This window comes from Miscanthus floridulus, chromosome 8, assembly GCF_019320115.1.
Source record: "Miscanthus floridulus cultivar M001 chromosome 8, ASM1932011v1, whole genome shotgun sequence".
Classification (NCBI taxonomy): Eukaryota; Viridiplantae; Streptophyta; class Magnoliopsida; order Poales; family Poaceae; genus Miscanthus; species Miscanthus floridulus.
In genome coordinates this window covers 197,435,839-197,506,864 of record NC_089587.1, presented here as the reverse complement: position 1 = coordinate 197,506,864, position 71,026 = coordinate 197,435,839, and the positions used below count along the sequence as shown (strand labels likewise).

The 71,026-nt window shown below is 46.2% G+C and overlaps 6 protein-coding genes across 6 annotated transcripts; 4 read left to right on the top strand and 2 right to left on the bottom strand.

Annotated features, from left to right (window-relative positions):
- The first annotated feature begins 4,141 nt into the window (after positions 1-4,141).
- On the top strand, positions 4,142-5,013 carry LOC136470466 (uncharacterized). Its single transcript, XM_066468303.1, has 3 exons — positions 4,142-4,224; positions 4,299-4,597; positions 4,673-5,013. The coding sequence occupies exons 1-3, from the start codon at positions 4,142-4,144 to the stop codon at positions 5,011-5,013; spliced, it is 723 nt and encodes a 240-aa protein (XP_066324400.1).
- Positions 5,014-21,839: 16,826 nt separating this feature from the next.
- LOC136474496 (auxin-responsive protein SAUR36-like) lies at positions 21,840-23,977 on the bottom strand. The gene has a single exon (XM_066472064.1). The coding sequence runs from the start codon at positions 23,542-23,544 to the stop codon at positions 22,954-22,956; it is 591 nt and encodes a 196-aa protein (XP_066328161.1). The 5' UTR covers positions 23,545-23,977; the 3' UTR covers positions 21,840-22,953.
- A 3,558-nt stretch (positions 23,978-27,535) lies between these two features.
- On the top strand, positions 27,536-29,469 carry LOC136474495 (uncharacterized). The gene is made up of 3 exons (XM_066472063.1): positions 27,536-27,702; positions 27,735-28,005; positions 29,319-29,469. The coding sequence occupies exons 1-3, from the start codon at positions 27,536-27,538 to the stop codon at positions 29,463-29,465; spliced, it is 585 nt and encodes a 194-aa protein (XP_066328160.1). The 3' UTR covers positions 29,466-29,469.
- A 1,590-nt stretch (positions 29,470-31,059) lies between these two features.
- LOC136474494 (uncharacterized) lies at positions 31,060-36,792 on the bottom strand. Its single transcript, XM_066472062.1, has 2 exons — positions 36,783-36,792; positions 31,060-31,553 (listed from the first exon to the last, which is right to left on the bottom strand). Exons 1-2 carry the CDS (start codon positions 36,790-36,792, stop codon positions 31,060-31,062), a joined length of 504 nt encoding a protein of 167 aa, XP_066328159.1.
- A 2,954-nt stretch (positions 36,793-39,746) lies between these two features.
- Positions 39,747-43,865, top strand: LOC136474493 (plasmodesmata-located protein 8-like). The gene is made up of 3 exons (XM_066472061.1): positions 39,747-40,915; positions 43,353-43,454; positions 43,579-43,865. Exons 1-3 carry the CDS (start codon positions 40,117-40,119, stop codon positions 43,587-43,589), a joined length of 912 nt encoding a protein of 303 aa, XP_066328158.1. The 5' UTR covers positions 39,747-40,116; the 3' UTR covers positions 43,590-43,865.
- Positions 43,866-45,656: 1,791 nt separating this feature from the next.
- LOC136470465 (zinc finger BED domain-containing protein DAYSLEEPER-like) lies at positions 45,657-47,884 on the top strand. The gene is made up of 2 exons (XM_066468302.1): positions 45,657-46,683; positions 46,992-47,884. The coding sequence occupies exons 1-2, from the start codon at positions 45,657-45,659 to the stop codon at positions 47,882-47,884; spliced, it is 1,920 nt and encodes a 639-aa protein (XP_066324399.1).
- The last annotated feature ends 23,142 nt before the right edge of the window (positions 47,885-71,026 follow it).

The window sequence follows — 71,026 nt, the reverse complement described above, 5'->3', positions numbered from 1 at the left end:
ATGACTCCTCTCGAAGAACTCGATGACATGACAAAAGGACTCGAAAGTTGGCATGGGGGCCGGTTGTATTGATTTGGTTGTGAACGCCTATTACAATGGTCGAGGGTCAATATTTATACCCTAGACAAAACACGAGTCCTAAAAGACTACGATTTACAAAGGAACTCTTAAACAAACTTGGAAACTACGATTCCTTGCCCTAAACTCTTAGAGTCCTTTATTATTACAACTTTCATCTTTTCGATCGGCTTTGCCTGCCATCTTCTGCTTTCCCGAATGGAGTCACCACCTTCTGAGGTAACCAACCGCACAAGCATTTAGCCGACCGCTCATTTTGTTTGCCGAATGTCCTTCCTGTATGCGGGTCCACCTGTCATCTTCCGAAGTCGACCAAAATCCAGTGTTAACACATGCCCCCTCAATTTTGGGATAAAACTTGTTTTATTCTGAAATTGACCACAAGCTCCTTCTCCCTCCTAGGTCAGCACCGTTCAACACCGCAGCCGCTGTCCAAAAATTCAAGCTTTCAGCGCAACCTCGGACCCACTTCGAATCTTCAATGGCGACCCAGGATGAAATTCCAGAGGTAAACTTCACTTATATTCGGCAATTTCCACTTGATCTTCCCGTTCTTCTTTTGGCTTATTCCTCTTTGATTTCAATCACCCTTTAAAGGAATACAAGAATCAGATTTTGATCCCTTATGCTGCTAACCCTGATTCCTATTTCCTCAGCCTAATGGGAAATCCTGACCCTTTTGAAATTATCGAGAAGGAAACCCAAAGAATCCCTTTCAAATCTGGGATCACCTTGCCAAACCGATGGCCAAACACGTTCAAGAATTGGCCATTTCCTCAATCGCTGGATGGCAGAATTGGTACAGGAGAATGCTAGAGAAAAGTAGTAGCCATTGGGAAAGTCAAGACATCAGTCATTTTCTGGAATTATCCTTAGCAGAAACACCCAGAAACGATTCCCTTTTGATAGCAGCTTCCCATTTTTGGTCTGACACCATTAATGCCTTCATCTTCGGCCATGGTATGATGACCATCACTCTAGCCAACGTGTTCATGATGACTGGCTTGAACGTGTCACTACCAGTATACCCTCATAAGTACAAGAGCAAAAGTAATCAAAGAGCCATCAGCTCTGGATGTGGATGGGTCAAATACATCCAGAACTACATGAATGCATCTGGCATCATTTCTGACAAAGAGTTGAAAGCCTTCATGAACATGTGGCTATGCAGATTCATCTTCTATGGAAAATCCAACGACCAACTCTGAATCATATGGTGCTGCCTGAAGATTTAGCTACAGGCACTCAGATCCCACTAGACAAATATCTTTTGGGGTCTGTTTATCATATGATGCATCAGATTACTCTTCAGATGCGCCAAGGTGGAGAAATCTCTTGTGTGAATGGTCCCTGGTGGCTAATTCAGATGTGGCTCCAGCTATACATGCATCAGATAACCTCTATGAGCCTCTTCAATCTAAGTTTTCCTTCAGTTAACTATGCTGAAGGCAGTACAGCAAAGGTTAAGGCTTGTCAGACTTATGGGGAAGCAGCATCATCTATCAGCATTGACATAGACATTGGTCATTTCTTCAAGCTGTTTTTCAAAGGATTCGGCAATGTGCTCTGGTTCCCTTACAGAGAAAATGAAAATTGACTTTGCCCTGCAAGTTTAGCTATGAAATTGGTTGTTCAGGTCAAGAATCCACGGAGATCTTCAACTCCTTTATCAAACCTTGCACTCTGCCAGCCGAATTTCATCATGGGATGTTAGTGCAGTCCACCTATGAATTCTACTATCCAAATATGGTGGCCAGACAATTAGGATGTGGCCAGCTTCCCCTAAGATTCCTCTTCTCAACAATCATAAAGCCAAGGGAAGTAATAACAGAAAGAATGGAAGCCAAGAAAATCTTTGAATTAGGATGGGAATTGCCAACATACGAACCATCTCCATTTGGGCTAATAGATGTTGCTCATCCCTTCTTTGTCTCTTGGTGGCAAGAATGGCATGCTCATATCTTCAATATATCAGTTCATCCTTTATGCAAAAACTTGCAGCCCGATTTTGCTTCTGATAGTGAGGTAATTTCATTAGGCTCATCATTTCCTGCTCTTGAATTCACTTCTTATTTTAACATCTGGTTATACACAGGATCTTGAGTCTACTCCCCCTGCCAAAGCAATCCAGTACTATTCGGCTGGTCCCAAGCCTGCTCTGGGGTTTGATGCTCCAAAATTAAAGGAATTCATGAAAATTCCTGCAACTTCGGATTCAGTACCTCTAAAGGTACTCATGAGAACTCCCGCTACTTCAGCTGCTGCATCTTCAAGAGGAAAAAGCAAAAGGAAAACACCTAAAAGTTTTCTCTTACCCAAGAAACCAAGGACCAAGAAAGCCAAATCATCTCTTAAGGTATGAACCTTTTATCCTCTATCAGTTTAACAACCCCACTTAGCAGTAAACCTGACCACCTCTATATTCATTACTTCCATTGCAGCCACAAGTCGAAATTCCCAGACTAGGCAGCACCTCAGCAGCTGTAAAACCAACTCCTGAAGTTTCAACCGAAAATGAAGAATCCATGATAGTGAAGCTTCAGAGACTCATGAAGCTGAAGGTTCAAAGGCTCATAAATCTGACGAGACTATAGGTAACATCGTTCAACCAATTCTCTTTTTTCTTCTTTTTTTTTAAATAACATCTATCCCTTATGCTCATTATCATTTACTTTATTGAGAATAGATGAAATCTTAGACGAACTGGCAAGGGAAACTTCTCCTGATCAAGCTCCAAACCCGTCCCTTCTGAACATTCAGCCAAGTCCTCCAGCAAGCCAGGGTATAACCCATCCTGATGATCAATCAGTTCAGCAGGTAATGCCTTGTCTTACACTATATTTTAGCAAATTCACCCAATCGGCTAACACCTCCTTTCTTCTCTTTTCTTTTAGAAGAACATTACTAAACCGACCACCAGCTACTCCTTCTCTATTGAGGACTAAATCATTGAGAAAGGTGAAGAGATTACTTCTCAACAAACCTTATCGCTGGAAAATCAGGCTCGGCTAAAAGAGGTGATCATTCTGCTGAACAAGGATACCATTAGTCTGGTTCAGGATGCAGATCAGATAAGAGACCTCCTTGAACTCATTGATGAAGATATCCCTTCTGCTCTCAAGGCCCCCCTAGAATCTGTAGCCCATCTTGATGACCACTTTGCCATGGTGAGAAGGGCAACCAAGAACATATCTTCGAGGGCTGTTTTGCAGAAAGATAGATCTTTGAAGAAGCTGGAGATTAAAGATCTTCACTCTCATATCCAGACTACAAGAAATTCCTTGACAACCTTGGAGCCTGAACTGAAAGCCATGGAGGATGAAAAAAGCAGACTAGAAGCTCAACTAGCCGAACTGAATGCCAAAATTCAGTCTCACAGGGCCCATATAGCTAATTTGCCGAAGAACATAGAAGCAGCTTCACTAAAGATAACTTCGGCCATCAAAGAAGATCAGCAAATCAAAACTAAGTTATCCAGCATCCAGAGTTCTGAAGATGAGGATCAGAAAGTGCTAGATAATGTTAGCCGAATCAGGACTGAAGCCATAGAGGCAATCAATCAGCTTCTGAACAAGTAGACATTGAGCTTGTAATAAACTTAAGTGTGATATCCTCTGTCCCTTGATCAATCAACTTTATGTTTACATATTTTTTATTCGTTTGAAAAAGCAATCGGCCATTTTCCTTTAAATTTCTCGATTAGAATGTAGCCGATTGTTTCCATTCTTCCGATAGCCGAATGAATCCTAATTTAAATGTTGTGAGGGTATAGCCGAACAATACTGGCTCCAACAAATCAGGGAGATAGTCGAACGACGCCCGACTTAATCCATGCCTGGCCCAGCCCAGTAGCGGCCCAACTGAAAGGAAAAACCCTACTCCATCGTTCATCATTCCCGCCCCACGACTCCGTGGAATTCGCCATGATTCTTCGCTTCGGCTTATAAATAGACCCTTCCGTTAGCCTTCATCGTTATCTCCATTTTAGCGTTCTCATATCTGTCTCCTCCACTTCCTTTGTTCGATTCATTCCAGAAGAAAACCCTAACCTCCACCAAAGCAAATGGTGAACAGTGGCGACCGTGGCAAGCGACCTGCCGACGGAGAGGCGGAAGGAAGCAGAGCATCGCGCTGCCGGCACCGTGGGTACGAATCGGCTTTTTGCCCCCTTGCGATTTGTTCATCTCTTAGTTTTGATTTTTTTCTTCCTCATTCATTAGGATAAGGGTCATCAGCTTTAGTCAATATCATCTCCTCCCTTCGGCGACAGCGGCTCAACCGGGAACTCCATCATCCGGCTCCTCTGGATCCTCCAGCTCTTCAAGCTCCTATCATCCCAATCCTTGGGGCCTGGCGGAACCAGCAGATGCACACCATCCATATTCTCACGAGGAAGCGCTCAAGTTTCGCCAGGAGAGGGACGAGGCCCGGGAGGAGCTAGGCGACGTCTCCAAGAAATTCGGCGCCGAGCAAGCCGAATGGGAGGACCAGCGGAAGCAACTCTGCGACGCCATCACCGGTTTGATATCTTCATTTGGTTTTATCATTCTGGCTTCCCCTGCTTGCTGACCCATTTTTTTTCTTTTCTGCCCAGCTCTTTCTGCGGAGAACGATCGCCTGAAGGCGGCGGCGAACAAGGTTGCCGACAAGGTGAATGCCCAGGGGGAGACATCCGAGGCACGCCTTGATGCTGTGGATGGCCGTGTTGATCAGGCCGTCATCCAAGGTGTGCACCTTGGTGTTTCTCTCGGGCTGGCGGCAATGACCTCCCAAACCAACGAAGACTACTCGTTCCAGCCAGTCGGCTTCGCTGGAGGACGCCCGGACGAGATCGACGACATCGATGAGCGTCTGGAGGTCTACGATGATCATGCCGTCGCCCTTGCCGAGTCCACAAATCCCCAGTCCGTCCTCAACAGGTTATTTGAGGAGTAGTTTGTATTAGGATGGACTTCTGTAAATAAACTTGTCTTTTGGAAGAATGCTTATTTCTTTGATTCTTTTCGGTAAAATTATGCCTGCGACTGTCAGAAAAATGCTGAAAACACCCCGGTCTTGCATAAACATTCTTGTGCTAGAGGCGATGCAAACTGCATCGGCTATTTTGTGCTAAAGGCGATATGAACAATATCGGCTATTCTCAGTTTTATTTTTTAGGCTAAAGGCGATTTTCCTTTTATCAACTTTTCTGATTTACGTTCATGAACCAACCTCAACACTGGGGTAATATTTCTTAAGAAATCTTCCATTGATAGCTCTGGTAAACTCCTCCCCAAATAAAGTCTTCAATATGTATGCATTGCCAGGTACACATTCTACTATTCGGAAAGGACCTTCCCAATTTGGAGACCATTTGCCGAATGCTCTATCCTTTGTTCCAACTGGCAATATAGTTTTCCAAACCAAGTCTCCTTCTGTGAATTGTCTCAACCTAACCCTTTTGTTATAATACTTGGCAACGCGTATTTTATTTTTCTCAATATTTTCCAATGCCTTGAGATGAATCAAATGTAAATCTTCCAATTCATCCATCATCAGATTCTTATAATCTTCTTCTACCAATTCTTTCTGTAACACAACTCGCCTTGAACCTGACCGCAATTCCCATGGTAATACAGCATGATGCCCATAAACCAGTTCATAGGGAGACGTTTGAGTGGACCCATGACAAGCCATTCGGTAAGCCCACAATGCTTCATTAAGAACCAAGTGCCATCTCCTTGGTTTTTCATCAATCTTCTTCTGGATGATTTTAATCATAATCTTATTTGATGCTTCTGCCTGACCATTAGCTTGTGCATAATAAGGAGAAGAATTATACAACTTAATTCCCATATCTTTGGCAAATCACAGAATTTTGAAGAAGTAAACTGAGTTCCTTGATCAGTTGTTATAGTTTGAGGAATCCCGAATCTGTGAATTATATGTTCCTTAACAAACTGATCATATTCTCTGACGTTACCTTCTTCAAAGGGATAGCTTCAACCCACTTGGTGAAATAATCCATGGCCAAGAGTACAAATTTGTGTCCCTTACTAGAAGGAGGATTGATCTGACCAATTAAATCTATACCCCATCCTCTGAACGGCCAAGGCTTGATTATGGGATTCATAGCAGATGCTGGAACTTTTTGAATATTGCCGAATTTTTGACAATTGTGACACCCTTTGTAATATTCAAAACAATCCTCCAACATAGTCGGCCAAAAATAACCAGTTCTCCTAATTATCCACTTCATCCGATAAGCTGACTGGTGTGCACCACACAATCCTTCGTGAACCTCATACATCACTTTCTTGGCCTCTTCTTGACTTAAACATTTGAGCAATACTCCATCGATGGACTTGTAATATAACTGATCATCAAGGAACACAAATTTGAGAGCTTTGTATCTGAGTTTTCAGGAAACTTTTTGAGATGGACCTTTCAGATAATTGGTAATTTCGTATCTCCAATCACCATCTACTTGATCAGTATTTAAAACACCTTCTTCTATAGCAAAAACTTCCCGACTCTCTCGATATCCAGAAGCAGCTTGAGCTAACTTATTTGCTTCTTCATTATACTCTCTAGGGATATGATGCAAGGTTACTACCAGAAAATTCTTCAAAAGTTCTCTACACTCCTCATAATATTCTCTTAACACATTGTTCTTGCATTCATACTGACCACTCAGTTGATTAATCACCAACTCAGAATCCCCAAAGATTTCAACAGCAACGGCCTTTACTTCTATAAGAAGCTGAAGCCCTCTAAGCAACGCTTCATACTCTGCCTGATTATTAGTAACATGAAATTCAATAGGAACCGCATACTCAAAAGTTTTTCCTTGTGGGGAAATCAAGAGAATACCAGCACCACCACCTTTGTTACAAGATGATCCATCGAAGAACAAGGCCCAAGGCACAATGCTTATCGCCTCAACAGAAAGATCCCGATGTTGGGTAATAAAATCGGCAATAATTTGACCCTTTACCGCCTTTGCCGATTCGTACCTTAAATTAAATTCTGACAATGCTAAAATCCATTTGCCAATTCTTCCATTCAAAATTGGCATTGATAGCATATGTTTGATTACATCAAAACTAGAAACTACCACGCATTCAGCATTCAACAAATAGTGTCGAAATTTGGTACATGAGTAATACACACACAAGCAAAGTTTTTCTGTAGCCAAATACCCTGTTTCCGGGTCTAGCAGCTTTCGGCTAAGATAAGCTATGACTCTTTCTTTTCCTTCAAATTCTTGCATAAGGGCCGATCCTATCGTTAGGCTATCGGCCGCCACATACAACTTAAAAGGCTTGTCAAGTTGTGGAGGTACCAGCACAGGTGGTGCCTTCATATATTGCTTGATCTCATCAAAAGCCTTTTGTTGTATGTCACCCCATACAAATTTTTGATCCTTCTTGAGCTTTAATAAAGGAGAAAAGGGTAAAACTCTCTCTGATAGATTGGATATGAATCTTCTTACAAAGTTGATTTTGCCTAACAATGATTGTAATTCTATGAGATTGGTTGGCGGCACAACTTTGTCTATTGCTTCCATGCTCTTTTTCCCAACTTCAATTCCTCCTTTATGAACTAAAAATCCCAAAAACTCACCAGCCAAAACTCCAAAGGCACATTTGTTTGGATTCATCTTCAAGCCATGCTTTCTTGTGCACTCCAGAGTCTTTCTTAAATCGGCTAAATGTCCTTCATGATTTCTAGACTTGACCACTACATCATCGATGTAGATCTCTACAATCTTGCCGATCAGCTCGTGAAAAATATAATTCATAGCTCTTTGATAAGTTGCACCGGCATTCTTTAACCCAAATGTCATGACTATCCATTCAAACAAACCAATATGACCAGGACATCTGAAGGCTGTTTTTGAAATATCTTCCATTGCCATAAAAATTTGATTATAGCCAGCATTACCATCCATAAAACTAATGACTTCATAACCTGCTGCTGCATCTACTAGTAAATCGGCAACTGGCATTGGGTAACCATCCATGGGAGTGGCCTTATTAAGATTTCTGAAATCTATGCAAACCCTCATTTTTCCATTTTTCTTGTATACCGGTACTATATTTGAAATCCACTCTGCATACTTGCAGGGCCGAATGAAGTTTGCTTTTATTAATCTTTCAACCTCCTTCTTCACATCAGCCAATACCTCCACTTTGTATATCTTCCGTGGAGGTTGTTTGTAAGGACGAAATCCAGGTTTAATGGGTAATCGATGCTCAACAATGGAACAATCCAATCCAGGCATTTCCGTGTAATCCCAAGCAAAACAATCTTTAAACTCTTTCAACAGATCTATCAACTTTGATTTATATTCTGGGTCTAACTTTGCACTAATATACATCGGCCTTGGCTTAGAACCATCACCAACATCAATTTCTTCCAACTTATCAGCCGACATAAAACCATGTCCCAACTTTCCTTTGTTGCCATCGACAGGATTTCCCATTAAAAATTACTATGAGAGCCGACTGCTTGGATCGGCTGTTGGCCCTCGCTGAAAACATTTACAGGACCTTCTTTCCACACTTTTCCAGAGAAACAATCGACGCCTTCATATTCCTAGTAGGTAGATTCTGTGGCAGCAACACTTACCGAATCATCAGCATGTACAACTTCAACATCATCTCCAATCCATTGAATGAGAATTTGATGCATGGTCGAAGGAATGCAGCAATTAGCATGGATCCAATCTCTACCCAAGAGTAGACTATATGCCCCCTTGCCATCAATGACAAAAAAGGTAGTAATCAGAGTTTTCGACCCAATAGTCAGCTCGACATGGATAGCACCTCGGGTATCGGAAGGGTTGCCAGCAAAGTCCCTAAGCACCATGTCAGTTTTCAACAATTCTTTATTAGTCATCCCAAGCTTTCTGAAGGTAGTATAAGGCATGATATTGATAGCAGCCCCTCCATCAACAAACATCTTAGTTAAAGGCTTGCCATTGACATATCCCTTTAAATAGAATGGTCTCAAGTGACGATTCTTGATTGGTTTGTCAAAAACAGTCTGCTGTGTTAATACAAGCTGGGCCATCAAATCCTGACATTCACTTTCATCAAAATCAGAGTACACCTCTTCTTGGACATTTTGGCTTTCGGGAGCTATAAACTCTGATGGGAGGAAGAAAGCCATGCAAGCATCAGCCGAAGGACCACATTCATCAGGCTTCTTCTTAGGACGCCATATTTGCTTTGTTTCGGTAACTTCCTGTTTCAACTCCTTATTCCTCAACCGTTGAACTCTTCTTTTCTGACTTTTCCTCAGGCCTGGAGGACACCACTGTCCTTTTTGCCATACGTATCTATAGGAATCAGCTTCTTCATCATGCACTCTATCATGAATCCAACCTTGACCTGCAAATCTTTTCCTTTGCTGATTCTCAAAATCATCTGTTTTTAAGCGCCGATCATCTTCAGGAACCTTCGTTCCAAGTCTTTCATAGATGGGACGGCAGTTGACTCGAGATTGCCTATACTCGGAGTACTGAGCACTACACTCCGGACAATTATTTCTAGCAGGCAACCTCAAGCCTTCATTCCAACAATGCCTAAAGAATGAACAACCCCAATGAGACTGCTCCTGTTCTGTCATGTATTCTTCTTGCTCCCTTCGGTATACCTCTTCCTCATACCTCCGGCATTCTTCCATAAACCATTGCTTCTTATAGTATTCCTTCTCTTGCTCTCTCTGCCACTTGTTTAGCAAAATACGTGATGTAACTCTGGGTTTGGAAGTTTGACCTTTCTCGGTTCGGCTATTCTGAAACCGAACTCATTGCTGCAGCTCTCTACTGGTGACTTGCCGATCCGGGTCAACAGCACCATTTTTCTTTGCTCTATCAGAAGTCAACACCTTCATCTTGCCTTTACCTTTGAGATCATTGGCAGAGACCATATTCACAGAGAAAGAAATCATATTTTGTGGAAAAGGCTGATCATCAATTTTATCTTGCCATCAAACTTCAAATGTCCCTCTTGGATAGCTTTTTGGATTCGTATTCTGAACACTCGGCAATCATTGATAGAGTGAGAATTAGTGTTATGGAAGCCACAATACTTTTTGTCTTTCACTCCCTCAGGACGTAGCATGGGATGTCCTTCTGGCAGCTTGATGCGTCCTTCCTTCATCAATAATGCAAAAAGCCTGTCTGCCTTAGTAACATCAAAATCATAGGTTCCCTTTTGTTGTTTCAACCAGCGTTGACTAATTTGAGTAGGCTCCTTTGCCCAATTCAACTCAGCTGTAGCTATCTCATCTTCATCAATATACTCAGTCGCTTCCTCCAGAAAACCTTGATACACCTCATTAGTGGCATTGTTCTTCTGAAAGCGATTATCTCTCCTGAATCCTTGGGCCTGATTACTCATAGCTGCTAAACGCTGTGCAAGTTGGCCAAGATCATCAAACTCCATGCCAAACAACTTCTCCTTGATATTCGGCAACATTCCTGCTATAGCTATTCCAGGTAGTTGATCATCTGGTAAATTCAGAGAATAACACATATTCTTGGTCTCCCTAAATCTGCGAAGATATTCCAATGGTGTCTCATTTGTTCTCATCCTCAGACTCATGAGATCGACCAACTTCTTCTCATTAGTACCCGTGTAGAAATATGAATGAAACTTCTGCTCTAGCTCTGCCCACGTACCAATGGAATGAGTTGGTAAAGACGTGAACCACGTGAAAGCTGGTCCTGTAAGAGACAAAGGAAAATATTGAATCCTCCAAGCCTCATCTGAAGCAGCTTCTCCAAGCTGCATTAAGTACTGACTGACGTGCTCTATGGTACTAGTATCATCTTGACCAGAAAACTTGGTCAAATCTATTGGAGGCTTCACCCTTGGAGGTAACGCCACTCTGTTGTACCACTCTGGGTAAGGAGACTTGTATGAATAGGATTGATTTTTTGGCTTCAAGCCGAACTGATTCTGCATCATATCAACCATCCTGTGCATCAAAACATCAATGCCTGAATCCTGATTTCCTTGTACTTGTACTCCAGAAGGCAATCCTGAAACACTCCTATACCCTAGATTTGGCACAGCATTGATAGCATTGTAATCAGTAAATTCTTGATACCCATCTCCATACATATTCTTCTGTAATCTATTTGATGCTGGAGAAACTCTATAAGCTGAAGGTGGCACTTCTCCTGTGGTACCAAATGTTACACGGGCCATAGGTGGGATGTGATTGCTTTTCAGTGTGAGTCAATCCACCTATATTTGAAGTCGATGGTCCTTCTTTTCCAACAGGCTTCTCTTGATGCTTTGGAACATTGAAAAGTGTCGGTCCACTGAGTGGGCCAACATTTTCTTCAAAGTACTTATCAACCATTGGACCAAAAGTACTGATCATGATTGCCCGAAAGGTATTCAGAAAAGCTGTGTGATGGTTTGTCATGGTTTCTCCCATAGCTTTATAAACCAGGGCTGCCATCTTCTAAGCATCCTCCTCTTTAGTGTAATCAGTTTGATGTGGAAGAAGAACCCTTGGCATTGACTGCTTTTGAAACACTTTATTGCTCTTGTTTTTGGAAAAAGACATCAAACACTTCCGTTGGTATTGCTCACATGCTTGTAGCACTAAATCCCTGTAATTATCTGGCAATTCTGCCATGCTCACATCCAGAACATGATCATTGTTGATCTCAGACGCCATCTTGAACTAACAGATTGTCCCACCGGGCGTGCCAAAAAGTGTGTTGACACAAAATGTGACGCACTGTGCCTCACACACAGCAAGCCGGAAAGCGTGGCTTCAATTGGGTGCCTGGGTGCTTCATGATCCGGAAACATGCCAGTCAGTTTGACCTGAAAAAACTAACAAGGGATAAAACAGTTAAATGCCAAACCGAAACATGTCGGGTGAGACCAGATAGTTCTATATATACGGCCCTGAAGCCACTTACAACGACATACAGCTATAGGAAGCTATCTGCCAGCAAGTTTATAAACCATTCGACTAATCGTAAGATGAACACACGTAAAGATCCGATTGCCGAATGCATGTGCATGGGAAGACATGTTTGAACAAGTGAAATTAATCATGAGTTAATGCATAACCAAGCTCAGCAATCCAATCGAGTTGGGGTCCATGAAGAAGGAACGTGCAAATAAACATGATTAAACTAATCTAAAACCTGCATCTGCCGCACGACACCTAGTTTCGTCAAAGCTTAAACGTAATTAACATGCATGAACCCACGACATGTAACAATCTAGATTAAAATAATTCAGCCATTACGAGCATGTTATCTATTTGCAAAGGTAATACGAAAGTAATGATCATTGAAGCATGAATAAAACCATAAGAGAGGGCCGAACAATATCAATCTAGATTGGGCAGAAGTGTGTTACAAATATATAAAATATTTAAAACATGCAACACAGGATAACTTAATGAATCTATTTAGATTTTGCCGTATCTAATAGAGCCGATAACTGTCTTGCCTTCACTAAGCATATTGAGCAAATGCCTGCCGCACGGTATCTACTCATAAACAAAGCATAAGCAAAGACTTCTTGATTGTCAAGCAAAGATCCGCCGCACGATCATTGAAAACAAACAAGACTACTTGCATCACGTCTAAATCCACCGCATGATACTAAACATGATAACAAGGTTGTCGGAACTTATGGAGGTCGACAGATCGATGACTCCTCTCGAAGAACTCGACGACACGACAAAAGGACTCGAAAGTTGGCACGGGGCCGGTTGTATTGATTTGGTTGTGAACGCCTATTACAATGGTTGAGGGTCAATATTTATACCCTAGACAAAACACGAGTCCTAAAAGACTACGATTTACAAAGGAACTCTTAAACAAACTTGGAAACTACGATTCCTTGCCCTAAACTCTCAGAGTCCTTTATTATTACAACTTTCATCTTTTCGATCGGCTTTGCCTGCCATCTTCTGCTTTCCCGAATGGAGTCACCACCTTCTGAGGTAACCAACCGCACAAGCATTTAGCCGACCGCTCGTTTTGTTTGCCAAATGTCCTTCTTCCTGTATGCGGGTCCACCTGTCATCTTCCGAAGTCGACCAAAATCCAGTGTTAACACATGCCTCGGGGTACCCCGAATACACATTTCTTGGGATTGAGCTTGATGCCCTTCTCTCTAAGGCATTTGAAGGCTATCCTCAAGTCGTCGACGAGATCTCCGGCCTTTCTGGTCTTGACCACAATGTCATCCACATAGGCCTCGACGGTCCACCCAATGTGGTCGCCAAAGACCTGGGTCATGCACCGCTGGTATGTGGCCCCTGTGTTTCTGAGGCCAAAAGGCATAGTCACGTAGCAGTACATGCCAAATGGGGTGATGAAAGAAGTCACAAGCTGGTCGGACTTTTTCATTTTGATTTGATGGTAACCAGAATACGCATCAAGGAAAGACAGGGTCTCGCACCCCGCAGTGGAGTCAATGATCTAATCGATTCGGGGTAGTGGGAAGGGGACTTTTGGACAAGCTTTGTTCAAACCGATGTAGTCTACACACATTCTCCATTTCCCATTTTTCTACTTGACTAACACGGGGTTAGCCAACCACTCTAGGTGGGACACTTCCTTGATGAACCCGGCCACCAAGAGTTTCTGTATCTCCTCACCGATGGCCCTACGCTTTTCCTCGTCGAAGCAGCGCAGGCGTTGCCTCACCGGTCTAGATCCGGCCCGGATGTCCAGGGCGTGCTCGGTGACCTCCCTCGGTATGCCCGGCATGTTCGAGGGACTCCATGCGAATATGTCGGCATTCGCATGGAGGAAGTCGACGAGCACGGCTTCCTATTTGATGTCGAGGGTGGCGCTGATTCTCAACGCTCGGTCATCGGGGCAGGCGGGGTCGACCGGGACGAGTTTGATGGCCTCCGCGGGCTCGAACGCCCCTGCGCGACGCTTGGAGTCAGGCGCCTCGCCACTGAGTTGGTCGACGTGGGTGATGAGGGTCTCGGCCTCCGCGAGAGCCTCGGCGTACTCGATGCACTCGACGTCGCAGTCGTAGGCATGTTCGTACGTGGACTCAATCATGATGATACCGCTGGGGCCTGGCATCTTGAGCTTGAGGTAGGTATAGTTGGGGACAGCCATGAACTTGGCGTAGCACGGCCGCCCCAGGATGGCATGGTAGGCCCCCGTGAACCCAACTACCTCGAAGGTTAGGACTTCCTTGCGGTAGTTGGAGGGGGTGCCAAAGCAGACGGGAAGGTTGATGCGCCCGAGGGGTCGCATGCGCTTTCCTGGCACGATGCCGTGGAAGGGTGCGACGTCGCCTCGCAGCCTCGACCGGTCGATCTCCAAGAGCTCCAGGGTGTTGATGTAGAGGATATTGAGGCCACTGCCTCCGTCCATCAACACCTTGGAGAGTCGGGTGTTGCCGATGATCGGGTCGACAACCAGTGGGTACTACCCGGGATTCGGAACATGGTCAGGGTGGTCATCTCGATCAAAGGTGATCGCCTCCCAAGACCAGTCGAGGTACCGGGGGGTGGCCACCTTGATCGAGAAGACCTCTCGGCGTTCCCTCTTGCGCTGCCGCGCCGTAAGGCATGCTGAGGGTCCACCGAAGATCATGAAGGTGTTACGTACCTCGGGGAACCCATCGTCCTTGTCCTCGTCTCGGTCGTCGGCGCCCTTCTGCTTGACATCATCGTCGGGGAGCTCGAGCCTAGCGTAGTAACATCCCAGCATGGAGCAATCCTCGAGAGCGTGCTTGACCGGGCCTTGGTGGTAAGGGCAGGGTTTCTTAAGCATGTCGTCGAAAAGCCTAGGGCCTTTGAAGCCTCGGGGATTCTTGCGCTCTGCGGCCGCGACCAGATCAGCCTCCAGGACCTCCTGCTTCCCCAGGCGCCCCTTTTTCTTTCTCTTGGGGAGGTGGGAGGCTGAGGCCTCGGGGGCCTCGTCCCTCCGCTTACCCTTGGTGTCGCTGTCGGGGAAGATGGCTCCAATAGCCTCTTCACCCGAGGCGAAGTTGGTGGCGATGTTGAGGAGGGCGGCAGCTGAGCGCGGTACGTTCCGACCTAACTCTCGAACCAAGTCTCGACAAGTGGTGCTGGAGAGGAAAGCCTGGACGATCTCTGAGTCACCGACGCTGGGCAACTCGGTGCACTGCTTGGAGAAGCGCCGGATGAAGTCTCGGAGAGACTCGTCCGGTTTCTGGCGACAGCTCTTAAGATCCCAGGAGTTCCCGGGGCACACGTATGTGCCTTGGAAGTTCCTAACGAAGATCCTAACCAAGTCGCGCCAGTCGTGGATTTGTGAGGGAGGAAGGTGCTCGAGCCAGGCTCGCACCGAGTCTGACAAGAGCAAGGGGAGGTTGCGGATGATGAGCAGGTCATCATTCGCGCCACCGGCGCTCGAGCGGGCTCGGGACGAACCGAGGCTTCCCTATCCTGCCGAGGCGGTGCTGCGGGCAAGTTTGAGGCGCCCCCGTGCCGTCGGGAGGCGGAACTTTCGGCTTGCTGTACCGCGGCGGTCTCTAGGAGATCTCGGAGCTCGCCGTGGACCCACCACCCCTCCGTGGTAGAAGGCTCGGGCATTGCGCGGACCAGCATTGCCGCAGCCACGACGTTCTGGCTAGCGCGATTGAAGACTGGGGGTTGCTCACTCCCTTCGTCGTCGTGGATGTGGTGATGCACATCGCGGGCCCTCCGTCGGGCTCCTCCGCCTTCGCCGCGATCTCGCTGTTCCTGTTCGAGAGAGTCTCGAAGCTGCTGTAGAAGAAGTCGGTCTTGTTCAACCTTGGCCTGGAGCTCACGGAGCTGTTCCAGGTCCGGGCGTTGAGGTCACGCAGGAGCGAGGTTCTCGTTCCATGCTGCCGGTAGGACAATGCGCGGAGGTGTGGCGGCGCCTGTACCCGGGCGAAGCGGGGAACGGTTACCTGCCCCCTCGTCCTCCTCGCCCGCCCTCGGCATCCCGAGCCCGACGTGGAAACACTCGCGAGTGGGGTCGTAAGCACCTTCATCGTCGGAGTTGGAGTAGCCGAAGCAGTAGTCGCTTGCGGTCAAGAAGCGGCGCATGGTTTCAGGGTCATGGAATCCAGAGAAATCCGCTCCAGCCCATGCCTCGTCCTCCTCTGAGGAATCGGCGTAGGCGTGGGTCGACACGGTGGTGTCGAAGTCGAGGGCGAAGCGTTGGCGGCGTGCCGAGGCATCCGCGTGAGCAGCAGCATAAGCGTAAGCATAAGAGGCGGCGGCATTTCTCAACCCAAAGGGGTATGGGGATGGTGCCGTCGTCGGACTTTGCTCCGCCGGAATTGGCTCCTCAGGGAGTGGTGGAGCGGAGCTTGATGACTGGGCATCGCCGTGTGCCACCGGTGATTTTCCTTTGTCCAAGCTCAGGCTAGACAGGTCCCCAGCCAGGGACCCTGTGCCAACAGCTGGTCGTAGGATATCGGCGGGGAGCGGCGTGCCGCCCCGGATTCGTGTAGCGTTGGGGTGGTCTTGCTCGCGTCGTGCCTGGCGAGCGCGGTGAGAGCGGCCGCCCAGGCACCGCCTGCGCCTGGGCTGCCGGTGCGTGACTTCGTCGTCGGTTGGTGGGGCTCGAGGAGTGAGGAGTACCATGTCGTACTCATGCCCTAGAGACATGAACTCTAGGCTCCCAAACCAAACCACCGTGCCGAGACGCAATGGTCGTATGGGGTCTGCCATCCGGAACTCGCTGGGATGACGAAACTGACACGCAGAGGCCCCTACCTGGCGCGCCAACTGTCGGTGTTTTGGACCGGGGGGGTCCTCAACCGACTAGTGAATTTGAACTACGTGCTCCCAGTCCCTGATGGTGATGCAAAGAGACACAAGGTTTATACTGGTTCAGGCAATCGGTGCCCTACGTCCAGTCTGAGAGATCGATCTTGTATTCCTTGCACCGAAGTGCTTGTAATAGGGGGTTACAAGCTAGGTGAGAGAGGGAGTTAGTCCCCGGTCTCGGCGAGGCGTGGGCTGCTTGAGACGTTGCTCTCAGGCGGCTGGGAAGTGTATGTTACAGGGCCTTCTTCTCTGTGAGTCCCCCCTAAAATGGCCCAAGTCCTCTCCTTTTATAGTCTGAAGGGAGGACAAGGACGGTACATGTGCTAACTATACGGTGTCATGTGAACAGAGGCGGCGTGTCCGGGCCCTATAGCCTATTCCTGTGGTGGCGCGGTCGTCGGAGCGGTCCGTCCTTGGAGCGCTGGGGCGACGTGCTGGTCACATCCGTCCCTGTGCGTCATGGGAGCTCCTGGGTTGCCTCGGAGTAGGTGCGGCGGTCGGGGTGCGGATCGCTGTGGATTGACTGTGCGCGAGGCCGAGGCTCGGTCGGTGTCGAGGCTGCACCGTAGAGGGGGGCCTCGGCAGACACGAATCCTGAGGTAGCCGAGACTCTGGTGCATAGTGCTGAGGCTCGGAGAGAGCGGTTGATCCGGTGTGCTAGCTTGGAGATGGTGATGACCCGGGCCAGGCCGTCCATGTCGTGTTGTTTTTGAGGCGGGGATCGCGGGGCACGGTGTAGTGCGGGCGCTGATCGTGGGCACAGCGTCAGGATACAGTGACCGGTAATCCCCGTCGTGCCCTGTCTTAGCCGGTATGGTGCTGATGCGACCTCATGTCCCGTCGGCCATTCTGTGGTGTCGAGCCATCGTCCGGCTGAGATTGCGGGAGTGGTTGACGTATTAATGGGACATGACGTGCTGTCGGGAAGACCGGCCGAGGCAGGGGCGACGGGCTATGGATAAGCTGGCCTCACGCGATACGGAGAATGAGGCCTCGCGTGAGACGGAGATCGGACTCCCTGCCAAGGCCTTCTGTGAGAGGCCTCGCGCGAGGCAGAGATTTCACTCCCTGCCGAGGCCTTCCGTGAAAAGCCTCGCGCGAGGCGGAGATTGCGTCAGGACACCGAGACCTCTTGCGTGAGGCTCGAGGCGAGGCGGGGAGCCTGATGGGCTCGGGTGTGGCCGGTGAGGGGCCCACGGCTTTCCTTCTAGCTTTGTTTTTTGATGGGACTTAAGTGACCCTTTTGATGTTCGCTCGGGGTACCCCGTTCTACGGTACCCGACACCAAGTCTCGTCAAAACCTCAGGAAAAGCGCTCACACTCTCCTCGAGGCTCGGGGGCTACTGTCGGGTACCATAAAAAGGGGTCCCCTAAGCAAGAACCAAAAAAAATCGCTTAGACCTTGTAAAAATTGAAGCTAAGAGACAAACACCGGCAAACCTCCACCTTATCCGAGGCTCGGCTGGACCGCCCGGCCCACCTCGAACAATATCCGGGCTCACCCGAAGCGGGCTCGGCCCAAAATGAAACTACGAGGCCTCGGACGAGGTACCGATTCTCTGCCTCGCTCGAGGCCCCAAACCGTAAGGCCTCGGACGAGGTACCAATTCTCCGACTTGACCGAGGCCCCACGCAAGGCCTCGGACGAGGAACCGATTCTCCACCTCGCTCGAGGCCCCAAACCGCAAGGCCTCGGACGAGGTACCGATTCTCCGCCTCGCTCGAGGCCCCGAACCGCAAGGCCTCGGACGAGGTACCAATTCTCCGACTTGACCGAGGCCCCGCGCAAGGCCTCAGACGAGGAACCGATTCTTCGCCTCGCTCGAGGCCCCAAACCGCAAGACCTCGGACGAGGTACCGATTCTCCGCCTCGCTCGAGGCCGGCTCGGCATCAACCCCGTCACCTCCACCTTGACCGACTCCTCTGACAGGACGTCACGTCCAACTAACACGTCCAACCACTCCCGCGACGTTAGCCGAACGACGGCTCGATACAGCGGAGTGACCGACGAGACGTGAGTCACATCGACGCCATGCCGTCCGAGACAGGACGGGGCGGGGGTTACCGGCCGCTGTGCTCGGTGCTGTGCCCATGACTGACACTCGTGCTGCACTGTGCTGTCTAACCCCACCTGCTCCAAGGACAGCGTGGCGTGGAGAGTCAAGCCTGGGTCCCTGTAGCCTCGGAATCAGCGTACAAGACCAACTGCTCCCTCCGAGCCTCGGCTATCCGCTTCGGGGCTCCTGTAGCCTCGGGACTCGCACCCGCCGAGCCCCCCACAAGGGTCCAGCCTCTGCACCGACTGGGCATCAGCTCTCTACGTTGTCAACGTACAGCGACCGGCACGTCGTCTGCAGCACGCACCATACCCTGCGCCAAGCCGCAGGAGCTCCCACGTCGCACAGGATCAGGCGTGACCGGTGCGTCGCTCCAGTGCACCGAGGACAAGGCCGCTCCACCGACCATGCCGCCACAGTGACGAGCTACAGGGCTCGGCATACCGCCTCCGCTCACAAAACGCCACGTAGCAAATATTTGTACCGCCCCTGTGCCTCCCTTCAACTATAAAAGGGAGCGACCAGGACCGCCTCTAGAGACGAGGACTCACACGTGGGCAATCAGAACACATACCCGCGCAAGCAACGCACAACGCTCTATAACACACACGCCCCCTCATTGCAAGAGATCAACACCTCAAGCAACTCACGCCACTACGCAGAGACCTGGGACTAGCTTCTTCTTTCGCTCAGCTTGTAAGCCCCTACTACAAGCACCTCGGTGCAAGGAATACAAGATCGCTCTCTTAGACTGGACGTAGGGCACCTATTGCCTAAACCAGTATAAACCTAATGCCTCTTTGTATCACCATCTGGGATTATAGACACGCAATATATTTTCATTAGTTGGTTGAGGGTCTGCCAGTCCAAAACACCGACACCAAGATTCATGGAATGATTCGTAAGTTGGGATGGAGGGAGTAACAAACAAGCCCATACCATGTTAGTACTACTGCGAGCCACTACAACAGGGGCACAGCGCAGGGCAGGTTTGGTGGCGTTCCCCGATTAATCGACGTTCATTCTGCGAGGAAGCCCCCGTTCAGTCGTTTCAAAGCCTAAAATCTCCACGAGGCCTCTCAAGCCATTTGTCCGCACCCGTTCGGTACAAGTACACCACATGGATCGCTACTCTGAATGTTGCGTAGTGTAGTCGATATACATGTCGACAGATAACGTCAAGCAGCTTCGTTGCTGCGTCTGCTTCGAGGCCAATCTGAGTACTCCTGCCCTACTCCTAGGTCCTAATGCCTCTTCACTTGGTCGATCGCAGGACCATGCCCTGTGTCACTACTACTCCATAGGTTACAAATCTCAACCTATCATTCACGCTGGCAAATTAGCTAGGCACTCGTTGCAACTGTGGACAGAGTTGCAACTGCGTACGATATTTTTTCGCCCTGGCGCCTGTAGTCGCGCTCACTCGCTTTCCCGTGCCTTTCACGGTAGTCGTTCCAACAGTCCAAAGTACACAAGTACCACGATCCACGCAGAGCGTACCTACCGGCTACCGCTGCTCTCAAGGAAAAACAGGCATTTGGAAAACCTTCTGCGGATGGGCATGCTAGGCTACTCTGCTCCGTCCACTCGGCATCTCAAGAGGCCCATCCCCATCCAATGCTTTCATCTCTCTCAACACCCCTAGCTACCCGCGTGTTCGCGAAAACCAGCCCTCATCGGTTGCGTAACGTCGTTGCGGAGCTCGATCGCGTGGCCAGTGGCCACCGGGGAGCGGTGCACAGTGCACGCGCAACAAGTGCGCAGCCAGCAGGCCAGCGTGGATGGGAACTAGCTAGCCGCGCAGACGCGAGCGGGGGCAATAAAAAGGACCTGATCCTGATGTGTACATGCGAACTGGACACCAGCGTGCTTGATTAGTTGATTTGCAGCATGCCCTCTTGGAGTTGGAGTTCAATGCATCATGATACGCGAGCTGACAACTGGAGTTGGATCAGTTCAATTCAATCGATGGCTAGTCTGTTCGGCTGAGCTTGATTAAAGCCGGCCGGTCGTTTTCGGCTAATTTGTTGCGGGAGAAAAATACTGTTCTGGCGGGTAGATGAACAGTGTTTTGTGAGGAGTAAGCAGCCGGCTCCGGATACGAACCCCCTTCTTGATGACGCACACCGTGGAGTGGATCGGAGAACTACAGATACCAACCCCCTTGTTGTTATAGAAACGGAAACAAACAGAGGAGTTGCACGACCTTGATCTACTGGGGTCGATCTGTCTGGGGTGCAGCAGCTCAGCGGCCGCAGGTACGGGACCGGGACTGCTGCATTGCAGTTTTTTTTTTTTTTTGAAAAAAAGTCTACTTAACCTCCACCTTTCGTACTTGGTCTACTTCACCCCCCAACTATGAAACCGTCTGTTTTACCCCCTGAACTTTCTAAAACCGTCTACTTTACCGCTATAGTAACAGCGGGTTTGCTACAGTAGACGGTTTTGGAAAGTTCTGGGGGTAAAACAGACGGTTTTATAGTTGGGGGTGAAGTAGACCAACAATGAAAGGTGGGGGGTTAAGTAGACTTTTTCCCTTTTTTTTTTTTTTTGGACGCTGCATTGCAGTTGTAGCATCAGACAAAAGCGGCGCACTGTTTCAGCCAGGGCCAGGCCCAGGTTACCACAACCACAATGCGGCAATCCGTCGAGGTTGCTCATTTCAGCCGGGGTCTACGGACGACCCAGTAGCAGTACAAGTACAACAACCTTGGAGGAAGTAGAGTACCAGGTCTCTAGACACTAACGGATAGAACAGAACACACTTGGGGACAACTTAACTTTGAACAAGTAGTAGCAACGAGATCATTCCATAAGCTCAATTACTCCTTTTTTCGGTGCTTCCGTTTTTAGCGCAAAGTAGCATCGCTACTTCAACATACTAAGTAGTACTCCTATGTTGGGGGGGGGGGGGGGGGGGGGGGGGGGGGGGACACACCTCACGTGAGTACATATCTGATGCATGTTTTCTAACATGGACTTGCAAGTTGGGGGGAATCATATCAGAACATGTTTTTGCTGACCCGAAAATAGCCTTGTTCGTCTCTCAAACTACAACTATGCATCCTCCTCGCATCCCACGGGGCACATGCTCGGGGCCTAGGCTCCGACTCCAGCCAAAACAGTTTCAAATATGGCTTCACCTGTGGAGCAGCTTCATTCGTGGAGCTGAAACCGATTTTTTGACCGTTTGGCAAAATAACTTCTCTTTATTGTTGGAATGTGTGAAATACTCATAATACCCTTTCTCTTTTCTTTTCCTTTTCCTTTTCCTTTCTCTCTTTATTTCCATTCTCTCTCCACTTTATCTCTTCTCCCCACCGTGTCCTCATCTTCTCTCTCAGCTGTAGCCGCTCGTCCGTCTGCTCCACATCCTCATCTTCCTCGATCTCCCGGCCTCACAGGCTCGCACATGGCGTGGAAGTGCGTCGTCTCGGCCACAAGCCGTTGCTGCACCTCAGCGCCGCCCTTGCCATTGCCGCACCTCTGTGCCGCCCTTGCCGGCCATCGCGTCTCCTCCAGCCGCCACCGCCTTGCCCCGCGCTCCGGCGAGCTTGCTCGGCCGCCTGCGCCTCGCCGGCACTCCGGCTTGGCTTCTCCACCGCCTCTACCTCGCCCGGGCGCCGGCGTGTCTGCTCAGTCTGCCTCCGCCTCGCCCACGCTCGGAGGAAGGGCAGTTTAGGGAGGGCCCACATGCCTGGACAGAGGAAGCTAGTATTTTCAGCTCCGGCTCTCTCTCTCGTGCCTCCTCTCAGCGCGTTTTCCGAGGCTTCTTCGAAGGAGCGGAGCGGTGAACACCTGTTTGGTTGGCGACTAGGTGAAGCGGCTCCCGGAGTGGTTCCGGGAGCGCTACCAAATGGCCCCTCAATCCACACAAGGAAACGGGGCAAGAGGGCAAAAAAAAAGTCAAACTAATGAGAGAGAGAGAGAAGAAGGATCTGTCCTCATGCCATAGGAATCGGGATCCTCCTGAGGGCTGAGGCAGAGGCTGAGGGTGAGGGACATGCATGTGTGTATGTACACCGGCCACCGTGTGGCCACGTGCTGCTACCACCATCCAGCAGGCACCTTCTTCCCGCCGCCGCCGGCGGCCACGGCGGCGGCGCGCTCGAACCGCGAGGCCGCGCACGGGATGGTGATCCCGCCGGGGTGCTGGAAGCCGAACTCCTCCTCGGCCTCGCGCAGCAGCTCTCCGAACAGCGGGTGGTTGAAGTACACCACGGGGACCACGTACCGCATCATCGACTCGCCCCCGGGCTCGGCGCCGCCCACGTACACGGCCACCTGCCCCTTGGGCGTGCTGGCCTCCGCCGCGGCGTCCTCCAGCAGCCGGCCGTCCTTCCCCCCTCCCGCACGCTGCCGCAAGAGCCTCATCCGCCTCGCCAGCGACCGCCCCCACGTGAGCATCCGCGGCGAGCCAGACTCATCGCGCTGCTGCTGCTGCTTCTTGGCGCGCACCGCTGCATCCGCCAGGGGGGACGTCGACGGGGATTTGTTGCTGCCTCGTCGTCCTTGTTGGCACGGCTGCAGGCGGAGGTACCCGCGGCCGCGGCGGCGCCGGCGGTGGCAGAGCACCCAGCGCCAGGCGCTGAGCAACTTCCGGCCGAGCCGGAACCCTCCGTGCCGCCTCGTCAGCATACCACTACTGCTGTTGCCTGTTGGAGCTGGAACGAGATCGAGCGCACTCGCGCAAAGGTCTCCGCTTTCTCGCTGTGCTTGGATAAACCGTAAGGAGGCGTGGAAGCTGCGACGTCCTAGTGGCCGGTGGCAAGGGTGCGCGACACCGCGGGTTGTCTTATAGGCGGTGTGCTGTGCGCCTGTGCGCGGCGGAATGGCGTGTGGGCGCGGGCGGCAGGAGCGCTTCGTGCGTGTGGGGTGCAAGCTGACTCCGCCTTCGGCCCGTGTGGCCGTGTGGGGGAGCCGGAGCGAGAGCGAGGGGGCGATTCTGATCGTTTTGCCCGTGATTCCAGCGCGGTTTTGTGTGGAACATGGCGAGGTTCGCTTGAGGTGGCGACCCTCCGGGCTCTCGTCGGTCCCGCCCCGTTGCCGGTGGTGGTTTTGGACGGTGTGATACACACACGGTGCACCGAGCACCGAGCACCGTACTATGCGGGACGGCTCAACCTCGTTCGGTTGGCTAAACTTTTTTTTTTCTCGCCAGGGGGGCCCGGGGCATATGGCTCAAGGCTCTCAAATGTTCTGTTTTTTTTTCTTCAGTCGTAAGTGGAACAAATCAATGCTAACGTGGTCCAATGAACATTTGCCAAATTTCTCATGCATATACTAAACATAGACGTCGGTCGTATCTTCTCTCTTTGACTTGACATATCTTTTTCTTTTCTCCAAACTTGACATATCTTTCTCTATATATCTTGCACATATTCTATAGCACCTCTATCATGCATCCAAAAGTGTATGGAACTAGTTTTTTTTAAATAAAATGAACAATACTACAACATTATATTACGTACATGGGTGCGCCGTGCATGTCTCACCGTATACTTTGAGTATATGAAGCTTTTTTTTAGTTGGGTACAGCCACAATGTGCCCAAAAGCAGTCCATGCGACGTCACAAAGATATACCCGTATACATTGTGAGGATGAAAGAGGAAGAGCAACGATTAATATATCCATATGGCTAATGGCCAAAAATTTGGAATAAAATATATTTTCTATCTCCTTTGGCTTCTCTCTCCCATGGCAGTTGCAGACCTCCACAAGTGACGCCGAGATGGAGGCCTGCAGACCTGCTCGTTCTCACGACCAAGGAAGGACGAAGATAGAGGCGGCACTGAATCGACATGTCGAGACCATCACCCGATGAAGTATCGCCTCCTAACTCGGGATCTATCGCCGCCGCCAAATCTCTTGGTGGAGTTTGGCGATGGTCGCCATGGATTCCGGTGATAAACAGGTGTCGCAGTATAAATGTTTGATTTAGGATAAAGTTAATATGATATACACAGAGAAGAGTTAAATACACCAGAGGTTCATTAACTTGTCAGGAGATTTCAGTTAGGTCCATCAACTCTCAAAGTGTCTTTTTGGGTTCATAAATTTTGTATGTCGTATCACTTAGGTCCATATCTCTCCACATGGGCTTCTTATGCTGACGTGGCCTGCTGACTTGTCCATCTAAAGCAACTATTCACCCTTCATTTCGTCAAACACGTTGTGAGCGCGCAAGCCGGTGCCGGTGCCGCGGCCACACGGGCGTGCGAGCGGCCGGTTGCCCGTGCTGGTGCAGTGACGCTGCCACGCGAGCACCCAGAAGCTACGCCGGGCAACCACGTTGGGGTTGGTCGAGCGGGCTGGCTGCCGCGCGAGGCCGGCAAGGGAGGTCGGCCACTGTCCGCGATCTTCGATGCCTCAGTCACCCGCGTCGACGTCGACCGCCCGAGCATCCGCACTCCGCTGCTATGGGTTTGCTGGCGCCGGCAGCCGCGACGCGCGGCCCTGAACTGGCATCACGCACTGGCGCCGCCATCCTCCTCCTGGGAATCCCCGTGCGCTCGAGTCCAGCTCCGACGCGGCATCCGTCGAGCACGCATGTGCGCGACGGGTGGCCATGCTCCTGACCGCATTTGCCGGCACCACCCCGGTGGCGCAGGCTGCGGCAGACGGGCTGCGGCCAGACTGCACCTCCTCCACTACCACCACCTTGTCTGCCAGCACAGCAACAGAACGCGCTGGCTCTCTGTTCCTCCACCGCGGATCCACGGCTGCCGCCCGCGCTCGAGCCTCATGCAACACAAGCACCACATCCAAGCCTCGATGCCGCCTCCGACCTGCGCACTCCATGCGCCGCGGCTGGACCCCGCGACCAAGCCCCGCTTCTCCTCCTCGCGTGACCCTGCACGCGCAAGCGCACGCCCACACGGCTGCTCAGTGCTCACCCACACGCGCCCGCTCGGCGCCCCTACTCCGGGTTCGTACGCGGCGGCCTTGCGAAACAGTGGGTTCTCGACGCCGTGGCACCAGCACCTGGCACCGGCGAGGGCGACGTACGCGAGCACGCCGCTGGCGCTCGCGGCGTGCAGTGGCATGGCGGTTGTTCTCTCTGTGTGACGGTGCTCGCACCCCCTGTTCGCACGCGCGTCCACACGCTGGCTGCTCCTACTCGCTCGCGTGGCCGCGGCGGCTCGCATGCACGCCCGCAGCGGCGGCGGCGGCGCCTGCTCGCGTGTCCTCGCTCGCCTACTCGCGCGCGTTCACGGAGATGGCCGCCGGCAGCACGGAGGCGGTAGCTGCGGGGCCCGTGAGGTCCACGCGGTGGCGGTGACGTGCGGTCGGGGCCGCGGCTACGGGGCAGAGCGCGGCTGCCCGGGCGCGCACGCCCATGGCGGTGGCGGGGCGCCGACGCCGGCGAAGAGTGTGGCCGAGGATGGGTGCTCCGGGTGTGCCTCGTTACGTTGCAGCTGGTCGTGCTGACGGTGATGGGAGAGCGGCACGCAGCCAGCCTAGCCTGGGGGCACAGCCAAGCCTCGAGCGCTCCGTACCTCGCCCGTGTGCCCGCGTGGCCGCGGCAGGCCTGTTCGAGCGCCCGCAACGGCGGCTACGGCACCTGCTCGCACGTCCACGACATGTTTGACGAAATAAAACGTCAATAGTTACTTTAGAAGGACAAATCAGCAGGCCACAACATGAAAAGCCCACATGGAGGGATATGAATCTAAGTGATACAACATACTAAGTTTAGCCACTTTAAAAGTTGATGGACCTATAGAGAAATTTTACCGTGCTTGAAAATACATGAGCCTTTCATTCATTTAGATCTCGCGGTTAAAAATATAGAGGAACATAATCAGAGGAACTTAAGTCATGGCCAGAACTTAAATTTAGTGGGCCAGAAACTGATCTTCACTCTAATTAAAAGAGTGTAACGGTATTTTCATTCGGCGCATAACCGGCCTGACCGGCGATGACCAGATGGCCGGTGCAAATTGCAAAATTTTCATTCCGCACAGGAACAGGCAAGTTGCAAATTAACCTGAATGGATATTCCAAGTAGGTCTTCTCGGAATTATATATCCCAAGGTGAAATTCCGTTGGTCCTATCGAAAATTTTGAGATGGCGCAAGCGCAGGACGCGGATCCGGTCCCACCACCGCACCATCTCCGCAGAGTGGACTTCTGTACTTGACTACGAAACGTCCTTCCTGGAAGACCGTTCTGAGCTGCAAGGTAAATAGGTAACCCAGCCACCCGGCCAGCAAGGTATCCATTTCTTAGAGCAACTCCGTGGAGCCCCTAAACAAACCCCTATTCTAATTTTAGGGGTTTGAGCAAAAAAAAAAAAAACCACTCCAATGGGGCTCCTACTTGGACTCTCATTTTAGGAGAACTCCCAAAATTTAGTTTCAGGTCCCCAGGAACCAGGGGCTCCTATTCCGCCCCCGCCGCCACCCCGCCGCCGTGGCCGCCGCTCCTCTTCCCGCACGCGCCTCATCCTTCTCCTCTCCACACGAGCACTGCGGAAGCTCCTCCCCACAGCGACTCCTCCCGGCTCCTCCCGGCTGTCCGGCGAGACCCCGCAGATCCGACGAGCTCCGCCCCGGAGCTTGCGGATCCGGCAAGGTCCTGGTCCGGCGAGCCTCCTCTTCCTCTTCTCCCGCCGGTTCTGCTCCTATGGACAGCAACGCGTTAGGAGGATTCTCCGGAGGCGGGCTGCCTCCCCGTCCGTCGGTGTCTACCACGCGACGTCGTGCTTCGTTCGTCGCGCCGCATTCCCGTCCTCCCACGTCGTCTTCTCTCGACGCCAACCTGCTTGGTCGCCAAGAACATCCTTCTCCCGGCGGCGGCAGTGGTGGCAGGATGCCTCTCCCGCCGGCAGCGGCAGCGGCAGCAGGATGCCTTCTCCCGGCGGCGGCGACAGTGGTGGCCGGATGCCTTCTCCCAGCTGCGGTGGCGTTGGCGCCGGCGTCGGCTTCTCTCATCAGCTCCCCAACGACCCACCTCCACTCGGCCCTCACGCGTTGAACTTCACAGAGCCTCACGCCGCCACCTGGGATGCCTGCAGAATGACAACATCACCAGCAGAAGTGTACGAGGTCGCCGGCGACGACTTTAGCCCCAACCATTGGACGCCTGACTACTCGGTGAGTTTAGCCCCAAAGATTATGTTCTATATGCTCCAAAGATTAGTGTCTCAATGTGAATGCTATCTGACGCCAATGGGTCTGAATGCCATTTGAGTTCTGATGCTAATATTTTGTGTGAATGTGAAACTGAATTTTTGGTGCATGCACAACTGATGGACATGTGACCTCAATGTCTGCAATGACAGCTCTGAGTTGGGATAGATTTGGTGTTAGTTGGGGAGGGATTTTCTAGCTGAGCATCATTTGGTTGTTGGCATGCTCAATTCTTGTCATGAGCAGTTGTCATGCTGTGAATTTTTTTATCAGTCATGAATACTAGCAGTCGCAGTAGATGGCATTCAGTTAGATTGTTGACTATCTATTTGCCACTGTACTCATTTTCAGTTTCACTGAAAATTGACTGTCTCTTATTCTTTGCAGCAACCATGGGCTTCAAGTTCACAATATTTCACAAACATAATGACATAGGAAAAGGATGATGATTTGGAATTGGTGAATCAGCAGGCCGCCACTCCAAGTACCGGCGGGAAAGGAGCATCCAAGCGAGGCAGTAACTACACTAGTCTTGAAGATATCCAACTTTGCAAATCCTGAATTCATATCAGCAATGACCCTATCATAGGGAATGATCAGGCAGGAAAAACTTATTGGGAGAGGATTGCTAATGATTTCCACAGGAACAAGGACTTTGAGTCCGATAGGACTCCAAATTCACTCGAGCATCGCTTTGGAATCATACTAAAGGAGTGCATAAAAATCCAAGGCTACTACGAGGAGATCGAGCGTCGTCATCCAAGTGGTATCTCATACAAAGAACATGTATGTCATCTTGCACTTGGTTCATCCCATATGTTGTCGCTGCTATATATCTAATCACGCACTTGATCTTTGCTACAGTTGCTGGAAGCCCATGAAAGGTATGCCAGAAAAGCGAAGGGCAAAAAATGTCAATTCGAAGAATGCTGGCTCACGTTGAGGCATACTCAGAAGTTTGAATCAACACTTGAAGTCAGCAAGAGGCCGGCCAAGTCTAGAGAGCTCAACCTCTCCGTAGGAACTCAACAAGACTATGACTCAACTGCCCAAGGCCAAGAGAGCTCTTCAATTCCTTCTGCCAAGACAACCCAACCTCCGGGTAGAAAGCAATCCAAAGAGAAGCTGAAAAAAATGAAGGAGAGGATGAGTACAAGGATATGATGCAAACCTTAGTGGTACTCAAGACCGAGGAATATAAGATGAAGAAAGAAAGGTGGGACAAGGATATGATGCTTGAGCAGCACAGGATTGAGGTGGAAGAGTGGCGTCTGTAGTGGGAGCAAGAACAGAAAGTTATGTTTTGTGATGTCACCACCATGGATGATGATCAAAGGGCATATGTGAAGGCAAAGAGAGCTCGGATTGTGAAGGAGATGAGCGGTAGTGTAAGCGAGACGGCTAGTGGTGAGAGTGGAGTGTAGGTTTCGTGAGAGTGGAGTGGTCATTTCTTAAGTTTATGTCTCAAGAAAATTAGCATCTTATTGCTCTCTGTTGTTATTGCTCTCTGTTGAAAAGCTTGGTGTGTTCTTCAGTTCAATGAGGGTACTATGTGTAATATGAATTATGTAGTCTACAAACTATGGCTGTGCCTTGGTCATTTGTGAAAGACCTTTTTCTTTAGTTTGAATTATGTGCCTTGCTCTCTGTCTTTGCTTGATAATCAGTGTACTGAATCTGAATGTGCTACATAATATATTACATTTCATTCCCAACAGTTCAGAGAAAGCTTGCCTAGCTCTAGGACTATTATACATTTTTACTTTCATTCACAAAAGTTCAAAAGCATGCCACTTCTATTCAGTGTTGCTTCACTGCTACTAAAAATTGAACCAAAGTGTTACAGTATAAGTGGTAGAAAAAATGCTTCACTGGTTGTTCATGCCACTGCACAACACATGACTTTTATAGCAGCTGATGTCCTGCAGCAGCTGATGTCCTTCATTGAGACTGTACCCAAGAATCCAAAACATATAAGCAATTTGCTAACCACAGCAGGAAGCCTCAATCGTAAATCAAAAGCATCAAAATCCCTGGTGTAATTAAACATTATGAATAGTTCAAATATGCAGAATAACAGCAGTAGTTAAATAATTATAATTGGAAAGCTCTTGCAAGTGAATAAGTTTACTGAGCTGCCAAACAGGCCCTATCCAATTTCTGCAACACAACTCTCATTCAGGTGGCCATGTAAACCAAGAATATAGGAAAAAGACACATACAGTCCTAACTATCTAGAACTATTAGTTCTAACTATCTAGAACTATGAATTGCCCACAAGTGCTCTACAAGATCATCCCGAAGTCGCTCATGTGAAGACCTATCCTCAATCTCGTCGTGTATCTTCAGGAAGTCCTCTAGCACAAGCGGATTATGACGTTGGTAGTCCATAGGTTGCAACACAGGGACACCCTCCCGATGGTAGTTAAAATCATCTTCCTCATCTCGCTCATCCTCAATGATCATGTTGTGCAAGACTACACAAGCTTGCATTATATACCATAGATCTTCCTTGTCCCACATTCTTGCAGGACCCCGCACAATTACAAAGCGAGCTTGGAGTACCCCAAACACTCTTTCCACATCTTTCCTCGCTGCTTCTTGTGCCATTGTGAAGTGGATCTTTTTGTTGCCCTATGGATGTTGAAAAGCTTTGACAAACGTTGCCTAGGCTAGGTATATCCCATCAGCAAGATAGTACCCCATTGTGTACTTGTTTCCATTGACCATGTATTCCACTTGTGGCGCCGTCCCAGAAGTCAGACTCTGAAATAGTGGAGAGCGGCGCAAAACGTTGATATCATTTAGAGAACCAGGAAGGCCAAAGAATGCATGCCATATCCATAAATCTTGTGATGCAACGGCCTCAAGGATCATGGTCGGCCCATCTTCCTTCCCTTCGTATGCTCCTCTCCAACCTACTGGGCACTTGTCCCATTTCCAATGCATGCAATCAATGGAACCAAGCATACATGGGAACCCTCTTGCACTATTAATTGCCAATAGCCTGGCTATGTCCTAGGCATTGAGGGCCCTCAAGTATTCTTCACCAAAGACATCGACGATAGCCTTCACAAAATGTTTCAGACACTCAATGATTGTGCTCTCTCCCATCCTCACATACTCATCCAAGAAGTCTGCTAAAATACCGTAGGCAAGCATCCGAACAGCGGCAACAACCTTCTGTATAGGAGAGGCGCCAAGAGTTCCGATGGCATCGGGCTTCTGATGGAAATAGTCATCATGAGACTCCACTGCATCCACTATCCGCAGAAAGAGAGACCTGGACATCCGAAACCTCCTTCTAAAATGTTTCTCAGTGTATACACACTGGTCCACGAAGTAGTCCAGATAGATGCGATTGTGACCTTCAGAAATGTTCCGTGGCACTTTGTGGCGACCCGGCAACGATCCACGAAACTTTTTCTTGCACTTGTTTCTCCTCGAGCCCTCAAGAAGACCAGCAATGATGAAGAGGTCGTCGTCATCAGATTCATCCTCTTCATCCCACCCTCGACGAGCTCTAGTTCCAAACCTTGACATCTGCCATAGCAACAAAATGTTTAGGTTCTTGTAGTGTATTAATGACTCATCAGATTCATGACTCAATGATATAATTGGCATACACACTGCATACTGTATGCTTCAACACTGCATACTGTATGCTTCAACACTACATACTGCATACACACTGCAGATGTGTTCTAGCACAAACTAGTATGCTTCAACACTTGTAATGCTTACATAAATGCAACTTAATCTCCACTGTCTAAAACAATTGAGTATAGTAATCAACTAATTCATGCATCCCCACTGTCTAAAACAATACTACAGGTACATCAATTGAACTAATTTGAGGAGAAATTAAACTGAATACTGCATGATCAGTAATTGAATATGCATGGAGAACTGAATAAGCAGTAGCCAGTAGCAGACACTACAGTACATCTCTATACCAATACATCTCAGAATCAAAGTCCATGTTGTTGCTAGGTGCACCTTGGAATTAGACTATGCATTGTCACTGAATACTGATTTGCATCAAAGGAAGGGCTTGATTACCGAGATGCCGAACTCGAAGGACCCAGCGACGGCGACCACCACCGCAATCGAAGAGGAGGACGAGACAGCGCCGGACGCAGCTGAGTGGCAGGCGTCACCGCTTCTCCCGGGCACGGTGGCCAGGAGAAGCTTCTGCGCTTCTTGATCCTCTTGCTCGTCGGAGTCGGCCTGGGTTCTCCTCCCAGTCGGTGGTCCGGCTTGGGTTCTCCTCCCAGTCGGCGGTCACTCCCTCGCCGGAGCAGGCGGCGTGCGGGAGGGCGCCGGTGCTGGCGGCGCGCGGGCGGGGCACCGGTGCTGGCAGAGCGCGGGAGGTGCTGGCGGCGCGCGGGAGGGCACCGGTGCTAGCGGCGCGCGGGCGGGGCGCCGGTGCTGGCGGCGCGCGGGTGGGGCGCCGGTGCTGGGGCGTTCTTGGGCTGGAGGGGTAGCAATAGGGTCTTGGGCTGGAGTTGGAAGCAAATTTGGGTCCCTATTTTTTGCAGGCCAGCATGCAAATGAAAAAAATAGGGGCCCAATTTGCATGCTGGGTTGGAGTTGCTCTTACTAGAGTTTTTCATAGTTTCGTTCATGTGATTCCACCCGGCCTGTTTTGGTACTTCCAGATCATGGAAGCCAGCTTTTGGAACCTACTAAGGGATCCAAATAGCTCCAGCTTGTAAGCAGCTTATACAATTTACACACCTCTAGATTCTACAATCTAGCAAGCTGAGGATACCCAGCTTCTATCAGCTTCTGAATTGAACTTGACCAATTTGTCCCTCACTTTTTGGCCCACACATTGCAACCATCTTTTAGAGGTAAGGGCATTTGGGTAATTTTACACTGTATAGTACTATAAGCCAGCTTTTTGAAGTTATTATGAATCCAAACAACCTCTCATTCTAGCTTTTGTAATCTAGCTTATAGGAATCTGACTTCTAGAAGCTAACTTCTGCAATCCATGTGGATCCAAACGCAGCCTAAATAAGGCATTTTTTTCTTCTCTGTGGCACAGTAGGACAGTACTGTAAGCTGTTGTGCTGAAACTTCTTTGCGAGTTACTGTGCGTAAGGTGTGCGTGTACACGTGGGTATCTGTCGTTTCAAATGACGGACAAGCAGTCTGTTCGTTTGGCTGTGGCGTGTCGTAAACGATCGTAAATTTTCAGTCAGAATAGTATTTTTCTCTCACACAAACCAGCCGATAGTACTTCTTCACGAACCAGTAACGATACGAACCAGCCAACCAAATAGTACGGTGTCTGGCAAAGTAGGCACAAACGAACGAGGGAGCGCAAGGCGCGCGACCGACGTCCCAGTCCCAGGCCAGCAGGCAGCCTCAGACCTGCGGTATGCCGGCACCGCAGACTCAGAGACGCAGCCAGCTGACAAAACTACAAAAGCGTGGTACGCCGTCCCACAAAACCGAGCGTGTATCATGCGAGACAAAAACGCACACAGGCCCGGCCGATAGGCCCCGCTGAAAGCTCAAGGCCACTCACCGGGGGACGACACTCGGTGCGGCATCCGATCCGTGTGCTTGCCACTTCGCCATCGCCAGTGATCGACCTGGAGATCCCAACAACGCGGCCGTGTCCGCCGCGTTCGTGCACGGCGGCTGACAGGAAGATTTGTCAGTTCAGATTCGGTTTCCGTTCGTCGAGCGTGACTGTCCTTTCTTATGGATTCGCACATTTTGGGAGCAGCAATGGCAGCAAGTAGGAGTACACCTGGGCTGGGCGCCTCATGAGTCATGCCTGGGTGTGTGAGGTCTCTGACTCTGTCTGATACCCTCTGGCCTCTAGTTGTCAGCTGGTAGTAGTATCTTCTTTTTAATTTCCGGGGGAGAAAAGCCGTGCTAAAACGAGCAAGTTTCTCGGGTGCGCAACGTGGGGGTTGCCTCCTATAGAATCGTGGGGTTTAAATCTTGATGCTGTCATGCGTGTTGTTTGTGCTAGAAATATGATATTCTTGTGTTTAGTGTTGGTGCGAAAATAGTCCCTCCATCTCTAAATAACTGTCGTTTTTTATGTGCCATAAATTTTATTAGATTTGTAAAAAATACGTACAACATTTATATCTTCAAATAAATTTATTATAAAAATAGACTCAATGATGTATCTAATGATATTAATTTTGTTATATAATAATAATTATTATTATTATTATATTTAGTCAAAATTGTTTCTCGGAAGCAAAAACGATAATTATTTAGGGATGGAGGGAGTAGTTGGTTATGAAAAATGTTATGATAGTCTCATTTTTTTAGGATGTGGAAAATGAGGGAATGTACTCTCTCCATTTCAAATTATAAATCATTTCAATTTTATTAGAGAGTCAAAGCATTATAAGTTTAACCAAATTTATATAATAAAATAGTAACATCTATGATATCAAATAAGTGTCATTAGATTCTTCATCAATTATATTTTCATAGCATATATATTTGGTGTCATAAATCGTTGTAATTCTCTTTATAATTTTGGTCAAACTTAAGATGTTTTGACTCTCTAAGAAAGTTGAAATGAACGGAGGGAGTATGATTTTTGGTAGTATTCGGTCCTCTTTGGAACGCGAGATTATAAAAATGAAGGTACGGGAGAAACATCATGCCAACTTCACGGTGGATGCTCACAATCTTAGCGGGAAGTCGGATCTGATGTGAGCTTAGCAATGATTACTCACGTCGGATTTTGTTAGTGCGCATTTTGTGTCGATTGCGTAGTTGTAAGGGATAGTGGTGTTTTTTAGTTGTTACGGCACACATCTAATTACGAGGGTTGCGGTTTCCTCAAGCGAACTATGCAATTGTTTCAGCTATCGTGGCACGTTTCCAAACGTGTGTTATGTTAGTTTTCCACCAATAAAATGTGGAATTTTTTTTTTCTTCGGGCTAGTTTTTTTTCTTACAGGCTAATCTACAGTATTCTCTCCATTCCAAATTATACGACGTTTTTCGCTTTTCTAGATACATTTATTAGAAAAATCAAAATGCCTTATAATTCAGAATTAAAGAAAATAGAGTTCGTCGAGGAAAAGAGAATCCAAATTTATATAAGGACTCTACCTATAAGTTGTTTGGAGGTTAAGTCCCATAATTTTGGTCGTAATAATTTATATAAGGACTCAACCTATGTCTTAGTATAATTTAAATGTACTTATGTATCATAAATGTTAGTACCTTTTTAATATCAATTTTTTGGTCAAAGTTCAATTTGATTTCTAGAAAGCGAGAATTGTATTCTTCCTAGGACGGAGAGAGTATCTAGACATAATGTATATCTAAGTGTATTACAAAAGTTATGTATCTAAGAAGACCAAAATATCTTATAATTTATAATAAAGAGAGTATTTAATACCATGCCAGCTTCCACGACGAGTAGTACGTTCATGTTACATACTCCCTCCGTTCTAAATAATAAGTCGCTTCGAGTTTTTTGGTTCATCCATTTTACTAAGTATATAAACATATTATTTATCTAGATACATAGTATAGATGTACCAAAAAGTCAAAACGACTTATAATTTGAACGCTAGGAGTATCTTATAATAATATATAAGCCAATATTATGGGGAGACTTTTCACAAATTATCTTATGGCTACTCAACTCCATGTCGATGTGATGACTCGAAATCTGACGAACCCATGATCCACGTGAGAAATGCTCTGCATCTGAGTCAATAGCCAAGAAACTTAAAGCGGCGAAACTCGCTTAAAATCCGGCCTTTTGATTTGGTCCAAGAAAACCCACTTTAAATGGGTACAGATGGATGAGACTGACTTTTGTGCAGCGTACGTACTCTCTGTACTCCTACTCCACAAACGTGTCATGCCAGTGAACGAGTGGCAGCTGGAGTAGACCAGCAGGATTGCAGTACGGTACCGTACGGACCTCGGAGTTCCGTTCCGTGGTTCGCTTTGTCTTCTCCAGCCGAAGCAAGGATTGACGACGAACCGTACGGCACTCAGCGTTCCCATTTACTACTAGTCTAGTACTAAATCAGTAATAACACGATTCGATCCAACTCCGTGGTGAAGCCGCCGCTAATACCCCAGCTGGCCGGCCAGTAGTCGGCGTCGAAATCATTGACAAGAAGCAACGAACATGCGTGCATGGTTCCTGGTTCGTTCCAACAGCAGAATGAAGTAGTGCACGCACGCACCCGATCACTGCGTTATGCTGCTGCTGCTGCTTCCTGAACCGTTAGTTGGTAGGGCGGCAGGCATCTCGATCTGTCACGTGCGGGAAGCCCCTGATCGATGGATCAAAAGGTCAGCTCTCTCCTTCCAGCCGAAACTATAAACAACTCGATGCTGGGATACGATTCCTGAGTGGTATGGAGCCATGGAGGAGATATGTAGCTTGAGCCTTGAGCAGCCAGACAAAACGGCAGTTCGCCACTGACCTCACAGCCAAGTAGCCAACCACCTCAGAAGGCAGAAGCAATAGAAAACCTCCCTCTTGAGCCTGTGATATCCTACGCAGCATGCACCGGATATCTGATCTGAATCCCATCGAGTTCAATTCCCAGATCGAGCCATGCGTCTGCAGCGGCGGCGTAGAAGTGGTTGTCCGGATGGTGAGGTCTGAATCTGATCGAGGTGGGTGGCGGCGACGCAATGGTGGCGCGACAACGCCGAGCTCTCCGAATAGTTTAGAGCCGTACCCTGACCGTACTTACCGTGAAAGCGTAAAAGGATGCAGTCGCTCATAAGGTCATAAAGCCTGGACGACACTGACGGCCGCTTACTTTGGCATAGAGAAGTCGCGGAGAAACCGAAACAAGCGTACAAGGGAGAAGACAACCGGCAAATGGCTCGCGTCACGGCTAGCTAGTAAAGCTAAGCTAAGCTTTACTATTTTTTTTAGTTTGTTGATCGATTACTCTACTAGCTTATCCTAGTCATTGGTTGGAGCTGACGAGGATTACGAGCAACGGATCGATTCATCAGGCTGACGGGCCCATGCAATAATCCCTTTTTGAAAGTTAATACACAATCAGTTTGTTTCTTTTCGAGAGTTCATTCATAAAGGGGCCCATACATACAGCAACTTGATGAGCGAAATTGACACAGACCCAATGACGACGATCATGCGTGCACTCCATTGTCCACTTTGGTTTGGATCCATGCTGATCGGGTTCTCTTATTCAAAGTTGAAACAACTTGCACTGTCTTGGCCCTGCCCCTAAGTACCTCCAAAGGACCTCGAGTACGGTTGACTGTACGAGTGAGTACCTGATCAGAAACCTTTTCTAGTCTTAAATAATGACGAATTGAAGCTCCATCTCGTAGGTGCTATCTGCTGGAGAAATTTTGGGCCTTGGAACCGACCGCCCCAAAACTAGGAGAAGACGTTCATGTTCGCAATATATAAAGTCAGAGCAGTTACATATAGCTGCAGCCTCCCCTGAGCAAAACCGGCAGGAACGTCTAGAAATTGAGAACGGAGGGAGAGCTGGTCGGTCAGCTTCTCTGAATTTTCTACTCCTAGCCAAGCTGACGAGCGACCGCCTCCGTATTTCGTTGCTGAACGCATCTAACATCTACTACTATAATTGACTATTGCAAAGTCTGCAGTCTGTACAATGCTCTTACTATTCCAAGACAAAGTAAAAAGAATAGATAAAATATGGTTGTATTGTATATATGCTACAAAGATCCACGAATTACATATGTTATTTTCATTCAGAAACAATATGCAACATACGGAGTAGGTCTTAACCAAGCATAAGCGTCCATCGGTTGTGGGAGATATATTATTGGGATGCACTGAGAGGCTACTGACTGTTGGAATTTGGTTACAACTAACGTTCAGTTCAGTGATCAGTGAGTAACACCTTTTTTTTGTCTTTTAGAAAAGGTATCTCTGAACTTAAGTACGTAGCTACTACTCTATTGAAATAGAGCAGAACTGAATGGACAAAAATAATCTGAGCCGGATCAACGAAGATCCATGCATATTCGGTCGTCGCAGTCACCGAATGATTCGGAGCCAGAACAATGCTACAGCTGCAGCGCAGAGATCTGCTCTGATAACACACGATTCCAACTCACCTGTTCCCAACAGTAACCTGTTGCTTAGCGGAGACACTCAAAATCTCCCCTAGTGATCTGCTTATAAACATTATCATATTCTTTCTTCAGTCTGTCTGTGCCGACTGCCGACTGATGGGCTGTTGCAGTCAGAGTCAGGCAATCCTTAGTTGTCCCCCTTCCTGTCTCTATGGAGCTTGGAAGGTCAGTTGATCTGCACTCCGTTTCAAGCGTCGACTTCGTGTTTATATTGGCCTTTGGCTCCTGCAATTTGGGAAACTGACCATGCTAGATTGCTGGTTGATGAGGACGCACATAACAGCACGATCATGTACCTCCACAAGTTAGAGTGAAGAATTACATCATGTCCATGCTAAACTATTCTGCAGTTGATCTTGTTCTTGTACTTGGGATAATAGTTGTGTTGAATTGTGCCTTCACATTGGGAGCTTCCTCGTGTTCTGCAGTCAGTTAGTCACCATTATGCAGTGGTAGTTAACAATATCTGAATGCTGTTTCGTCTGAACTCCCGATACCGTCTATATTGTTCCCTTTCAATCAATTGCAGAGACCTCAATTGTAGAGCTACTTGAATTAGTTTGTCTTTCAGTTAACATAATGAAACATTGACCCTTGGAAATTTGCAGGTGACAAGTTGCTGCACGAAAAATCTTACGTAGCTTCCTTAAACCAAAGCGACCACGGGAGACGGCGACCTCGTGTTTTCTGCTCGCGATGGCACGCCGCGTCAGCTCCTTGCTTCTTATCTGATCGCTGGTCGCCGTCGCACTCGACGTATGCGTCGCGGGACAGTTATTTCGAAGGAGACCACCAAGCCAATGTCTGTTCATGGCGTGTTTCGTCCCATTACTTGTCTGTCTGTGTAATCTGTTGTTAGTGATTTATAATCTAGTACTCCATCCGTTCCAAATTATAAGTCGTTTTGACTTTTTCAATTCATCCATTTTATTATGTATCTAGACATATTATTATATCTAGATGTATAACAGATGTACCAAACGACTTATAATTTGGAACGGAGGGACTACGTGCTAGGGAATGCCTAGCAGCAGAGGAATTGGAAGTCAACTTCAAAGCTTTACAAAGGCCTTTGTTTGCAGGTAAAGCACAAAAGTCCAGCCCAGCCCAGAGCCTTCGCCTATCATCACCAGCCCTCTTAGGCCCAGATACAAGTGTCCCCATTAGTAGGTAACCTACCCATACAGCCCACTAGGCTTCTGAAGAATCATTCCCGGCCTCCTGGGCTCTCTCTAGTCATCTCTATCCTCTCTCTGTCTCAAAAAAAAAAAAAACTGTTCAGTTACCAACTTTACCATACCACGATTCTGCCCGCTGCCGCAGAGCAGGTCCGGCCCCGCTGCCCTGCCGTGCATGAAAGGCCGGCGGATAACTGACCGCTGCCGCGCCGAGCCACATCCTCACGTCGATTGCACTTGCACGTCGCTCCCGGATGTCGCACTCGCAACTCGCAAGCATCCTCGCCAGGTTAACGGACGCGGCCGACGTCGTCCACCGTGCCGCTGCCCGCTGCCGCGACGTGAGGATTAATTTCCACTCTTTCGCCGTCTAACTCGTGCTCTCTCTTTCCCCATCGAAAGCTTAAGACACAGACGCGAACTCGTCGAAACGGCAGCAACTGTTACTGGCTCACCAAAGTTGCCATCGCGCGCGCTCAAGCATGGTCGTCCACCCCCAAAAGGAATTGCTTTTGGTCGTGATGCCGCACAAGAATGAAGAATCTCTGATGCCAGCAGCATAGCACCAACCGTCCTCAGCCACACGAGGCATGCAAATGCGGCTCAGAAGCTTCCAGAGAGCTAAAACCGGTCTTTGTGTTAAGCTAAGCCCCGTATAAGCCACACGTACATACGTCTTCGCGGCGACCGAGACGAAATCAAAATCACTCGCGAGTTTGCATGTCCTACTATCCTAGCTAGGTACTGCTGTCTAGGCAGCGCAAACAGTCTCAAGCCTTCAACTATGCACCTGCTCGTCGGCTGCCTAGCGGCCGTATTCTTCTTCCTCCACATCGACGTCGAGCCGGCGGCGTACGCCGCGCCGGGCACGTTCCTCTACGCAGGGTGCTCGCCGTCCAGGTACGCGCCCAACACGGCCTTCGAGAGCAACCTCAACTCCCTCCTGGCATCCATGGCCTCCACCGCGTCCTCCGGCGCCACCTACAGCAGCTTCACCTCCGGCGCCGCCCCGGAGGCCGAGTCCGAGTCCGCCGCGGCTGACGGCGCGGCGTCGTCGGCCGCCTACGGCCTGTACCAGTGCCGCGGCGACCTGCGCCCGGGCGAGTGCGAGGCGTGCGTGCGCGACACGGTGGCGCGGCTCGGCGCGGTGTGCGCCGGCGCGACCGCGGCGTCGCTGCAGTCGGACGGGTGCTACGTGCGGTACGGCGCCGCTCGCGGCCTCGTCGGCCGCCGCGCCCTCGCCGACACCTCCGTGGCGTACCACAGGTGCAGCGCCGGCACGAGCGGGGACGCCTGGTTCCTGAGGTCCCGCGACGCCGTCCTGTCGGAGCTGCAGCAGGGCGTGGACGACGCCACCGCGGCGGCCTCGGGCTCGGGCGGGTATAAGGTGAGCGCCTCGGGCCCCGTGCAGGGCGTCGCGCAGTGCCTCGGCGGCGTCGCGGCGGCCGACTGCACCTCGTGCCTGGCGCAGGCCGTGGCGCAGGTCCACGGCACCTGCGGCGCCGCGCTCGCCGCCGACGTGTACCTGGTGCAGTGCTCCGTGAGGTACTGGACCAACGCCAACTACGTCCGATCGTCGCAAGGTACGTGGTTGCAGATGCAATGACCACTGTCAAGTTCTAATCATCATCATATCTTCATATCGCATTTCTATAAGCTGAAAAGGGACAAGGTTTGCCTAGTTTAGCATTCTTTTATCCTTTTGCACTATATAAATATGCTACTGCATTTTGTAGTCTCATGATTAATAAGTTTTGATGCGCACGAACTCGAATCTGTAGGACTAAAACAAAAACACTTTTGTTACCGAAAGTCCAGATCTTAAAAGCAGAAAGAGCGGAGGGGTCCTACATGTGTGCGAATAGTCGCTTGGTTGCAACCAGTGTGAGTGTGACTGGTGAGTGGGGTGATATGGAACTGGGAATAGATTCCGGACTGGTAAACTTCCAAAGCTGATAAAAGAGGACTGAAAGAATATATGCCCCCAGCATAAACTTTGCGGCCTTTTGCCTTTTGGATCGATGTTACAGTAAAGCACACCGTCACTACCTAGCTTAGCTTATTAGCCACTAGAATGCAGAAGAGTTTATCAACAACAAAAAAAGAGAGAAAGAATACAGAAGAGTTCATTTCAACAAAAAAAAAAAAGGAGAAGAGTTGGCGCTTGCGAGTTCTTGCGGTTGCAAATGGTAACTCAGGCCGTGTGCCTGTATCTCGGTGATCCTCCGCGTTGGCCCGTTCGGCTTGCTGAATTTTGGCTGAAACTGACTAAAAAATGTTGTTCTAACTGAATTGTTGGGAGAGAAAAATACTATTCCGGCTGAAAAAAGAAGCCGAACAAGCCGGCTTCTGGATAAGCCGAACAGGGCTAATTGTTGACATGCCATTTCAGCCCAGAAGCTCATTCTCTTGCTGCAGAGGCCAGGAATCTTAGTTTAGAGGTCAAATACTCCGCTCGTCCTAAAAAGAAAAAAAATATATATAAATCTTTTTTTTAATAGTCAATTAATTTTAAATTTAAGCAAATACAAACAAAAACACTAATATTTAGAGTGGATAATAAGTATCCGTATATTAATCATTGAATATATTTTAATAATAAATCTATTTAGAGATACAAATGTTGATATAAACCTAGCAAAACATGAGATTAATTGACTCATCGGAAAGAGAGATTACCTTTGTTTTGGATAGAGGGAGCACTAAATAAAGGTATATTTATTATATTCCACCAAATTATAAGCTATTTTGGGTTCTTAGATACATAGTTTTCGTTATATATCTAGACATAACCTATATTTAGATGCATAACAATAACTATATATCTAGAAAAGCTAAAATAACTTATAATTTAGAATACAAGTAGTATTATACTAAAAAGAAGAGTGAAATCAATTTGACCCTCTTGAACTTGTGATTTTCTATATATCTAGAAACTATATATTTAGAAATATTACATCCTCCAACTTCCAAGATTGGACAATTTACCACCCCCTTCATATAATTAAAAATAGTTTTGGGTTATGTTGTCATTTTTAAGTTATATATATATATATATATATATATATATATATATGTGTGTGTGTGTGTGTGTGTGTGTGTGTGTGTGTGTGTGTGTGTGTGTGTGTGTGTGTGTGTGTGTGTGTGTGTGTGTGTGTTTTGGACAATTTATATATAATTTTATATTTCTCATTTTCCTAGAGCACAATCAGAAATTTGGAAGCTTCGATAGATAATTTCACAAGTTCCAAATATTTTATTTTGGTGTATGTTATCCTAATATATCTAGGGTTTTCTCAATTTTTTTGGAAGTTTGAAAATATTTTTCGTGGCTTGAAAATTTTATCTAATGTTTATCAAATTTGTTGAACTAAAAAAGAATGGTGCGGCTAAAAACCACCCTCAAAGCCACTTTTTAGTGGTGTAGAAGGATACTTCGTCTAATTTTGAAAGTTGGAGGATATAAGATTTCTGGTTAATGACAATTTTAGAGGTTAAATTGACTTCACTCTAGAAAATTGGAGGGTATCAAATACCATTGGAAGAAATGATGGGCGGCAAGCAATCACTCGGCGAGTGCCATCGGCCCATCGAGCAGCGTAAACAAGAGACAAAATGCCTAGTTTATATCTATCTAGTCAATTTTAGTCCGTTTGACACAACTCAGTTCTGAAATCCACGTCTAAACTATAAATAAAATGAATCATGTAAATGCTCTCAATGTATATTTAGCTCTAGATAAAGAAATTTACTAGAGCTATAAATAGCTAGTTTCAAGGAATCCGAGAATTTCATGGAGCTTTAGCTCTGCCACTATATACAGTCGTGCGCTAGTCCTCGCCCTGCTCGCTTGACTGATAAAACATGGCTGAAAGTACTGTTTTCTGATTTATCGTGAGAGAAAAGTACAATTCGTTGGCTGAAAAAATATGTCTTATAAGCCAAATGAACATGGAGAGTTGATGTCATACTCTGCTACTCTAGTTATTATTTTATAAATTCTGCATTCTTTGGGATCAGGTAATCCTGAGGATGACGCTGGGAGGACCGTGGCGATAGCAATCGGTATCTCGGCGGGGGTAGCAGCACTCGTGGTGTTCATCTCTTTCCTCAGAAAAGCATGTGAGCCCCCAGTCCGGTTCAATTAAAACTCTATTTTTTTTTACCCTGCTTCTTCCCTCGAGTCAAAAAGACGGAAGGAGCCGACCTGGAGTATCTGATCAGCCTATGCTACGTTTCACCGCAGGCTCAAGCTAGCTACCCCACAAGGCAGAGATGGGCGGACAGCAGTGTCATGTTTCTGTTCACTGTTGGATATGGTCGTATGGCCTGATTATGAACTCCTACACCGGGTTGCCTGTCATAGGAAGTGTTCGGCTGGTACGGATTATTTACTGTTCGTGTTGAAAACACTGTTTATGCTGGAATGTTGTGAGAGAAAAATACTGCTCCGGCTAGAACAAGCCGGCTTAATATTTGTTCTGGGCTTTGCCCTGGCGAAATATACAGAAGCATTCACGACACTGTACACTACAGGGGCACTAAGGTTAACTTTAATTTTACAGTACTTCACAGATAAGACTAGCCTTGCATACACATTAACACGTCCATATAAAGTTGGGCCAGAGCAGGCTAAGCAAGCAGTAATACTCCTCCAAGCTTGCTCCCCAGAATCCGCACAATATCAAGCGTTGTGGCCCTGCTGAACCAACGGCAACGCCGCAGCGGGCTCCATGCATCTCCCCGAGTTGTAGCTGCCGCAAGCACCGATGCTCGCTTTGCTTCGTCGAAGTGCCAGGCGTGCCACTGAACGAACACTCTCATAGTCATATCTCAGGCGTGCCACTGTTACATATATCCGCGAATGAAACACCCTCATATGCATATGCTTCATACCGTGCCGAGTGAGTGATCCGCAATGGGATTCGAAGATCTGTACCTGAAACTGAAAAGGCTCACCGGAATGAGTCAAATCAACACAAATAATAGCAACCTTAGCTACCTCTCAAGAAGAAGAGGATCGCATCGAGTCTCAGAAGTCTCTAACTAACCATTTGCTTCAAGCAATCCCAATCATCAACGAGTGGCTGCCCGGGGGATCTAAGGGCTTGAAGCGTAGGAGGCCCATTTTCAATCCTGAAGAGAAGCGTGGAAGGCTTTGTGCGTGATTTGGTTTGGTTCCTATCTTCCTGATCTGCCCCGTCCTGGCCCAGCTCATGCGTACACGCACAAATCACTCGTGCACGGGGCCCATGCGTCAGCGTCAGGGCGCCAGGAATACCTCCACTTCCACTCGGCATCTTTTACTTGACGAAATCTGCACCATGGACTCGGGCCCCTCATCCAGCCACGCATCCGTTCGATCCCCATGCGCCTCTTGATCGAGCCGTCAGTCCCTAGGCCTCCAGCTCTATAGCACTCTCCCGAACATTCGTGACCACTATATCTGGGCACAAAGCCCGAGCCCGTGAGCCCGGCACGGAGCCCGCTATTTAGGCCCGGCCCTAGCCCGGCCCGACCCGAAGGTCAATGGGCCTAGGCTGGCACGGCACGGGGGTGCAGGCCGTGCTTGGGCCGCACCCTAGGCCCACAGGCCGGCACGGCACGGCCCGCAAAATAACGGCAGGCCCGTAGCGGCCCAACGGCAAGCAAGCCGGCGGCCGCCTACCCAAGAACTCCCCCCTCCTCCCCATATATAAACCGCGACCCCCCCGGCCCCCACCCCCACCCTAACCCTAACCCCATTCCCCTCCCAACCGCCGCCGCACTCGACACCCGCTCGGTCGCTCGTCGCCACTCGCCTCCTCTCGTCGATCCATCTTCGCCGCCGGTGCAACCGTCGTTCTTGGATCCGGTGATATCGCCGCCGCTCCATCACCTCTCCCTGAGTTCCCTGCTCCCTCAGTCCCTCTCCGTCTTCCTTTTTACTCCTTCTCCTCTGTTTGTCGATGAACATGTGAGTCCGCCTCCCCGTCTCTCTTCCGCCGTCGCTCGCCGTCCTTCTTAATCCCGTCTTGCCCTTGTGTGGCCCTCGTCTTCTCCGGCGCCGGGCTCCGGTTGCGCAGGCAAGTCCATCCCCATTCGTAACCCTAACCCTAGCCCCTAGATCTATACGTTTCTCAGTGTTTTGATTCTGTTTTTTGGATCATTTTCTCATCCTTTTCTTCTTTTCGTGTTCTTTTTCTTTGTAGGTCTGCTGCCGATGCCTTGTCGTCAACTAGCCTTGGCGTAGACAGACGACGGGCAATGGCACCGCGGCCAAGCCGTAGCCGCGCACCGTTGAGGAACGGTGCTGGAGTTCAGCCATCCGCGGCCAAGGGCCCCATGGCGTGTGACCCACAGGGCGACGATGCCATGTTCCCTGTGACTGGCGACGATGACTTGGTCGCGGCTGGGCTGTCCCCGGAGCACGACGACGACGGCCGTGACCCCTTTGCGGTGTTTGATGACGCCACCCGCGGGACACAGCCGGCGATCGACGTCGATGCAGGGGCAACGGGGACAGGGACGGTGGACTCCAACACCCACTCCAACAGCACTGGTGTTAATGGTAATGCTGATGGTAATGGTACTCGTACTCCTTCCTCTAGTGCTGTTTCTGGACTTGGTAAGCGCAAGTCTAAGTGCTGGGGTGACTTTGAGGAGGTTTATGAGAAGATTAATGGTGTCGATGTGCGTGTTAGAGCTATATGTAAGATGTGTAGAACTGTGTTGAGTGCTAGATCTACTGCTGGTACTGGTCACATTCTTAGGCACCAAAAATCTTGCAAACAGAAACTTGATAATGCTTCTAGGGTTCAGTCTCGACTAGCTTTTAATGCTGATGGGTCTTTGCATAATTGGAACTATGATCCTGCTGTTGCTAGAACTGAACTATGTAGATTGATTGCTAGGCTTGATCTTCCTCTTGGTTTTGGTGACACTGATGCATTTGAGGAATATATTAAAAATTCTCATAACCCAAGATTTGTTAGATCATCTAGAAGAACCACCACTAGAGATCTGGATAAGTTATTTGCTGAACGTCGTGCTATGATTAGGAACTGTGTGCATGCTTCTGCATCTGTTGCTTTGACTTCTGACATATGGTCTGGTAATGCTAAAGAGGATTACATATCTGTTGTTGCTCACTATGTAAATGCTGATTGGGAATTGCAAAAGAAGATTGTTGGTCTTAGGTTGATTCAAGTTAAGCATTCTGGTGAAAACATTTCTGCTTCCATTGCATCTGTTGTTGAGGAGTATGGCTTGGTTGATAAAATCTTTTCTATCACTTTAGATAATGCATCTTCTAATGCTAAGGCTATGGAAACTTTGACACCCATGTTTGCTAGTTGTGATCCTGCACCTGGTTATAGTCTTGTGAATCAACGCTGTGCTTGTCACATTATTAATCTGATAGTCAAATCTAGACTAAAAAGAATCAAACCTTATATAGAGGATTTTAGAACTGCAATTAATTTCTTGAACTCCTCTAATCAAAGAATTGCTATGTTTAGAAACTACTGTGAAGCTAAAGGTATGAGACCTAGAAAATTTGGCTTAGACATGGATGTTAGATGGAATGCTACTTATCTCATGCTAAAACACTTGGTTCCTTACAGTGAAGTATTTCTGTGTTCATAAATTCAAATTATGGTTCTGCACTATTGTCTCCAGCCCATTGGCATGTGGCTGGGAAAATATTGGAGTTCCTAGAAGTATTTTATGACTCTACTGTTACACTGTCTAGTGTTTATTATCCTACCAGTCCTCTTGTGCTGCACCATGTTCTGGAGATTGCAACCCATTTGCATGCATGTGAAAGGGATGTTAATCTTAGACCCTTTGTGTACCCTATGCAGCATAAATTTCTTAAGTATTGGAAGGACATTCCTCTCTTATACTCATTTGCATTCATTCTTGACCCTAGAGCTAAGCTCAGAGGTATGCAAAGGGTCCTCCATTTACTTACTGAATATACTGGTACTGATTACACTACTTACTATGTTGATTTGAAAACTGAGTTGCATAAAATGTTTGAGAAATATTTGAGAACGTTTGGTGCAACCAGGTCACAAAGGGTTGCTGGTCCTACCTCACCCACTGGTAAGAGAAAACAGGCTTGGGGGGTAATTTTTGGAGGATCAGGTCTGCCTGGTCCTTCTAGTGGCACTGCCTGTTCTTCTTCTCACTCTACTGCTTCTGAACTTTCAAGCTATTTGGACAGCGACTGCATAACTGCTTATGAGGATGGTTTTAACATTCTTCTGTGGTGGAAGGACCACAAACTAACATATCCCATCCTAGCTATTATGGCCAGAGATATCATGTCAGTTCCTGTTTCCACTTGTTCTTCAGAGTCTTGTTTTAGCTTAGCAGGGAGGATCCTAGAAGAACGGCGCCGAAGCTTGAAACCAGAACATGTTGAGATGCTGACCTTGTTGAAGGACTGGGAGCTAGGAGAGAAGAGGGAACAACATGAAGTTGCTGATACCAAGGAAATTGAAGATGCATTCGAGAATCTGTTCCTGGATGAACCAGAAGGTGAAGATGATGCATCTGGTGGCTGAGAGTGGCATTGGTTGGCTGGGAGTGTTGGAGTACTTTTGTGTGAGTTGAGAGTGGATGTGTCCCTCACTCACTTGCTTAGTTTTCATTTGAACATTTGAACAATGGTCTGTAATAACTATGTAAGATTAAGACATTTGGAGCTGGCTGCACTCTTTTTTCCTGCCTAGGGTTTCTCACAAAGGTGAGTTTTACCTAGGTTTTTAATAAGGCAGCATTGCACAAAACAGCTCTTTTTGATATTTAAATCTGTTGTCTTCATCTTGCTGTTGCTGCTGTTTATTGCCTAAGTGTCCTAAATGGCTAAGTGTGAAAAAGTTGTGTTGGTCAAAATTCATACTTATGTGTTCATGGTTGAAAAAAATGGATTGAGATATTTATTTGGAGGTGTTTTAGATTTAATGGGCTATGGGCTGGCACGGCCTGCTATTTTTGCCGTGCCTCATGGGCCAGCACGGCACGAAAAATGGCCCATAGGCCAGTGCCTGGGCCGAAGGCCAGGCCCGCAGGCCGATGAGGCACGGCCCGCAGGGCACGGCGTGCCTCCTTGGCCCGATAGCCATCGTGTCGTGCCGGCCCGTGACCGTGCCGTGCCGGGCCGGGCCGACCCGATGCCCAGATATAGTGACCACGCTCACACTCCATTGGCCCCTTGACGGCTTGCCATCGTCGAGCAACCACACCACGTCCCACTTATGTGCTCCCCCACTACGCCCCAGGGCTATCGCCGAAGCCACGGTCAGCACCCGCTCGTCTTCTTCCTCGGACCATCTCGGCCATGAGTACACTCCTGACGCCCAAGTTTTGGCCCCATGTCATGTCCTATGCAATACATGCGTTCGACAAAATGCCCAAAAGAGGCAACTGTTATAAAATACGTCGCCAGTGGTCAGGACCTTTCTCTCTTCGTCTCTCATGATCAACATAATAGATGAAAACAGAACACATAGATACAAGAGATAGGGAGACTATTCTTTATTTATCTGAATATTGGTAATTACAACATATAGCTCCTACGTATATATAGTCCTGTCGAGGCCTAAGAGTTTAGTAAGAGCTCACGTACAAACGAATTAGAATTAGGATTCATCCTTCTCCTTTCCTTTTAGGATAGAGTTCGTACGTTTTACAACACTCCTCCTTGGACGATTACCACGATATGCATATGCCTCGTTAAAAACTCCATCCAAAAATCCAGTGGGAAAAAACGGTTCTTGTAGAAAAGAGAACATCGCATTTGTTAATTACATTGCACATGTTGTCTTATTAAAAATCTTGTGTGAGAAACCTTCAAGTAAAAACTCACATAGGAAAAAAGAGTACAACATTTAACCTTCTTGGTCATGTATTCTTTAGGATATTCTATTCTTCATGAATAGATATTTATCTTCTAATCTTTGCATAAACTTCAATGTTTTAGCAAATATAATCTACCTGATCTTTGTAATTTAGTGGTTTTAATTACCTCCAAGGTAGATTCACTCAAATTGCTCTCCCTCATAAAGTCATCCTTTGAACTTTATTGTTCAGACCACACCTTTCATAAGTATGTGCTTAATAATGGTATGCGGCATCATAATACTATATCTTTTAAAATATTGGCTTATCATTCTTCAATGAATTATAATATGAGTAAACAAGAGCAATATGCTTCATGCATAGATAGCCACTTATTAGTTGTGCAAAACAAATAAAATTTATCCTTCAGGGTAATAAATCCTTTCAGAGGATTATGGAGGTAAATAAGTTATACTCAATATATTCTAGATAGTGTATCAAACTTATAATAGAGTTTGAATACTTATAATTCTTTCTTAGTGGATTTTCTAATTAGATGTTCTACAAATCTTAAGGATTTTGATTGTACCACTAAATAATAAATCCAGTTTTGCATTTGGTATTTAGGGGATAATTCAATTGTCAAAGTCACCATTATTCTTATACCTTCTATGTTATTTTAGAGGATATCAACAATTTGTTGCTAGCTTTACAATATACACTTTCTGAGTGTTTGTACGACACCTTCATGGTATTTAGGATTCCTCATTTTCTTTCTCTCGGGTCAACATCCACTTCAGGGATTAATGGTGTTTTTTTTCAAGAATTGACCGATAAATCCTTCGTGGATTAAATCCTTCAAGGATGTTCTCATTATTAGTGAATAACATTTCTCTTCTATGAGATATATACTCTAGTACATGAGAGATTATTATGTGATATATCCAATGTGATAGTGTTATTCACTTAAAAAGTCACTCGGTGACTATTCCTTCTAGGACATGCTCTTCTTGAAACTTTAATATTCATTCAGGAATATATTATACCTTAGACTTCTTAATACTTGGTATGAAATTTAATTTTCATATGTTGCGATTATATTCTTCAGGAACTATATGGATCTTCATAATCCATTTAACTACATATTTCATATTCGTTCATTTCATTTGCCAGAGACATAGCAAAACGTTTATTTCTTCTTAGAAGGAGATTCAAACCTCAATTGCTTTCTTCATTGACCCAATACAATCGCTACAAGCGACTTTGCCATGGACTTTGTTTTTCGGATCTGGGTTCTCATAAGAGAAACATTTACAATTATAGAGGTATCGTTATCGACAACTATTATTTTCTCCCAATACTCTCATAATATGAGATTATTCTATCTATTTGTCATTTCCCAAACAAGTGATAAATTAGTGTTCTACGTACCCAACACTATGATGCGCGTGCTAAGTGTGTTTTATTTCATCTTCATGATGACCCTCTTCATGAGGTGCTTGACCTTCTTCATGAGGTGTTCTCTTCACGAGAATGGAGGAGTTTGTTCTTATTTTATTTAACAAGTATACACTAAACTAGAACCCATAGGCATCTTTGTAGATTTTAGCTTGATAGTATACACCATTAGTTTACTATTAGTAAACACAACTTCTGGTTTGTAACTTCAAGTTACTCCTCTCATTTTTCTAAAATATCTGGCATATGCTCTGCTTCTTGCTTCACAAGAGGATTAATGAAACTATTGTTTGATTTAGTGTGTTATACTATTCCTACTTCAAGCTTCAAGGAATATTTTACTCCAAAGATCATTTTCCTTCCATGGAAATAATATTTGGCATTCAACATAGGCTTAGATCTTTAATAGCATACTTCAAAAGATATCCCCTATCATGGGCTTAAAACAATTTAGATTCACGTATCTCCAACTACAAGTGAAGGCCCATTCATGTATGCTATGATGTAGTTTTATAGAAAATATTCACACACATATTTTAACACGGGGGGTTATTATTCACTAAATGCAGCGAGCTAGAATACATAAAGTGCACTTAAGAATGTTCAACATTTCTACAAACTCAGGGATGTTCTCCCCCTGATTTGCACATATCATGGTTTAGAAAACTATTTCATTGTCTAGCTTCTTTATTGTTCAGCCAAAAAAATCGATCTAATTACTCATACATAAAAAATGGACCTTATACTTCAAATGTATAAGATACACAACATTTAAAATCACATGGAATTTCTTCTAGAAATTTCTAATTGCCAATAATGTAAAATTCCTGAAATGCCTTTTTTCAAAAATCCCAAATCATCTAAGTGTGTTATCCACCATCTTAATTCCATAATTATTCATCCCATCAATTGTGTCACTTCTCTATTTAGTTAATTTTAGATTAACCGACTCCCCCGGATCTTAGGCTATTTAACCATAGACCAATGTATTGCTTATGCATGCAACGCACTGAAAAGCAAAATATTTCTTAGTTCAACGAGAACTAGCGTGCTAGCTAGTGAAAGCTCTAGTTTGGTTTTAGTGAATTGATGAAACCCTAAGTGCTAACCAAGTTTATCAAAGTGATTATAAGATAGGTGGCACTACTCCAAGTGATGAAGCAATTGTGAAGATCATGATGACGGTGATGCCATGGTGATGAACAAGCGCTTGGACTTGAAAAGAAGAAAGAGAAAAACAAAAGGCTCAAGGCAAAGGTATAAATGGTAGGAGCTATTTTGTTTTGGTGATCAAGACACTTAGAGAGTGTGATCACATTTAGGTTCGATAGCCATACTATTAAGAGGGGTGAAACTCGTATTGAAATGCGGTTATCAAAATGCCACTAGATGCTCTAACTTATTGCATATGCATTTAGGATCTAGTGGAGTGCTAACACCCTTGAAAATGTTTGTGAAAATATGCTAACACATATGCACAAGGTGATACACTTGGTGGTTGGCACATTTGAGCAAGGGTTAGGAACTTCACCGATGAAGTGTCCGCTCGTAGAGTGAGGACAGTCCGACGATGCTACCGGCACCCTATACAGAAAAGATGGAGGTTACTGTAAGTGACCGGACGCTGGTCTTGGAAGGACCGGCGTGTCTAGTCAGTAGAAGTAGCGAAGACGCTGGCGTCGGTCTCTGACTGGACACTGACGGGATGCATCCGATCCTGCTGACGTGGCAGAGCACAGACGAGACGCCGAGTGACCGGACGCTGGGTGAGTCCGATCGAGCATGACCGGACACGTCCGGTCATGATTTCTCGCTTCTGGATGCTTACTGGAAACGACCGGACGCTGAGGTCCAGCGTCTGGTCACTTCACAGCAGCGTGTTCGGTCATCACTTGACCTTTGGTATCGAGTGCTTAGTATTTGAAGAGAGGGGACACATGGCGTGCATCGCACGACCGGACGCTGGGGTCCAGCGTCCGGTCAATCTGATCAGAGCGTCCGGTCGCCCCGTGTTTAGTGTAGTGAGGAGCCCAATGGCTCTATTCGTGGGAGCTCTCTATTTAAGCCTCATGGCTAGCTCAAGCTCACTCTCTGGGCCATTTACATTGACATAGCAACCTTATTAGCTTAGCCAAAGCCCTCCCACTCATCTCCATTATTAATTCATCATTTTTGTGAGATTGGGAGTGAATCCATGTGCATTGCTTGAGTGTTTGCATATAGAGACACTTGGTGTTCGTGTTTCGCTACAGGATTCGCTTGTTACTCTTGGTGGTTGCTGCCACCTAGATGGCTTAGAGCAGCGAGGATCGTCGAGCGGAGGTTGGTGATTATCTCCGTCTCTGATCGTGGTGATTATGAGGGGTTCTTGACCTTTTCCCGACGGAGAGCCAAAATGTACTCTAGTGAATTGCTCATGGCTTGTGTGATCCTTATCTTGTGTTGGTTGTGCGGCATCCTATTGAGGGTTTGGCGTGTGATGTCAATTAGCACGTGAACCTCCAAGTGAGTGAATCGCCATAATGACTAGCTTGTTGGTAAGCAAGTGAACCTCGGTAAAAAATTATTGTGTCATCAATTGATTCCGAGGTGATTGGTCTTCATTGGTTTTTATTTTTATGATTGATTGGTTCATTCCTAGACACGATGGTATAACCATCTTGCTCACTCTCTTTACATTACCGCAAACTAGTTATCAAGCTCTTTAGTGTAGCTAGTTATGAGAGCTTGTTAGTTTGGTTAGTGTGACTTTTTAGTTAGTATTTGAGAGCACACTAACTTAGTGTAGTGACATAGCCATTGTATGGAAAGTAACTATAGAAACTAGAATTGTGGTAGGTGGCTTGCTTTTTAGTAGGCTAGCACAACACTTGCTTCGCCTCATAATTGTCTAACCGATTTGTTAAGTGTTGTTGTAGAAATTTAATAGGCTATTCACCCCCCTCTAGCCATTAGGACCTTTCAAGTGGTATCAGAGTCGAGGTCACCGTGATTTGAGGCTTAACAACCTTCGGTGTAAAAATGGCTCAAATCAACAACACCAAGAAGCCACCCCAATTTGATGGCATAAATTATCCATATTGGAAATCAAAGATGACCACACATACCAAGTCAATCAATAGAAGAGTGTGGAAGGTGGTAGAAACCAAAATTAAGATTGATGATCCGGAGAATCCCACCACGGCCGAAGAAGTGCTTCTCCAAAACAATGACATTACTCTAAGTGCCATTCATGTTGCAATTGATGAGAGAACATTTGAGTAAATCAAGAATATTGAGATGGCTCATGAGGCTTAGAAGAAGTTGAAAGAATCATTTGAGGGCACTTAAGCCGTGAAGGGTGCAAAGGCATACATTCTCAAAGAAAAGTTTGCAAGCTTCAAGATAAAGGAGGATGAGAGTGTGCCAGAGATGTTCCATATGCTTCAAGTGCTTATCAATGATCTCAAAGCACTTGGAGAAGAGGTGAAGGATAAGGACTTCTCCCATAAGTTCTTGAGATGTTTGCCTTCAAGATTTGGCACATTGGTCACTATTCTAGTGAGAAATGGTTTGGATACCATGACACCAAACCAAGTGTTGTGAGATATTATGACCGATGATACATATAGAGATGATGATGAAAAGGAAGAAAAGAAGGAGAAGAAAGATGAGAAGAAGAGTATGGCATTCAAGGCCACATCATCTAAGGGCAAGGCAAAGCAAGAAACATCAAGTGAAGATGATGGCTCATGGGATGATGATGATGAGAAGATGACTCTCTTTGTAAAGAGATTTAGCAAGTTTATGATGAAGAAAGGCTACCATGCTAGAAGAAAGAAGTCTTCATCCAAGAACAAATAAGAGTCAAGAAGGTGCTTCAATTATGGAAGCAAAGATCATCTTGTTGCTCAATGCCCATACAATAGCGATAAAGATGATGACAAGAAGAACAAGAAGAAGGACAAGAAGGAAAAGAAAGAGAAGAAGGACAAGATGACCTTTAAGAAGAAGAAGGGTGGTTCATATATGGTCACTTGGGATAGCGATGCTTCCTCAAGTGATGATGATGATAGTGATGATGACAAGACCACCAAGAAGAAGGCACTTGCAAGTATTGCTATCAATGAGAAGCCTTCTCTCTTCAACACTCCATCATACTTCATGGCTAAGGCCACTAAGGTACAAATTTGTGATGATGGAAGTATGAAGAACATGATAATGAAAATGAAAATAAAAATGATAGTGATAGTGATGATGATGAACCTACTAAGGATGAACTATTTGACATGCTATAAGATGCTAAATAACACTTTGGCATTAAGAGAAGGAAATGCAAAAGCTTGTGTAAGGAACTAAAAGCCCTTAAGCAAGCCTTTGATGAGCTTAATGCATCTTATGAGAGGCTAGAGGAAGCCCATGAGAAGCTTGGCAAGGCTCACAAAAAGTTTGAAAAGGCTCATTCCTCCTTGCTTAATGAACAAAATAAAAAGAAGCATGTTGAGACTTGTGATGTAGGCTTAACTTGTGATATAATTGATGAATCATTATCTATGCCTATCATTGTTGCTCCCGCTAACCCTTCTTATAGTACTTCTACTTCCACCTCATCTAATAGTGATGGCTTCACTTGTGATGCCTCACTAATGGTTGAGAATGAGAACCTCAAGAAGGAGGTCAATAAGCTCACTCATACCTTGGATAAGGCCTATGGTGGTGAAGACAGCTTGCTTATGTGCTTGGGTAGCCAAAGAGCTTCTCTCTATAAAGAGGAATTGGGCTATACCCCCAAGAAAGGCAAAGCGGCCTTTGCTCCTCACAAGACTAGTTTTGTGAAGAACAATGGTTGATTTTGCACTAGTTGCAAGCAAGTTGGTCATGTAGAGCAAAAGTGCATGAATACGAAGTCACAAGCTAATGTATCCTCTATTAAGCTTGATTCTTTCTATGTGCTTATCAAAGGTGCAAATGGTGTCAAGGCTAAGTTCATTGATAAACCATGGATGGGCTCAAAGAAGAAAACCATTTGGGTGCCAAAGAGCTTGGTCACTAACCTTCAAGGACCCAAGCAAATTTGGGTATCTAAAAAGAATTGATCTTCTTTTGTAGGTTAATTACAAAGCTAGAGGAAGGCATTGGGTTCTTGATAGTGGGTGCACTCAACACATGACCTATGATGTAAGAATGTTCAACTCAATCAACACAAATAACTATGATGGTTATGATAGTATTACATTTGGTGATAATAGCAAAGGCAAGGTCAAAGGGCTTGGTAAGATTGCAATACCTAATAACATGAGCATATCCAATATATTGCTAGTAGAGAGCTTGAACTTCAATTTGCTATCCATGGCTCAATTGTGTGATCTTGGATTCAAATGCATATTTGGGGTAGATGATGTAGAGATCATAAGTGTAGATGGCTCTAACTTGATCTTCAAAGGCTTTAGATATGAGAATCTATACTTGGTTGATTTAAATACTAGTGATGCTAGATTATCTACATGCTTGTTCACTAAGTCTAGCTTGAGTTGGTTATGGCATAGAAGGCTTGGTCATGTTGGAATGAAACAATTGAATAGATTAGTTAAGCATGACTTGGTTAGAGGCTTGAAAGATGTTGTGTTTGAAAAGGATAAGCTTTGTAGCTCTTGTCAAGCCGGCAAACAAGTTGGAAACACCCATCCTAAGAAAAGCATGATGAGCACTAGTAAAGTATTTGAGTTATTGCACATGGATTTATTTGGGCCAACACAATACACTAGCATTGGTGGTAACAAATGTGGCTTTGCGATAGTGGATGATTACACTAGATACATTTGTGTATTATTTCTAATGGACAAAAGTGATGTATTTGCAACATACAAATCATTTGTCAAGGACATTCACAATGAGTTTGAAACAACCATCAAGAGAGTTAGAAGTGACAATGTTAGTGAGTTCAAGAACACTAGAATTGATGAGTTGTGTGATGAATTTGGAATTAGACATCAATTTTCGGCCAAGTACACTCCACAATCAAATGGTCTTGTTGAGAGGAAGAATAGAACACTCATTGATATGACAAGGTCTATGCTTAGTAAATATAATGTGAGTCAATCTTTTTGGACCGAAGCTATCAACACGGCTTGCTATTATAGCAACCGCCTCTATTGTCACCCATTGAAAGAGAAGACACCATATTAGCTCTTGAATGGTAGAAAGCCCAACATTGCATATTTTCGAATCTTTGGTTGCAAATGTTATATTTTGAAGAAAGGCACTAGATTGAGCAAGTTTGACAAAAAATGTGATGAATGATTCCTACTTGGATACTCCACTACAAGCAAAGCATATAGAGTTTAGAATTTGGATAGTGGTACTCTTGAGGAAGTTCATGATGTTGAATTTGATGAAACCAATGGTTCACAAGAAGAGAATGAAAACTTGGAAGATGTTAGAGGCATTCAACTTTCAAATACCATGAAGAACATGAATGTTGGTGAATTGAGGCCTAGGCAAGTGAATGATGATGAAGATGATCAAGTGCAAGTGCTCTCTAACTCAAATGTGCAAGATGATACAAATCAAGCTAGTTCAAGTGGCTCTCATGATAATGAACAAGATCAAGTGGCTAGTACATCATCTCAACCCAATGATCAAGCAAGTGCAAGCAATCAAGTTCCAATACTCCAGCCAACAAATATTACAAGAGATCATCCTTTGGACACTATAATTGAAGATATTTCTAGAGGTATGCAAACTAGATCAAGATTGACATCATTTTGTGAGTATTTTTTATTTGTGTCATCCATTGAACCAAAGAAGACAGACGAAGCATTGAAGGATGTTGATTGGGTGAATGCTATACATGAAGAATTGAATAACTTCACAAGAAATCAAGTATGAGAATTAGTAGAGAGACCAAAGGGACATAATATGATTGGAACAAAATGGGTCTTTAGAAACAAGCAAGATCAAGATGGAATAGTAGTAAGGAACAAAGCAAGATTGGTAGCACAAGGCTATACACAAGTTGAAGGTCTTGACTTTGAAGAAACATATGCCTCGGTTGCTAGATTAGAAGCAATTAGAATCTTGCTAGCCTATACTTGTGCCCACAATATCAAGCTCTACCAAATGGATGTTAAGAGTGCATTTCTCAATGGTTACATCAATGAAGAAGTATATGTTGAGCAACCTCCCGGTTTTGAAGATGACAAAAAGTCCGACCATGTGTACAAATTGAAGAAGGCATTGTATGGCTTGAAGCAAACACCTAGAGCATGGTATGAGAGATTGAGGGACTTCCTACTCTCTAAAGGGTTCATGATGGGCAAGGTTGACACCACTCTTTTCATCAAGAAGATTGGAAAAGATTTATTTATATTGTAAATCTATATTGATGATATCATATTTGGATCAACCAATCGAGACATTTGTCATGAGTTTGGAAATATAATGGCTAATGAGTTTGAGATGTCCATGATTGGAGAGTTAAGTTACTTCCTTGGTCTTCAAATGAAGTAATTGAAGAATGGTACATTTGTGAGTCAAGGCAAATATATCAAGGACATGATCAAGAAGTTTGGCATGAATGATAGTAAAGCCATTAGCACACTAATGGAAACAAATGGCAACTTGAATAGTGATGCAAGTGGAAATATGGTGGATCAAAAATTGTATCGGTCTACGATTGGAAGCCTACTCTATGTGACCGCATCAAGGCCAGATGTCATGTTTAGTGTGTGCATGTGTGCAAGATTTCAAGCCTCACCAAGAGAAAGTCATTTGAAGGCTATAAAGAGAATATTGAGGTACCTGAAGCATACACCAAATATTAGTTTGTGGTATTCCAAAGGAGCAAAGTTTGAGCTAGTTAGTTACTCCGACTCAGATTATGCGGGATACAAGGTTGAAAGAAAGAGCACCTCGGGCACATGTCAATTGTTGGGAAGATCACTTGTCTCATGGTCATCAAAGAAGCAAAATAGTATTGCATTATCAACCGCCGAAGCCGAATACATATCCATCGGTAGTTGTTGTGCACAAGTACTTTGGATGAAGGCCACTTTGAATGACTTTGGAATGAAGTTCAAGAAAGTGCCATTGCTATGCGACAATGAGAGTGCAATTAAGTTAACCAACAATCCAGTTCAACATGCAAGAACAAAACACATTGATGTCCGCCACCATTTTATAAGAGATCATCAACAAAAAGGGGACATTTGCATTGAGAATGTAGGCACCGAAGATCAACTTGTCGATATATTCACCAAGTCATTGGATGAGAAAAGGTTTTGCAAGCTAAGAAATGAGTTGAACATATTGGATTTCTCAAATATGTGTTGATGCACCCCCCACTTATATGACATGCCTCTCCTTCGAGCAATCCATGGTAAAACTTGATTGGCGTGGCATACATCCTTGCTAAGGACATGTTTAGTGCATCTAGTCATTTTTCACATTTAATAGACTCATTCATGAAAATCAAATGAATTTGATGATTGTATGGTACCACTATTTCTTCTATGCTTGACTTGATCTAGTGGTAGCATATGACATGTTTGTGGGCTTGTAAACCTAGTGATTGATCTAGAAAATTGGCTCTAAGTGTTTAACTCAACATGGTACAAGATAACCCTTATTTAGAGGTGTGAAGAAGCTTGTTCTTGGATCAAACCAAGTTAAACATCTTTGGCAAGTATTCTAGATTGAACCAAATTTGGGAAAATGATCCTCACCCCATTGATTGACATTGATAATCCTAACCTATCTATACTTTAAGCCTTTATGGTCATTGATGACAAAGGAGGAGAAATAGTATACAAAGATAGTGAAAAGACAACAAAGAGGGAGAATTTGACACAGGGGGAGAGATATGACAAAGGAAGGGGATCAATTAAAATTTTGAGCACACAAGTAGGGGGAGCAAGCTCATGAACTTGTATGGTGCATTTCATATGTTTGCTTGCATGGCACAAGTTTTAAATTTCAATATCCATGCTTGTGTGGTGTATGCTAGTTGTAGGTTTGAATGATGAAATGAAAAACTAGCATGTATAGGTTGTCTAGTGATTTAATTTCCAAGTGGTATCAAGCTAACTATGGTGCTAAGGATGGTATATTGGTGCACTCCGATTGGTATCACGCTTCAAAGGTCTATCTTTTATACCTTAGCATCATTTGGTAGACATTGTCTCCTATATTACCTATCTAAGCATATGTGCAGGCTACAATCTAAACTCTTAGCGCATATGTAAGGGGAGCAATTGCTACCATATGGGGTTCATGAAACTTATCCATATCATTTTACACATAATAAATATGCTTGGGCAAGCAATATGGATTCAATTGAACTTCAATTCATATCTTTGTATAAGGGTTGTCATCAATTACCAAAAAGGAGGAGATTAAAAGCTCTAGTTTGGTTTTGATGAATTGATGAAACCCTAAGTGCTAACCTAGTTTATCAAAGTAATTATGAGATAGGTGACACTACTCCAAGTGTCCAAGTGATGAAGCAATTGTGAAGATCATGATGATGGTGATGCCATGGTGATGATCAAGCGCTTGGACTTGAAAAGAAGAAAGAGAAAAACAAAAGGTTCAAGGCAAAGGTATAAATGGTAGGAACTATTTTGTTTTAGTGATCAAGACACTTAGAGAGTGTGATCACATTTAGGTTCGATAGCCATACTATTAAGAGGGGTAAAACTCGTATCAAAATGCTGTTATCAAAGTGCCACTAGATGCTCTAACTCATTGCATATGCATTTAGGATCTAGTGGAGTGCTAACACCCTTGAAAATATTTGTAAAAATATGCTAACACATGTGCACAAGGTGATACACTTGGTGGTTGACACATTTGAGCAAGGGTTAGGAACTTCACCGGCGTCCTATACAGAAAAGACGGAGGTCACTGTAAGTGACCGGACGCTGGTCTCAGAAGGACCGGCGCGTCCGGTCAGTAGAAGCAGCGAAGACGCTAGCATCGGTCTCTGACCAGACGCTGGGTCACTTAGTGACCGAACGCTGACAGGGTGCGTCCGGTACTGCTGACGTGGCAGAGCACATACAAGACGCTGAGTGACTGGACACTGGGTGAGTCTGGTCGAGCATGACCGGACACGTCCGGTCGTGATTTCTCGCTTCTAGATGCTTACTAGAAACGACCAGACACTGAGGTCCAGCGTTCGGTCACTTCATAGCAGCGCGTCCGGTCATCACTTGACTGTTAGGATCGCATGCTCAGTATTTGAAGAGAGGGGACACGTGGCGCGACTGGACATTGGGGTCTAGCGTCCGGTCAATCTAATCGGAGCGTCCGATCGCCCCGTGTTCAGTGCGGTGAGGAGGCCAACGGCTCTATTCGTGGGAGCTCTCTATTTAATCCCCATGGTAGGCTCAAGCTCACTCTCTTGGCCATTTGCATTGACATAGCAACCTTGTGAGCTTAGCCAAAGCCCTCCCACTCATCTCCATCATTGATTCATCATTTTTGTGAGATTGGGAGTGAATCCAAGTGCATTGTTTGAGTGTTTGCATCTAGAGGCACTTGGTGTTCGTGTTTCGCTGCGGGATTCGCTTGTTACTCTTGGTGGTTGCTGCCACCTAGATGGCTTGGAGTAGCGAGGATCGTCGAGTAGAGGTTGGTGATTGTCTCCGGCTCCGATCGTGGTGATTGTGAGGGGTTCTTGGCCTTCCCCGGTGGAGAGCGAAAAGGTACTCTAGTGAATTGCTTGTGGCTTGTGTGGTCCTCATCTTGTGTTGGTTGTGCAGCACCCTATTGAGGGTTTGGCGTGTGATGTAAATTAGCGCACGAACCTCCAAGTGAGTGAATCGCCACAACGAGGACTAGCTTGCCGGCAAGCAAGTGAACCTCGGTAAAAAATCATTGTGTCATCAATTGATTCCAAGGTGATTGGTCTTCGTTGGTTTTCATTCTTGTGATTGATTGGTTCATTCCTCGACACGGCGGTATAACCATCTTGCTCACTCTCTTTACATTACCGCAAACTAGTTATCAAGCTCTTTAGTGTAGCTAGTTGTGAGAGCTTGTTAGTTTGGTTAGTGTGACTCTTTAGTTAGTATTTGAGAGCACACTAACTTAGTGTAGTGACATAGCCATTGTGTGGAAAGTAACTATAGAAACTAGAATTGTGGTAGGTGGCTTGCTTTTTAGTAGGCTAGCGCAACACTTGCTACGCCTCATAATTGTCTAACCGGTTTGCTAAGTGTTGTTGTAGAAATTTTAATAGGCTATTCACCGCCCTCTAGCCATTAGGACCTTTCAGCTAGCCAATTTAATTATGAGGGAAAAATATAGTAGCTACAAGCTACGAATATAGCTTCTATGCTAATATTCATGCAGGAGTGAAGATAATTGTAGCTCAATGAGGGCACAACATTGTGATACAAATTCATGTGTAATGTGAAATGTTGATATTCAATCCAACATAATAGATAACAACAAAATGCAAAGCTACAAGCTTACTTACAATTAGTGCAATGTAGAGAAAGTTAACTCGGCCAAAAGGGATATGGCTAGGACTTCAAGTCCTGATACATGCACTTAAAGATAGATTTAGGAAGGCTATGCCTATTAAATATATATTACCCATATTTTCTTATGTCTTTACCCAAAATTTCTCCCCCTTTTCATGCCATAATTACTTAAAGTAGTAATAAACTTCATGCATCTATGAATAATCATTTTAAATATTTCATAGAATTCAATAATACTTCTAGTATTTAATGGTTCTGACATAAAATTCACATATCCAATATGCTATTCGGTGTACAACAACAAATTTATGGTAGGACATAAAAACTTCTAATTTCTAAGCTAAAATATTAAATACTTAGTTTATGGATTATACTATTTCTTGGCTAAATTGATCCTTCTAAGATTAGTTTATATGCCAGTATAATTCAATTATTCATGTGCTTCTAGAAAATTCTATTTCCCTTCTACCTACATGGTAGCAGTGCATAAAGAATTATAACCTTCATGGTTAATTTAGGCTTCTTTACAGATAAATCATTGCAAACTTATTTAGATAGACAAAAATGGACAATTATTTATATGCGAAACATATAAAACTTATTTATTCCATGTAAGATTGACACATATTACTGCAAGTAAGAATTGCAACTAAGAATATATAAATGCTTCATATTAGTCTTCAAGCTAATAAAGTAACCATTAACTCTTTTATGAGTTTACATAATCCACTTAATTCAACGGGAACTAAAACTTAAAGCACCATCACCACCACTACTAATACTTCAGGATAGTAAGTTTAAAGACATACAAGTCTATAAGCACATGGCTAAGCTCTTCTTCAAGAGAACCTTTAAATATTCTAATTCTTATCCATTCTTACATATCTTAGCTTCTATGCATGACATTTAGCAACTTCATGCATGCTCTATTTCATAGTTGTGATATGTAATCATGATCCGGAGTACAACATATGCAAGTCATATATCCCGATTCATAATGCTGCCTAAAATTTCTAACTCAATATCTACTTGATGTCGAGTAATTCTGGATGATAAATTTGAATACTTCAAGTACTCAATGCTCTCTTGGTCTTCTATTTCAAGAAATATTTCTTCTAGAATTAGACAAAGTCTTATTTATCATCTCGTCTTCTATGACTTTTAATCACAAAGCTTCAAGCTGAATGTATTTGTTTATAGAGCAACATTATATCTCATATAGTCATATACTCATTCTTGAGAGTTTAATATCAAGAGTTACAATGCCTGAGACCCACTCCACATCAGTGGCAGTAGAGCATCCTACTAGGATTTAACAAAGGACCATGTTATATAATTCTGTCATTCAGGACAAGTTCAGGATATACCTTCTTCACGAAGGTATGCATATGCTACTATAATTGGAATCATCATGTGCGTATGAGTTTACTACATGTAAACAAGTAGCATGGTGCAAAAACATAGTGGATAGTTATGCAAGGTATGCAAATTTTCATAATTAATACCAACCATTCATTCATCCCAAAAATTCATTATGCTAGGAAAAATAAATATGAGCCTCTCAAAGGTGATAAGTTTAAGGTCTGTAGCATTTAGAGAGCCCATACACCATATACCATGTTTCTAGTGTAATCATTCATGATTTTATTCTTGCAGTTTCAAAAGAGTATAAAAATATCGATACAAAGCATATATACATGAGCAGTAAATAAATACTTTAGGTCACGCAGCGACCTCGCACAAACAGCAGTCGACATGGTCTCCTGCATGTGCAAATTGTGGCTTCAGGCTGACAGAGGCAACCACAAGCGGCTACGGGTGGATTGCACGCATCCGGGCACGGGGAGAGAAAAATAACTCTAGTTACGATGCCGTGATAGATATGCTTATGGTTTTTCTGATATTTCAAAATCAGAATTTATCCAGCTGCAGGCTATGAATTTATGCGAGCTGATGTGGGTGGACGGAACAAAAATCTTAGTGTGCAGTCAAAGGACTCAGACGATTCTAGCTGCATGCGGACCGGTGCACTAGAATGTTTTGCGGTGTGCTGGCCGTGCGGCAGAGCCACAGGGGCAATTCGAGGCATGCGAGCCGAGATGCCAAGCGTTCTTTAGGCGCTTCTAGTACAGTGATTCCGATGAGGTCGTGTGCCGCGCGACTACAGGTCAATAACGGATACAACACCTTTCATGTGTACGCGTTTGTATCCTACAGGGACACGTTACTGCTAGCTTCATACTTATACGAGATTAAAAAAAATTCCATCATGTCTGAGCACGTACAATGCTTGTACATGTCCTGCATATGTACTACTTGTACATATGATTGTCTACTACGTGTAGGCAGTTCTGATTCGAAATCATTCATGGTCGATCCTATCTCGAGCAGAACGTCAATAGCAACATGTTGTTCATGGCTCATGCAACGTTGGATGCCTTCAAGCATCGATTAAATTGGCGCGTGTGTTAGTGCAGCAACACTACAAGCCGACTTTAAATCGCCGTATGTGAACTAGTCTTGCTTTTTTTTTTGTTTGTTTAACTAGTCTTGCTTCCTGGTCCGTACTGCAAATAGACATAGCTAGCTAATCCATGCTTGGTCGATAGAACTAGCTCATCCGTAACTTCATGTTACATATGCATGTTTGCTATATGGCTCATACATGTTGGCATAGTTTAGTTGCTAACTTCATGTTGGCGACTAATTTCATAGATTGCAGCATGCAAGCCGTCATACGATTGTCAGCATGTGTGCGTATATATACCATTTGCATACTTGTGTATTTTATAATATACTTGTACGTCTATCTACTACATGTAAAATTAATTAGATCAAATAATAGCCCGGCTTAATAATCAGGACAAACACAATCTGTAGGACGCGATTCTTTCGTACCTTTTGAAGGATGCCAATTTGCGCCCTGTTCGCTTACCGTTCCAGCAAAATAATAGTGTTTTTCTCTCACAACAAATAAGCATCAGCATTAGCCATTTTTTCAGCCAGTCGAACAGGGCCTTGATCTACCTCACGTGCCGCGTAGGGCAGTGGTTAGTAGATACATGTAACACCATCGGTGTTACGCCCTAAACAAATTACTAAAACATGTCATGAGCATCATGTTTATGTGATAATGCATGTGACAGAGTGTGTAGATCAATTTCTTGTAACCTAAAATGACAAATAAAAATGTTAAATGAAAGCCGATTCAATAGCTCATGTATGTTAAGTAGGGTTTAAAACTATTTTTTATTGAACAAAACACTATAGAACATATGTGTAGCGCTTAAATAAAGTTTGGAATATGAACTTTGTAGATGGCAATGAAATACTTGCTGTGGAAAAATAACATTGCTAGCCAACCTTTCTAATAGCCTAGAAATGCAACTTGGGATCAAATTCAGCTCATAGACTTAGAAGATTTTTAAGTGTATAGACAGCTAGACAATACCATGTTTGGCAATTTATTTTGCGAAATCGGTTTAAGAAAAGGTGTTATGTTTTAGCTCGGGTTGGTAGCCTCATATGCCATCTTGAGCATGGTGAAGATGGTTTAGGTTCAGAAGCAACTGTTTCGTTGTTATAGGCGCTTTAAATTTCGTGCATAGCACATTCTCGGGCTAGTTCACCGGGTGAGCGCGGTCACCACGCCTCAAGGGCGCGACGTCGCCACGCCTGCTCGCTCTACGCGCACGCGCCCTGCCGCACGAGTTCGGCTGCTCTAACCTGGTTGTGGCCTGGCCGCCACTGGCCTCTGACGCACTACCGCCCCGCCCCGCGCCACGACGCAGCCACTACCATTGTCGTTGCTTCACCGTTGCGTCCGTGCCTGTCCTCTGCACCTCTGCGCCGATCTCGGCCCAGTTCGACGCCGCCACTGCCACGCGCACCTGGCCGAGCTCGCCATCGCCTTGTCATTTATGGCTCTGTGGCCGCGCGGGCCATGCTGGTCAGGGACGCACACGCTTGTCTAAAGCGTCTATGCGCATGCCTTCATGATCATGCCAACCACGCCCCGCCAAGGCAAGATCGACATGAGCCCACGTGTCGCCCCATCTCTCTCTACTGCCGCCATCAAGCCGTGCCATCAATTGGCCACCGAGTGATCACTTCCATTCAAGTCAGCGCACCCACGTCTTTACCATCAGGTGCTTTCACTGCCTGACCCCACCCAGCCATGAAGAAGGCACTGCCAAGCTCCAATTTTGGAGTTCCCCACCGCCATGCCATTAAGGCCGCGTCCGACCATGGATGTGGGTAGCCCTCCTACCGTCCCTCCTGAGCCAATTCACCTGCACAATAGCTTCACCTTGCCTCCCTCTCCACCTTGCGCACGCCAGTGGAATTGCAACCGCCTCCCCGTCACCGCTGACGCGACCGTGCCATCGCGGTGTGCCGCTGCATGGCTTAGCTGCACGTGGCCACACCTCCTCTGCCATCCTCCACCCTAACCGTCACCTCGGGTAGGTCCACGGTAGTCTACTGATGCTCCCTTGCTAGCCAGTTAGGTTCATAGGTGCTCTAGATCGTCGAGGCAGCTGCGCCGCTGCCGTGGACGGCCACGCGTCACCGTAGCTTGCTCCAGCGCGTCCCGCCTTCCTACATTGCTGCTTGGTGTAGGCGGTTGGACCGTAGTTGAAGGTTGGCCCAACCGACGGGCCAGCGCGAGCCTCTAGTGGTCGGCACGGTCAAGCCGTGTCATCGCCCGCCGTGCCGCCGTGCTCTGAGCCACGGGGGGTGCACGCGGGTGAATTAGGGAAAGGCCAAGGGGTTAAGTGAGAAGGTCTAAGAGAGGAGAAAATAGTATTAGTACTTAATTGTAAATTAGGAGGAGTTCGAGGTCTCTTTTGCAAAGTCGTCAACGCGTGCGGTACTCCCCTACCGCGGGCTGCCTTGCGAGCGGGCCAGCCTCGTGTGGGCCGCGCCTGTGGGCCACGGCGCGCGCGCTGTGTCACGCGGGAGATTTCATTTTTTTCCTAAGGAATTAGAAATAGTTTTCTAATTTAATTTTTGAGCTGATCTTTGATAAATCATATAAAATCATGAAGGTGTCCAAAAATTATGAAACAGATTTTGTTAGGTGTCCAAAAATTGTGCTCTATCAGTCGGGCTAGAATTTTATGGAAACCACATGCAAAGATATACCTGTCCTAAGAGTCTTACTAGTGCAGGTTCGAGTAGCTACTATGCTTAGGTTTTTGGTAGCGTGAGTAACCTGCCGTTACTCACAATAGGTGATTATTATTATTACTCTCATAATAAAATGATAAAAATAAAATGGAGATCGAACATGGATATGGTATGGATATTGGTGGGTGTAACAGGTTGTGTCCCATAGCCAACGGGGCTTAGCTTGGTTACACTGTTTTCCCTGTTCATGTCGATTAAGGACCGTCCATTACTGTGGATGGTAGTCAGGTCATAGACTTATTATTCTGAGCACATACTTGCTTATAGGATCGGGAAGGCTCGTTATGCTCTTGTCATGGGTTCCGGCTTTTTCCGGACCAACTGATTGGAGGCGAGGAAAGGTGGAGGTCTAAGCACCATGTTGGGACCGGGTCTCAAGTGTGGGGGTTTGAAGTCTAAGTTTGGATGGGAACCTAGACCCCGTGATAGGAGTGGAATGGGTTAGTCTTGCTTGTGCCTGGGGAGCAAGCAGGCATGTGTTTTGGGGTATCCAGCTGGGTTACATTGGTTCGCAAATCACCGTTTTCATGAGATGGTACGACTTGGCTATGGTCTAGCACCGTAGTAAGAACAGGAAGATGAAAGATGGTGAAATAGTTCTGATTGATCAACCCTTGCTTAAAAATAGAACAGGTGCTTACCTAAAAAGATTAGCTAATGAAGTAATCATGACTGCTAATAAAACTTGACTGTAAGGATGAATTATTAGTAATGCTTTCCACAAACAAAAAGAAAACAACAAACCCATATTGCCTATCATATCCTTGAGAGTCAGGAAACTATTCCCACTAGTCGGATAAGTCTTGCGAGTACATTATGTACTCAGGGTTTATTTTACCCATGTTGCAGGTGTAGCTTGAGGAGTAGCTCTTGTGTGGAGGATTCTTCCGGTGGGCACAAATGGATCCTTATATCATTTTCGCTAGATGTTTATTTTCATTCCGCTATTTAATTATCGCACTCAGAACTCTGGTATTGTAATAAATAATTTCCAAGAACTTTCGAGGTGCTTAGTGTCTAGTGAAAGACGAGCACCTTCGAAAGCGTATTATTTCGCCCGGTTCTACCACAGGTGGTATCAGAGTCAACAATGAGTCTACGAGTTTAAAAACTCTTTTCAAAACCTAAAATTTGACCAACAAAAGCTTTGTGAAAAGTAGAATGCGATAAATTACGTAAATAAGTATAAGCCCTAGTAATATGGTCTATCTAGGATAGTGGCACTGATTTTATGTAATCAATCTTCTGTAAATACACTAACTTACGCTACGTAAGAATCGTTTAGCGTACGGGAAGTGAGTGTGCGATGTGCCAAAAATTTTATACGAATGCCGCTATATTTTGGCCTGAGCGAACAAATAGGTCGATACATGCATCATGAAAAGAGAATCTTGCTTAAACTAAACTCCCCCATACGTATAATTTTTGGATAGTAAATTGATACGATAATAAATAAAGAGAAATGCTTTAACTCTTAAGGAAAAGTTCTCGCTTGTAACCATTTATTGGTCCTTACCATCTCTCTAGCCATTTGTTTCTAAATATGGAGGCCTTGTCCCTAATGGTAGGTTCCTATCTGTTTATAGATGAACCTGAGGTCTGGTCGCGGGAGCACCAGTGCTGGGACAGGCCATGGTCTTGGTGAAGACCAGGGCGAAAATGGTCGTGGCGATGATCATGGCAATGCCAATGGGGAAAGCCACGAGGCCCCACTCCTTGGTCCTCCTCCTCCGCCACCACCACCACCTCCGATTACCTATGCTGAGATGATGGCTGCTCATCGTGAGTCAGCCCATGCCCTGGAGATGCTGGCACAGGCTATTGGTGGCTTCGCCCGTGGAGGCCCCGGTGGCAATGGCGAGAACGGGGGCGGTGCTCGCGGTCCCAAGAGGCCCTATTCCTATTAGGACTTCTTGGGGACACACCCACCCACGTTCACGCCGACTGCTGAGCCTCTAGACATGGAGCATTGGCTTCGTATTCTAGAGCAGAAGTTTTAGCTGCTCAATGTGACTGATGAGCAGAAGGTGCGCTTTGTTGCGCAGCAGCTTCTAGGATCTGCTAGTGCTTGGTGGGACACTTTCAACGCCATGTAGCCTATGGACCACCATGTGACTTGGCGGGAGTTTACCACTGCTTTCCGTTAGTACTATATTCCTGTTGGTTTGCTAAACAGGAAGTTGTCCGAGTTTCTAGAGCTAAAGTAAGGAAACATGACTGTGATGGATTATGTGAACAAGTTTAACCATCTTGCATAGTATGCTGGGACTCATGTGGATACTGATGAGAAGAAGATGGACCGTTTCAATCATGGTCTCTCTTGCATCTTGCAAGAGAAGCTGTATATAGGGGGCTATCAGGCCTTTGGTGCTTTGATGAATGTAGCCATTGCTATGGAGGAACTTCCGCGTGACTCTTAGGTTGAGTGGAAGCACAAGAGGGTGATCACTGGGTCTTCTAGTCACTCACAGTCTTAGAAGTTACAGGTTGTGAGGAGGGTGTCATATCCCTCTTCGGGTGGACAATCGTCTCGCTAGACTCAGTAGACTCACCAGGCATCTCTCACTCAGTACCATGCACCTACTCAGTAGGTGCAGCAGCCTCAGCGGCGTAGAGGTGCAGAGGACAGGCGCGGACACGACGGTGATGCGACGACATCGGCAGTGGCTGCATCGTGGCGTGGGGCATGTTGGCAGTGTGGTAGTGTGATGGGGCCGGCGGCAGCACCGCTTGGCTGCACAAGCAGCAACGGCTCCATGTGCAAGAGGCCAGTGGTGGCTAGGTGCCACCACTACCGCTCGCACATGGCCGAGCTCACCATCGCCTTGTCATTTATGGCTTTGTGGCCGCGCAGGCCATGTCGGTCGGGGACGCGCACGCTTGTCCAAAGCATCTACGCGCGTGCCTGCACGATCATGTCGACCACATCCTACCAAGGCGAGACCGAGACAAGCTTTTAGTTGTACTAGGTTTGTTCTTAATCGTGTATTTCTAAATTCTTGAGTGGTTTAGTATTCAAAGCCATGTGATCTCCCATGTAATTTCAGATCTACGAAGTGTAATCGCATTTCCCTTTTCTGGCTACTGCTTCGAATCTCAGGATAAGATTTTATTTAAGAGGGATAGAGCTGTAACACCCTCAGTGTTACACCCTGAATAAACTACTAAATCATGTCATGAGCATCATGTTTATATAATAATGCATGCGATAGAAGGTGTTGACAAATTTCTTGTAGCCTAAAATAACTAATAAAAAATGTTAAATAGAAATTTATTCAATAACTCATGTTATGTCAACTAGGGTGGGAAACTAATTTTTATTGAGCAAAAGTATTATAGAACATGTGTGTGACACGTAAATAAGGTTTGAAGTACAAACTTTGTAGATGACAATGCAACTCTTGCTGTAGAAAAATAATATGACTAGCTAATATTTCTAATGGCTTGAAAATGGAACTTGAAGTCAAATTCAGCTCAAGACTTGGAAGAAGTTTTAAGTTTGAAAATAGTGTGATAATGTTATGTTGGTGAATTAATTCTAGAAAATCTAGCTAAAGGTCAATGATGTGTTTTTGCTCCTTATGGTAGATTGATGTACCCTTTTTAGCATGGTCGAGGTAGTTTAGCTTCAACTGTGTTAGGTTAGTTTTTAGACGCACTTTAAAATTTGAGCACGTCATATGTCTGGCCCATGCGCATGGTCACCTCGCGCGGCCGCTCAGCGTCGCGTGGCTGTCCACGTTCCGCGTG

Bases quoted from the DNA above. Each gene is read 5' to 3' on its own strand.
- LOC136474496 (XM_066472064.1), bottom strand. From the start codon at position 23,544: ATGCTGACGAGGCGGCACGGAGGGTTCCGGCTCGGCCGGAAGTTGCTC.
- LOC136474493 (XM_066472061.1), top strand. From the start codon at position 40,117: ATGCACCTGCTCGTCGGCTGCCTAGCGGCCGTATTCTTCTTCCTCCAC. The intron at 40,916-43,352 runs GTACGTGGTTGC...CTTTGGGATCAG, and splicing joins CTACGTCCGATCGTCGCAAG to GTAATCCTGAGGATGACGCT.
- LOC136470466 (XM_066468303.1), top strand. From the start codon at position 4,142: ATGGTGAACAGTGGCGACCGTGGCAAGCGACCTGCCGACGGAGAGGCG. The intron at 4,225-4,298 runs GTACGAATCGGC...CTCATTCATTAG, and splicing joins TCGCGCTGCCGGCACCGTGG to GATAAGGGTCATCAGCTTTA. The intron at 4,598-4,672 runs GTTTGATATCTT...TTTTCTGCCCAG, and splicing joins ACTCTGCGACGCCATCACCG to CTCTTTCTGCGGAGAACGAT.
- LOC136474495 (XM_066472063.1), top strand. From the start codon at position 27,536: ATGGACAGCAACGCGTTAGGAGGATTCTCCGGAGGCGGGCTGCCTCCC. The intron at 27,703-27,734 runs CGGCGGCAGTGG...TGCCTCTCCCGC, and splicing joins CAAGAACATCCTTCTCCCGG to CGGCAGCGGCAGCGGCAGCA. The intron at 28,006-29,318 runs GTGAGTTTAGCC...TGGCGTCTGTAG, and splicing joins ATTGGACGCCTGACTACTCG to TGGGAGCAAGAACAGAAAGT.
- LOC136470465 (XM_066468302.1), top strand. From the start codon at position 45,657: ATGGCGTGTGACCCACAGGGCGACGATGCCATGTTCCCTGTGACTGGC. The intron at 46,684-46,991 runs GTTATAGTCTTG...TATTGTCTCCAG, and splicing joins TAGTTGTGATCCTGCACCTG to CCCATTGGCATGTGGCTGGG.